The sequence below is a fragment of the Scardinius erythrophthalmus genome, assembly GCF_964197995.2.
Source record: "Scardinius erythrophthalmus genome assembly, chromosome: 10".
Classification (NCBI taxonomy): Eukaryota; Metazoa; Chordata; class Actinopteri; order Cypriniformes; family Leuciscidae; genus Scardinius; species Scardinius erythrophthalmus.
The window spans coordinates 9,617,092-9,689,180 of NC_138230.1; the positions used below are offsets into that span (position 1 = coordinate 9,617,092).

Here is a 72,089-nt window from a genome sequence, read left to right on the forward strand (position 1 = left end):
AAGGTCTAATCTCGGGAACGCACACACAAAAAAAATAAAAATAAATAAATAACAAAAAAAAAACATAAAAAGATTTACTATCTCTTAGTGTTGTGATCCCATGACGTCAGAAAATTGCGCTAAAACACTCACTGAGTTTTTATTACTTGTTTCTCTAGCCACTCCGAAGTCCGAAGTCTTTTGGGTTTTACAACTGGTGAATCTCCAGTTGTCACTGGTGATTGTCGTTTGAAACATTCTGGATCCGCTATAAGTTTAATTATTTCAAGTGCTGTGAGAAAAGGCTATAAATCTATACCTCGAACATCCTCACACGCAATATAGCCTACTAGCCGGGACTCCTTCTTTCCTTCTTTATGTGTAGAGATGTGACGTAATGACGCAAAGACATGCTCGAATTTCCCGTGGAAATCCACCAGTACCACTGGAATTAAAAACATTAAAAGCTAACCGATTTGAATCTAGCTAAGGCAAGCAGATAGTTTTGAACACTGGCTGGTTATGTTTTTTTTATTATTATTTTGGATAATTTTTAACACAAAAAAAGTTACGGACTGCAGCTTTAAGTATAAGTTAAACGAATCACATTGAAACACAAGCTAATGCAACAAAGTGGGGTCCAAAATTCTGTCACCACTAGTGAAAATGCTTTTATTTTTCTAATTTGATACAAAATTTTAATTACAAATGATATTATGAGCTTAGCAATTTGAGTGAAATACTAACATGAATGTGAGAAAGTATTTTGGTTCGTGTCTCTTTAGCTTTAATAACAGCAGAACTGGAGCTACTGTACATTAACTAAACCAGATGATCAAGTTCTCCAGCAGGATTTCAGATGTTCCAAAGAGCTTCATCTGACTGTCTGAACAAAGGAGTTGAATAGTGACCTAAAAATCTGACATATTTCTTCATTTTTATGTTATAAGTTATGTAATTTTTGTATTTTATTTTGAGGATTAATTGGAAAAATGAAAACTAAAATTGCAGTGTGATCTAGACTTCTGGATCTCACTGTACATCACTGAACAGTCGATTGAAGTCAAAGAAAGTGCTTACTTCAACTGTGTTTCCCTGAGCGTTTGGTTGTTCATCCAAACCCAGTGTCCCTCAACCTCCAGATCATTAAGACCAATCCAGTGCGTCTCGTTAATTTTAGACACCAGAAAATCCTAGTGGAGAACATTTGCTTTTGTCTTATTGCAGTTGTTTAAACAGGATCAAGGTTGTTTAATCTTCTATTATATGTATTATTTCTAACTCACCTGTACTTCTGTGTTGTTTATGGTGACCAGATGAGCTTCTGATGCTACACATGAATCACGACTCTCAAACCACGTCTGCTTTACAGAGGAGAAGAAATAACACTTTCCACGACGTGGTGTCCAATAGAGACGCGCGGTTGGCGGTCACAGCCGCGGACTCCGCGGATAAACTGCGGATCGGGCGGATGACGTGACGAAAATGTATATTTTAATTAAATTCGGGCCGGTGGCGAGCGGTTGAACCAATCAAATGAAAAATAGGCTATATGTATACACCAATCAGCGGATGGCGGGCGGGTGCTGTTTTGAAAATTGGTTAAAAACGTTGGTGCGAATAGATGGCGGACGGATGATGAGTTTTGTGATGCGGTTGTGGATGAAATAATAGCCCATCCGCGCATCTCTAGTGTCCAACCCTCCTCGCAGGGCTTACAAGATGGAGTTAGGAATTCTGAAGCAGTGAATTCTGAAAATCATGTTTAAATGAAGCAATCTCTGCCTTTAACAGTATAGTAAATAAATACAGAACCCAGACCACTGACCAAAGAAAGCAGCAACCCCATGTAGAGAAAGAGTGAAGCAGCTTGAAAGTAGGTTAACCCACTCACCAGTGCAAGAAGAGAGGCAGTTTTTAACTCTCTGGTACTTGTCTAAGAGCTCTCTCTCAGAGTCTGATGATGCAGAAGACACTAATAAACAAATGAGAGGTTGTTTTAGTCTATAAAAGCCCGCTGGTGCCTCTGGGTAATTTTTTAGCAGTTTTATATCTATCAAGTGTTAACAATTGCAACCCACAGGAAATCAATCCATAATCTGAACCATAACTCTCTTGTATAAGTGTATAACTGCCTTAAATGTGGCTGTTATCATCAGAGCAAAGATCAAATAGAGCAAGAATTATACTCACACATGAACCCCAGAACACTCAGACCTCCAAGAGCCAAAACAAGAGAGACACCGAGGACGATCAGAAGAACTTTAGTCCGCTTTGAGGAAGTAACTTGATTCCCTGTGATTAGAAATCAAATGTCATGACTGAATTCCAGCATGATTCAATTGTACAACGTTGATTATTTAAAGGGGGGGTGAAATGCTCATTTTCACTCAATCTCCTGTTAATCTTGAGTACCTATAGAGTAATATTGCATCCTTCATATCTCCAAAAAGTCTTTTGTTTTATTAAATTTTTAACAGAAAGATAGGCTGTACCGAGTCTTTCCGGAAAAAACCGAGCGGCTGGGGGCGGGCCGTGTGGGCGAAGCTAAAGCTGTGCTAACGCGCCGAGCTAGTGACAACACACAGAGACATTTGTTCAACAAACAGTTTTACTCACCGTCCGGTTCCAACGCACGACCGCGAACCTTTATCATTGTGACTGCTCGATCCTTAAGCATTAGACGATCTGCAAATCCGTCGATCTGGGCTTTGAAAACAATCATCGTCGAAATGCAGGGAACAACAGTCTTACACAACTCCGTTTATGCTCTGAAAAAACAAACTCCATCCACGGGTTCCTTAACGCTGGGTTCTTTGTGAATCTGTGCAGGGTTGTCTTGCCCTGGCAACCAAAAACACACTTCTTTGGTGACATTGACTTCCCAAAAGCCGGGCAGGGCGCTTTGATGGCGAACTGCTTTCACTCTCTTGCTCTGGTCTACGAGTGCGCGCGCGGCCGCGATCTTACCGGAGAAGTGCCCTTAGGACCCATATAAGGAAATTCCGCCCTATCTTACGTAAGACAGAGCCATACTCGAAAAAAACTTTCCGAAACTTGTGACAAACCGGAAGGAGTATTTTTGGAACAAAAATACTCCTTCAATTGTACAACTTAGTTTTTGAAACTTTGTCCATGTTTAGCATGGGAATCCAACTCTTTACCAGTGTAAAAAACTCAGTATGCATGAAATAGCATTTCACCCCCCCTTTAATTTAATTGGCAGAATAGTTTGGCTTGAAAACATTCACAGATCATTTTAACATATACAGGTTTTTTTTTTTTTTTTTTAAATTGCTTAGACACTAAAAGTGGAACTTGAGGCTCACTCAGTGAAACCATTCACTCGTGTACTGAATCTTCAGTCCAAGTCTGCAAAACCCATTTTAAGTGTTTGCTGCCAAAAAGCTCTTTTTTGTTTTGTTTCGTTTCATCTGACCGTAGAATGTTTGAAAAGTAGCTGACACTGCTGGAACTTCAAACGGTACGGGTTCTATGGTCAGATGGGAATCTGCAGGATCTGGAGAGATTCTGTATGGAGGAATGGTCTCTGATCTCTGAACAGGTGTTTTATACTGAGAATGAGAAAGCAGTGTGTGATAGGAACCAAACACAAATAGAAATTTGCAGGAAGTTATAAAAACCTCAGACTCAGTGATCTCAATCACAGTTTTTTCCCCAAATTGCTTAGACAGTAAAAGTGGAACTTGAGGCTCACTCAGTGAAAACATTCACTCATGTACCGAATCTTCAGTCCAAGTCTGCAAAACTACAAGCACATTATACGCTTTAAACTCAGTTTGCAATTGTAAAACAAACTAAACTCTAAACACAGTTCTCAAAACTAACAGCTCTTTTGTTTCATTTGGGAAACACTGCCATGTCACACTCATTTACTATATAAATTGTATAAATTAATTATATAAATAAATTATATAAATTGATCACTGAGAAATCAAAACTTAGTGTTTTGAGAAAGAACGAAATGTTGTTTCACAGCAGCTTCACAATAGTAACACATTCAAAACAAATTCTGCTGTAAAGCAGTGTCACAAGCCAAAAGTGTCATTATTCAGCTCAAGGCAGTTCAGTATTGATTCAGTTCAGTTCATAACTGTGTAAAATTAATCAGTACTGTATATACAGTGTATTTGTGCACATTCATGTACGTGGGAGAAACTCCTGTGACTCCACACTGAACAAGCAGCCTGGTCTCATTGTAAATACGAAGGTTAATACCTGCTAAGTGCACCTGCTTTTCCTCCTTGGCACGTGATCGGTGTTGACGTTGAACAGTGCAATTGGTCAAATAACAGAGGAGCCTGACATAAACGTAACATTATTACGATTTTACAGATACAAAACTTTAACTATTTAAGAATCTTTCATATCACAAAAATATCTGTATAATTTCCCTTTTACTATTTTATAGATAAATGTAAGATCCCTTAACCCTACTCCCAAACCTAAACATAAGTTACCCATTTTATACAGAATTTAAAAAGGATGAAACGTAATGGACAGAGATGTGTAGGGAAATGGCAGTTTTACAGTTTTTTACAAATTTAAAATGCTTGAACTTCTTTTACACACAAGCTCAAACAAGACCAAACCAATGGATTTTTACTGCCAGATTTACCAATGCTTTACAGTTTTTTATGATTGCTATGACAGATTTTTCAATACATTTAACAATTTTCCCAAACTCTTAACACAGTTAGCACTACATCCGTCTGTGTAAGCTATACTATTAACACATTTCTTGTTGCTTTAACACAAAATGCATACAGTTAACACAAATTTAAAATGCTTGAACTTCTTTTACACACAAGCTCAAACAAGACCAAAACAATGGATTTTTACTGCCAAATTTACCAATGCTTTAACACTGTATGTCAGAACACATAACACTATGTTCTAAACCTAACCTTACAGGCTAAAGTCAAGGTAAACAGCTGTTCATATTGTGAACTGAAACACAAATATATCCCCTGTATTTTATTATATTCTTACTGAGAAACAGCTCATTGAATTATGCAAATAATTAGAAGATGACTCTTTTTTTCATTCTTCTGGTGCTTTTTCTGTTCGTATATTTTGTATTTTCACATTATTCCATTGCTAGTGAGAAACAGCTGATTGAAGTTATGCAAATATGGGACAATGTGGCATTCCACCATTCCCGTCTAGTCACAGCCAGGTTTGACGCACATCAGAGGATGATGTCCATTTTCCTTGCCCCTTACTTCCCTTTCCTCAACCCCATTGAGGAGTTTTCTCAGCCTGGAGATGAAAGGTTTTTGACCATAGTCCACAGGACCAAATGTCCCTCCTGTATGCAAAAGATGCTGTAACCTATACCAAGACATCACAGCTGAACACTGCCAGGAGAAGGCAAGCCAAAAGATTCTTCCCAAGATGCCTTGCCAGGGAAGATATCATGTGTGATGTGGATGAGAACATGGACAAATGCAGAAGACCGGGCAGATTAGAAGATGGCCTTTTCTGTTTGTATATTTTGTATTTTCACATACAGTAATACTGTAAATGGCAGCTATATTGCATATTTTTGTTATCTTGCAGAAATCTCCTGTTGCAAATAAAGCCGTTACTGCAGCAATTCTGTCTCTGTCTTCTTTTTTCATAAACCATACATTCTATAAAGCTACTCTAAGAAGGGTCATTTATTTTGTTGTATTGAATTTCTGCTGCAAAAAACCAACAACAACAACAAAATGCATGCATTTACATTACAAACAAAACAAAAATGTAGAGAGACTTCAAAAAAAAAAAAAAAAAAAAAAAGAAACTGCAGTGCAAAACACAATCTATGATCAATACAATATACTGTCTGTTGTATAAGGGCAGACCTGACACATATAAAATAATGCAGTTTTTGTAATTCCATCTGATGTTAGTGTTTTTTTTGTCATTGTGTTATGATTGACTAAATGTTCCTGTTGGAAGAGAACATGTGTTAGTGTTTTGAATAATTATTTGATTTTGAGACATGTTTGCAGTGTTTTGGTAGACATAGTGTATTGTGTTAGTGTATTATTGTATTTTGAAAATTAGTTTTGGAGTTTAATTTACAATGTGTGATTTTGAGCATGAAATTAACCGTTTTGCCAATTGTGTGTTTTAGGTGTGTTGGTGCGTTAAGAGTTTAGGAAACTTGTTAAATGTATTGAAAAAACTGTCATAGCGATTGTAAAAAACTGTAACATAACTATGTGTGCAGCTATAAGTCAAAATGGTGTTGTTCACCATCATGCAACCCTAGGCCCATATAACACTGCACACATTATTACATTCCTGGACACCTTACATGACATGCTCACTAATGTTCAGAGACCAGAGCAGACCAGATACGTCATCATATGGGACAATGTTAGTTTCCATAGGGCTGCTTTGGTCCGCAACTGGTTTACAGATCATCTACTCTTCACTGTACTCAACCTCCCCCATACTCTCCATTCTTGAATCCAATTGAAGAGTTATTCTCTGCCTGGAGCTGGAAGGTCTATGACCGTCATCCCCATCAACGCATAGCCCTTTTACAGGCAATGGAGGAGGCATGTGGGAATATTGACCAGGCATCATGTCAGGCCTGGATACGGCATTCCAGAAGATATTTTCCCCTGTGCCTTGGACTAGAAAACATTGCATGTGATGTAGACAAAATTTTTGTGGCCAGACCCAGAGAGACGACACGATGTAGACTGATTTTTTTATTTTATTTTTTTTATTTTTTTCAGTGAATTACTATTTTGTGTTTTGACTTGGAAAAAAACACTTGTGTTTGTTTTGATGTGTGTAAATAAACACCAATACTTGAAGTTTGGATCCCTGTATGTTTACAGAACTATGACAAAAGTATGACCTCAAACTGACATAGCCTACCTTGTGCACAGAGAAAGCAAAAGCCAGATGTGTTTTTTATTCATACCATCAGTGTGTAGTTTGCGCATTATGTGCTTATTAATGTGATGGCTTGTGTTAACTGTTTGATACGAAAATACAATTTTTACGAAGGTTTGAAGAGTTAAGCAAGGTTTATTAGCTTTTGCAAGAGAACTACAATGTTTTGCTGATTTGTTGAAAGGTTTTCTTATTTGTGTGTAGAGTTTTGCAAAAATAGCCAATAGTTATGAAAAATGTGCTTAAGCCATCAGAAAAAAACTGTAACATCTATATTTAGTTACGTTAAATCAAAATACATTATTTTACAATGTGGCATCCGTTGAACAACCCCGTACTCAGGAACTATTAATTATAAATTATTCCAAAGTGAACTGAAAACAATAGCTGTTGATTATACAAAATTATACATGCAAACGTTTAGAAAAAGACACCCATCTCATGTCTCTTTTAATGTGTTCTCAGCATTACATGCTTCTCTCTTTTGGTATATTATAGTGGAGAAAGAACACAGAACTTTAAAATTGATACACGTCAGCAAATTATATATAGATTAAAGTATTTGTATGTATTTATTTACATTAATTACAATATTTGAGTCATCGATTTAACAGGCCTAAAGGAATCATATAATTCTAATTATTCATCAGTTAGGTACGAACAGAATGAAAACAATAGCTGATGCTCAGAAAAATCATACTGTAAATGCATTCTTACCCATGTAAGGAGAACTTTTGTTGTTTGCAGAATTTACATCATCATAAATCATTTCCATTTTACTAAAAACAGAACAAAAACATTTGGTGAAGTTTAAAGTGTTAGTTTACTTGCAGCGAATTGTTCATTTGCAGCACGTTTGAGCTTCAGCAAGAACCAGTGAGGTTCATTCTCGTGTGTTAACCCAGGGAACAAGACTAAATAACCTTATGTCATTTTTCTTATGTAGATAAGTAAATGCATCTTGATTTAAGAATATATTTCAGATAATTTGACTGGAAACAAGACAAAAATGCTTTTTTTGCTGTGCAGGTTCATTCATTCATTGCGCATAGCCTGTTTTCTATATAACATCAGGGATGCAGAGCACATTAGTAAGGCCGCTGTATGCAGAGAGGCAAGTTAAGTGTGCCTCGCTCTCTCGCTCTTTCTGAGAAGTTTTGTGTTGTTTCCTGGGTACAAACCGTGAGAGTCATCAAAGAGGGGTTTTCACACGATTGCAGGTCAGTGGTTAGAAATCAGTTAAAACGAAGCTAATCTGATAAGGTTAATAACATCTTGCTGTGACCTCTGAAAGTAACCTAATATTTAGAATTTCCTTTAGAATTTCCAATTTGGTGGATGCATTGATGACATGCACATTCCCATCATCACAATTAACTGCCGAAAATGAAACAGATTACTGTATGGAATGGAAGGATGCCATCAGATGGAAGGGTAGAGATATAGCCTATGCCATAACCACCACCACAGCTGTCAAATAAACACAAATTATTCACAATTTATTTGGTCATCTTTATTTCCTACAGATACAAAACCAACAGTTAATCTTTTTCCTGTTAGATTTTAATATTCTTCCAATACTTGGTATTGTGGAGATCTCCTCTCCATCCCCCCATTTTGCGAGAAGTCAAATGTTAATTTCATTACCCTAATTAAGAAATGTAACCGGTTGCATTAGAGAACATTTAATTATGTGAAAAGATCATTTGACTATGTGGAAAAAGCTGCTGCACATTGAAATAGACATTGAATTATATTTATTTAATATGTCAAATGTTTGTAAAGTCATGTAGCTTACAGCCATGAACATTATGGGCCATTCATACACACGGCGCAATGCGGCGCCAGGCTTTAAAGGGCCCCTATTATGGATTTTTGAAAATGACCTTTCATGTAGTGTGTAACATAGCTCTAAGTGAATGGTTATATCTAAGTGAATCGTATATAAAGTTATTGTCTTTCAAAAGTAGGAGTCGACTCTGAGTCAATGAAATTAATTGTTTTTCAAACGAGTCATAAGCCGTTTCGTTGTGACGTCAAGATAAAACATTAGCATATTGCCCGTCCACTTATTGCGCGCGCAGACACCAGGGAAAACTTAAACCTCAAACCTGCAGCTGATTCCTGTGGATACTGAATAGTATGATGGGAAGTTCGGATAATTTTACTGTCTCTCTTGTTCGATCTCGTTCATCAAAATGAACAAATCTTTTTTTGAGTCATTTTGTTTTTTGAGTCTTTTTTTGAGTCACAAGGGGCTTTAAATGTTATACTTTTAACTGGCAAATTCCCCGAACACACCCACCTACGCAATCTTGATCATTTTCTGAATTAAGAAATCATTATAATGTAGTCAAAAAATAATTTACAGGGAACATAAATAATTACTTTACCTTCCAAGTCTTTCGTTCATTTGTCACATGACAAACGCAATGGACCGTTCATGAACGACTCATCACTAATAGCATCATGTCGAGAAGACACTGTGCTCTACAATGTGAAGGTAAAGCCAGTTTTTGTTTTGTTCACTGCCCAAGGACGAGCATGTGAAGAATCAGTGGTTAAAATTCATCTTTACCATGATATCACAGCAGTATAATCCTAAACTTTTGCTGTGTTCCCTTTATTTCACTGACGACTGCTTCTCAAATCTTAGAGTTCAATGTAGGATTAGCAAACCGCTTGCTCTTGAAAGATGGTGTTCAAAAAACTTTTGAGTTTTATATTGTGTAGGTCTCCTGCTTACTGGCTAACTCACGTTATCACTGTCTTACTGAAATACTTCTGCTAATCAGTTTGTGGGCCACTATTACCAATAACTGTGTCTATTAATGCAGATCGTCTGTCATTCTCACTACTTTGAGGAAAGATTAAGCATGGAGCAAGATTTGTTTTACCAACGTTTATGTTACATCAGTCATTCACACTAGAGCTCGGCTAATGTATACATTGCATACATGCACTGTTACTGATACAGTTTCCACGTGTTCACCACAATATATAACAAAAATACTCTACAAATAAATTAGTACAAGTAAAATAATTGGTTTGTTGATGGACATGCACTTGTTAATGCTGATGGTGAGGAATGACAGTTGCAACATCTCATAATGTACATCAAACTGAGTAGTGTATCACTGAGAAACGTCCTGCTCGAGTCGTCCTTGCGATGGAGGTTTGGGTTGAATAACTAGTTCTTCCAGTGTTTCATCATCGGACTCGCGCTCGGATTGATATGATAAAATCGACGTCATTGTTCATTACTAGGCTTGTTCAACTTCATGCAGCTCTGCGCAGACCGATCGGCGGCTGACTTGAAGCAGTGCATGCCGGTTAGAAATTTTGTCCGACTTGATACAGCGCCGACGCCACGTGACTGTGACGTATGCCATCAAAGTACCGCAAGAGCAATTCGAGAGTAGCCGGAGAACTCAGCCAGCGCAGCTTCTCAAGAGCGGCTGCATGTGGGCTGATGACGACACAGCTGTTCCACGATTGGCCGGATTCACCGCATGACAACGATCACGTGTGTTTCGTGTTTATTCGAACACCTTTAGTTCCTCTAAAAGCTCACAAATCAGTTTTTTATAACAGTAAACACTCTATTCATGTAGTTGCGATGGTATATTGTGTCATGCTTATCAAATTAAAACTGATTAAAAACGTAGACTCCACTTCATTGATAGTAGCTTATGTTGAACTTTATTCTTGTTCAAACAGACGCTGTATGAAGTAGTACATAAAGTATTGAATGAAAATGTCTCTGAAACATCTGTGTATTATTTGGCAAATATTGCATTTGTTTCACTTCAGCTGTGGTAAAGTATGCAAACACCACGTGAACGGTCACTACGGGAACCAGATAGTGTCCGACTTCACGTCTCCGTTTGCAGCTCCTCCCAGCCTGCACGCGGCTACTCTCGCTGATCAGTTACATCCAGCCGCAGGCGATGTCGAACACACCTACTGTCTTTAGTTTATGGTGTAAGAAGCCTCAGGACAGCTGACGTATGGCAATGGGCGGTCTTGTTTTCGACGCGCGCGCTGTACGCGGTAAACCAATCACAACAGACTGAGCTGTCCGGCCAATCAGAGCAGAGTAGCTCACGTAAAGGCGGGATTTAGAGAGATTGATTCATCTGACGAGTCGATTGAGAATCGTTGAAAATGTGGCGATGTGCAAATGTATATTATGAGGAAATTAAAAAGTTTTTTGACCTTTGATGCATGTAAACCTGTTGTAGGAGACTCCAAAACAACATTAGGAAACTTTAAAATAGCATAATAGGGGCACTTTAACCTCACGCACAAGCAGATCAGTTTCCTCTCTGGAGAAGCGTTCTCCCAGCAAACACAGAACGTTTGCACAACGTACCCAACCTTCCAACAGCGTTTTAACAACATGACCAAAAGGTTGCTATAACTACGTTGTGTGGTGAAGGTTGTTACAGTGTTGTCACAAATACCCCTTTTCCACCAAGGCAGTGCCGGTGCCGGTTCGGAGCCGGTGCCTACTTGCGAACCAGTTCTTTGTGTTTCGACAGCCAAAGAACCGGTTCTCGGCCAGGAAAATTGGTTCCAAAGCGGCACCAACTCTTTGCTGGACTAGAACCGTTCTTTTACCACGTCATGCTTACGGCGGGGGCTGGGGGCGGGGTTATTGTCGAACTACTTCTTGAACGTAACCTCCGTCTAGTAATCCAGACCAGCAGCACAAACGTGGCCTAAACGTCTTCTTCTGACCCCAATATAGGATCGCAATGCCAGGAGAAACATTTGCAGAAAGACGATGTAGTCCGCCATTGTAATTGTTATGCTTGAAGTTGGCGCAAGCGTTTCTAGGTAAGCTAAGACGTAGCCTATGGCAACGTACACAGTGACGTAACGACGTCGTTCGCTGGGCTCTCTAGTCAGTGGAAAAACAAACGGGTTCTGAGAAGTTTTGCAAGTTGAACCAACTTTGAACCAGCACCAGTTCCGAACCAGTTCTTTTTTGGTGGAAAAGGGGTAAATGTTGACTTTAAACCACCGTTCAGGGCCATTGGCTCATTTTGTAATGCTCGAAGGTGAGAGGCTTTCTAAGTGAAAACCCATTCGTCATCACGACGTAACTCGTAGTGACCACAAAAGGGAACTGATGCTACACTTGATTTTCAAATAAGCAAATAATTTTGACTAGACTAATATAATAACAATAATACAAATTTGTTACATTTATATAGCCCTTTTGTATTCAAGCACTTTACATATGGAAAGGGAAATCTCCTAAACTTTTATGTGCAGAATCCTCATTCCTCATTTTAAATATCACTGCCATTTAAATAGATAATTTTATTTTACCTCACTGTTTGGAAAACCACAGAGGTAGCATGAATATTTGGGTCAAGTTTGTCACTGGCCATAATTCTAACCTAAAAAAAAAAAAAAAAAATCCTGGTTGGGAACAAGTTGGTATAATATAGAGTAAATGTTAGTTCTGGCAGGTCACGTTAGTCGAGCTTGCATGAGCTGACTCTCAGCTGATCTACATTTTAATACAACGCCTATCACCGTATACATATATAAGCTCCTTCAGTATTATCAGCAGCTATCGCGTTTCTCAGGAGCTGATTACCCTCTTCCCTCCCCAGCTCCACCTCTCGTCAGTCAGGATTTGGCATTCTGATTCCCCTTGAATCAGAATGAATTCTCAAATGATGTTGTACTTTAAAATCTTGAATTAGTGACATCTGCAATACATTCATGTTGGTTCTGTTCTGTTTACCCTTAGGGGGGTTATTGCTGCTCTCCCTGCTCTTATCCATGCTAGGCTGTATGGATGCACAGGGAGTTCTCGCCCAGAACAGAACCATACCACAAATCCAAACTGTATGCTAATTGTCAATCAAATTTGATGATAGTGGTACTGACAGAACTACAGTTATGTGTTTTGGAGAAGTGTTGAAACTAAACTCGAGTTTGACACCCTGTGCTTGACTCTTGTCTTTGACCATTACCACCATGTTTTTCAGACGCACATTTTTTTAAATGGCGTATCAAAAAAGTTCAACTTTTATAAATGCGTCTCCATACCCTGTACGTTTTTCCTTCCACTATATTTTACTATCTCGAGTTTTTAAAAGAAAAAAAAGTGATGTGTGAACTGTGAACTGTTCATTCAGCTTTAGTTCTATTTGAACGGCTGACCAATAAACGCCAAATCTACCTCTTCCAGCGCACTGCTATCAAATGACTACTGTAAATGACATACTGTCATAACAAACATCCATGGCAAAAGAAAAGTCAGCCCCTGTTTTTAATTGGCATAAATGATTACTGACACACATGATTTAGAAACGATGTTACACAATACATATTGAAATGCTGGTGATGTCAGGGTACGCAGTGTGTGTACTTTGTATCCAGGCAGGGCTGCCATTACATACATGTATTCACAACAGTTGGTTTGAGTAAATGACAGAATGATAACTTTTGGGTGAACTATTCAGGAGGGATGAATTAAACCGCTGCAGCAGCTTCACACACAAATCTTTTCTCTTGGAAACAGAAAGCATCCATCCAGATTTCCGTATCTCCCCCTGGATGTCCCAGACTAGCACAGTCTTCACCGGCAGGATGGCCTTCAGTCCAGTTATCAGGCTCACTGACTCCATCCTCTCGTTTCATCCAGAATCTGCAGGACGAAAAAAAAACAAATTGTTTCTGTTTGGCAGCAACCTGCTAATTATCTTGATGTATTGGTAGTTGTAATGCAGAGGTTGTATTGTCAAGATTAATGAAGCTCTTACTCTGCTGAATCATTTAGTGGCTGGTTGTTCACCCAGACCCAGTGTCCCTCAGTGTCCAAATCATTAAGACCAATCCAGTGCGTCACTTTAACTTTAGAGGTCAGAAAATCCTGATGGAGAAAAACATGTTTTTGTCTTGTGATATATTATAATGCACATAAGGTTTAGAGCAGAGATATGTGTAGCCTAATATTTAATGTCAGTGGGAAAACAAAATTGACTATTCATTGGGTTTGTTGAGAATGATTAATTGGGCCATGTTATTCTAAATTAATAAAGATTTTTTTTTTTGTAATCTTTAAAAATAACATGAATAACATGCTCCACTACTGAAACTACTTTCCTTTTTTAGATATCATGCATCAAATTTAAGGCTTTTGAAATGTTTGCTCGGTGAACAAGCTAAGAACAAGTCTTTTGAACAAGATGCTCACTTTCACCCAATCTTCTTAGACCATCAGAGACTAAATTTAACCATGATCATCAACTTGAGGAAAAAAATATTATTATTTCTTTCTCTACTTTTCTGTAGTAGCCAAATCTATATTATACTGTACTTGGCATTGTGTACAGCAAATGTAGTCACACTGACAAATTGTTATGGGATGTTTCTAATTTCCAAGTAACTGGAAAAATTGCCTACCTTTTTTGTTTAACTCAGAAATACATCATGTTACAGAAGAAAAAGGGATTAATATACTGTAAATGAAGTGTTGAAGTGCAGAACACACCTGCTCTGCTTGGCTGTTTATGATCACTAGATGTCCTCCTCGACTCACACAGTGATCTCGACTCTGTGTCCAGTTCATCTTGACCGTAGAGAAGTAGTAGCACTTTCCCCCAGAATAAATCCAGTTTACGGCACAAAGTGCACAACCTGTGCTGGCTTTTGAGAAAGAGAGACAATTCAGTTATTCAGTATTTCACTCATTTTTAGTAATTGTGATTATTTATAGTACAGTATGTGTGTAATGAATGTCTTTTAACTTTGCACAAGGCTCAAATCTGAAGACATACGATTTAATCTGTTCAGCTTTCTAAGTGCTTCCTCATGCTGGTTGTGGAGCGCATCAAACTTTTCTCTGTAATCTGCATGAAAAGGCCAAAAACAAACACAATCAGGATGAAAATGAGCCATTCTTCAGAACACAATACTCTTGAAGTTAATCAAAGTTTGGTTCAGTGTGCAGAACACTTTGTCTAAGCCTGTGTCATGGGTGTGAAAGAGAATTGCAGTCTGGTGTAGTTGTTTGTGAGCCATGATGACTGGTACAGAGACAGTGAAAATATGAAAAAGGAAGAAAACAAATGGTTGGAGAAATGTTCAAATGACTGACTTGTATTTACAGAACAAAAAAGAACTGTAATATATTTTGATATGTATGAATCTGAACGTAACTTAACTTACTGGTGTAGTTGGCTGTAAGTTCCTCAAGCTCTCTTCCCATGACTGGTACAGAAACCGTTATGAAGAGAATGGTGGAGAAAAGAAAACAGACAAAGTCACTCTCATATTCATGTATCTTTGTGCACAGTTAATGTTGCTGTACTGTTGTATTTTACTCACTTGTGCCATTCGTTTGTTGGGCAGACAGTTTCACTGAAACACTGATATCTGATTAAAGACATGCACAACAATGCACATGACTTAACTTGAAGATTAAAAGCAGTAGCAGTGATGCTACACACACACACACACACACACACACACAAACACACACACTGTTTGGATTTAAATTGGCAAATGCTTAAGTCTATGATTGGATGATTATTATAATATTGTTCCGAATAAGACGATGGTATTTATGGCATACCATAAAAATAACCTGTAGTTCTCATTTCCAGTAAATCTCACAATAACTGATTCCTCACCTTTTGTGTGTGTGTGTGTGTGTACAGTGACAGATGTTGGCATGACAAAACAATTGGTGATCCGCATTACCTATTTAATCCAGAGGGTATGAATTTTTTTCCCTAAAAAAACAGCAGTTTCTCCCTGAAGACAGAGGGCAGGTGCTGGGCAAGACTTTTCTGCAGCATAATGCTAATCCATTACACCACATCATACTTAAGCAAGGATATTGACAGGCAAGTTTGTCAGTACCTAGCCAAAATAAGAAATGATGGGCTTCGCTGCTGGTATGTTCAGCTCTTTGGTGATATCCAGTGCCTTTAGCTGGATGACTGCTCTGACTACATACTGACACACTTGCCTGTCAATTTCTTCTAATCTTATACACTGACACGCCATATTTTTCATCTGCTTAATGAGTTGTTTGACTCCTCTGCATTTATCACATAATGTTTGTATCATAACCTCTCCTCAGTTGCTGGTTCACTTGCCTGACTTTTAACCTCTCTGTTCTCGGCGGTCATTCGCCATCATGAGGTCACATGGCACTGTATACTTCCCTCTCTCTTTCTTGCTTCCTGGGGTTTTGATGATAATTTTTTATGAGACATTATTTCTGAAATCTGAACCCTTGAATCAACACAGAATTTCTGTCAGCAACTATTCCTGAATTTTAACATGCAGTCTTTAAAAAAGAAATGGGATGAGATTTCCAAATGGTGTCTTAACTACCTGAACTTGTTTAATGTTTTACAGAATGAGTGATTTATTCGACAAATTGGTTTAGACTTTTGAGAATTTGGTTCAGAGAATGGGATTTAGTGTTTTAGCAATTCAGAAAAACTGTAAAAAATAAAAAATTATACACACACACACACACATATATATATATGTGTGTGTGTGTGTGTGTGTGTGTGTGAAGGCTAATTTGAAAGATGTATACAGTAAATAACGATAAACAATCTTTAGTTTAGCTCACATAGACTGATGTCGTGTGCACTGTGTGAAGAGTTGAAAAAGTGACCAATAAGAAACTTGTCTTCGCGAATGTAAAAAAATAAAAATAATAATGTGGCATTTTTTTTTTTTTTTTTTTTTTTTTTTTTTTTTTGTCATTTCAAGACAAGAGCTTACAGTATTTCACAATTGCTAAGACACATTTCTTGAAACCTTCAAAACTTTAAACACAAAACCCAGTCTTTATACTGTACATTCACAAAACCCCTGACTCTTCTGGCAAAATCAAACACGTGCCTCAAAACCATTTGATCTGTTCTCAAAATCAAGCAATGCTTTCAAAACATAAACACAACCAGTCAATATATAAACACTCATCAGCATTCATTAGACACTACATCAAAAAATTGAGAACACAGCATCCAGGGCATGTAGTTACAGAGAAAAAAAATATTCATTGCATATAAAAAATAATTTTGCCATAAATAAAAGTAAATAATTCACAACTCAGTACAGCAAATATATTGCATACTGTAAGTACTGCAAGTAATACAGTATTGAATGTCTGTATTTGTAGTATAGAAATAAAGTAAGCCCAATGAACAAAGACAACTCTAAATGAAAAGTGTATTACACAAAATATTGTGCAATTGCAAAATCAAAGTCAATGAGAGCCTCTTGCTAATGAGAACAAAGGAGTCCTTCCACCCTCATTTGGTAGTCTTGCAATTCTACAAAAGGGAAAATGCTCTTACAAATGTATACATACAGTAACAATAGTAATGGACATCACATGTAAAATGTATTGTAAATCTTTTTTTCTTTTTTCCCCAGTCCCCTGACAAACTGATGTACTGTATCAAATGTATACAGTAAACTTTCAGTCGCACAAATTAGAAAAACAATACATTTACCCTTTTCTCTTCTCTGAATGTCCTGATTATGGTGGCGACAGAGAATCTGCTCAAATTGGGTTGTACTATTTGTCATGCTTCCCTCATTGTCATTCCATGAACAAGAACATGGTCTATCACAGTTGCCCGAATTTGATCTGAAATTACTATACTTGGTCTTGCTCTTCGTTGTCCTTGTACTCTTCCTCCTATTCCACCACCTCTTACACAAACTCTTCCTCCTCTGCCTCTCACATTGTTTCCATCCATTGTTGGAATCAACATTCAACGTACCTGGGCCCCCTGTGTACTCTGAACTGACTTATTTTCTAGATAACTGATTTGATCACATCATTAGAAACAAGTGTGAACAATTTTGAGTTGTTGTGTGTAAACGATGACAGCAGTGTTGTAGTTGTGTTTAACTTTTGCCACATGTATTTACCATTTTGCAACACAGTGCAAAATGTATTTTAGTGAGTGAGAATCTGTTTAGAGTTTTGCAAAAAGAGTGGATGAGATTTGCAAACAGTGTCTTAACTACCTGAACTTGTTTAAAGTTTTGCCTACAGAGTGACTGATTCGACAAATGGGTTTAGGACACTGACCATTGGGTTCAGAGAATGGGGTTTAGTGTTTTAGCAATTGTGAAATACTGTAACTTGGAATGGGTTGGAAGCCTGGATCTGCTTTAGGGTTTTTCTCTTTTCCTGCAGAGATGACATTGCTTGTGATGTGACAAAGTCCTCAGGCCGGACCCAACATGAAGACATGATGCTGAAGCAGAATGAATCTCTCATTGACCTTGATTTTGCAGTTGCACAACTCTTCTGAGTGTACTTTACTGTAACATGCACTCATTTAGAGTGTTTTAACCTTTTTGGCTTTTGCAATTGTGTCACTGTATTTTCACTGTATGCAAGTGCTGAATATAAAGACATTCAACAGGCCTATATACAATATTCAGTATACTATACTTGCAGTGCATACAGTATATAATTTATTTACCTTACTGTAAGTTGTGATTACTATACTTTTTACAGTTTTTCTCGATTGTTTACACACATTTTCTACTTGAGACACAATGACCACAATATGTAACTCATTCACCAACCCCCTGAACCAATTCTGCTAAACTACAAGCACAATTCCTGCTTTACACTCAAATTGCACTTCTAAAACACACTTTTTTCAAAACACTACAAACAATTATCTGCTTTTGGCACAATTTTCATGCAGAAAATATCTTGTTTTCACAAGGAACTGTCACGGTTCATGAATCGGCTGTCTCATGCTGACGTGTCTGCGTGAGTGTAATTGTGTGGGTGTGTTTACTCGTTGTGTTGATTAGTGTCACCAGCTGTCATTAATTCCAGTTCCCTTTATATGGCCAGTAATTTCCCTCTCATGTTGTCAGATCGTTGTGGTTGTTCCTCGGTGTGTGTGTCCTGTTCTCGTGCCTCATCTGCTAAGTTCTTCGTGTCGTCTGGATTTCGTCAGTTCTTTGTGTTGTCTGGATGTTCCACGGTTCCTGGGTTTCACTTGAGCACGCCACCACCGCACCACCACCAGATCGCCATCTCGTCCCTGCTTCATTTGCCACCTGAGTGTTTGTCCCCGACCTGTGTCTTTACATCTGACCTTTATTAATAAACTGAGTTTTACTTGCACCTTGCTTCCTCCTGTTATTTCCTCACAGGAACACACTGCCATTCAAATGTGCACACTGACTCATCACAAGGGCAAACACCAGTCACGCAGTTTTACAATTAGCAATCAGAGCTTTAGCATAAAAGGGCAACAGGTGAGCTCTTCAATGGAGCAATGGATGCCAACACTGGATTTTTTGTTCCCTTTCGAAAGGGAACTTTACACTACGTCAGAATGACGCTATGGGGGACGCCTCAGGCGTGACAGGTGTCTGAAGTAAATATCAACTCACGTCAATCATGTTGACCGGCGACAGCCCGTGAATCATCAGCTTGATTGATTAACGCGCGACCTGGATGTATAAAAGGGGAGCCTTGCACACATGACAACATCTTTTTCGTCTTCAGGGACTGTTTTTGTCTGGTAAGATTATCGCTTACAGAGTATTATGATGAAACGCGCAGAGAAGAAGCAGAGCTTCCGTAAGTGTGCAGACCCGTGCCCAAGGTTCTTGACGCCGGGTGACACACACGATCTGTGTGTTGTTTGTTTGGGTGAAGAGCATGCACGAGAGGCTCTCGAGAGAGCTTCTTGTGCGAACTGTGAGAGTTTTTCTTTGAAGACTCTCCGCTCTCGTCTGACCCTTTTCTCGAGGGAAGAGGGTTCAGCTTCTGAGCCGCGTGGTGCGGGTCCCGCTCGGGCTGAGGCTCAGCGGCGACTCTCATCATGGGGGTCTCAGAAGGAGCTGGCCGAGCGTCTTGAGAGGGAGGTTCACCTCTCAGACAGCTCGTCCACCGACGAGAATGAGCTGCAGGTAGATGATGACGTGTTATTACTATCACCAAATGCGTCTGCAGCTGCTGCTCTTCCGGACGGGCAGGAAATGATTGATGTGGTCAGTCTGGCAGATACTGAGCCATCTCAACCATCCTGCCCTGTGTATGCGGAGTTGGTGGATGTTATGGGGCACGCCACCGACAGTTTGCAGCTGCTGTGGAGGCGCGTCAGGGAAGAAACCGCTCGTGGTCGTCTCGACGATCGGTTTCTTTCCAGCCATAGGCCACCAGCTCAGGTGAGCCTTCCATTCCTTCCAGATCTCCATGCTGAGATCAAGAAGGCATGGAAGAACCCGTACTCTGCTCGTATCCATCCATATCAGCGGGGTAGTTTCGCTGCTGTACAGCGCACAGATCGTGTGTGTCACCTGTACATGCTCCCAATGAGCCAAATAATGAGAAAGAACCAAATCTCTTACCACAGCTATGCAGACGACACACAGATCTACTTAGCCCTATCGCCTAACGATTACAGCCCCATTGACTCCCTGCTTCAATGCATTGATGAAGTCAACAGCTGGATGTGCCAAAACTTTCTACAGTTAAACAAAGACAAAACTGAAATCATTGTGTTTGGAAACAAAGATGAAGTTCTCAAGGTGAACGCATACCTTCACTCTAGGGGTCAAACAACTAAAAATCAGGTCAAGAATCTTGGTGTGTCTTTGGAGTCAGACCTTAGTTTCAATAGTCATGTCAAAGCAATAACTAAATCAGCATACTATCATCTGAAAAATATTGCAAGAATTAGATGCTTTGTTTCCAGTCAAGACTTAGAAAAACTAGTGCATGCTTTCATCACCAGCAGGGTGGATTATTGTAATGGACTCCTCACTGGCCTTCACAAAAAGACCATAAGACATTTGCAGCTCATACAGAACGCTGTCGCCAGGATTCTTAGCAGAACCAGAAAATATGATCATATCACACCAGTACTCAGGTCATTACACTGGCTGCCAGTTACTTATAGGATTGATTTTAAAGTATTATTACTAGTATATAAATCATTTAATGGCCTAGGACCTCAATACATTGCAGATATGCTCACGGAATACAAACCCAACAGATTACTCAGATCATTACGATCACATCAGCTAGAAGTTCCAAGAGTTCACTCTAAGCATGGCGAGTCCGCTTTTAGCTATTATGCCAGCCGCAGCTGGAACCAGCTTCCAGAGGAGATCAGATGTGCTCCTACAATAGTCACATTCAAATCCAGACTCAAAACACTTCTGTTTAGCTGTGCATTTAATGAATGAGCACTGTGTCACTGTTTGTCCGACTGTTTATCCTGTGTCTTATTTTAGTTTTTATTCTAAACTGTTTTAATTATTTTTAGTTCTTTCTTGTTTCTTTATTTTAAACTGTTCTTTATTCTAAACTGTTTTAATTATTTTTAGTTCTTTCTCGTTTCTTTATTTTAAACTGTTTTGTATATTCTTATTTCTTCTGATTATTTTTAATAGTATGTAAAGCACTTTGAATTACCATTGTGTATGAAATGTGCTATATAAATAAACTTGCCTTGCCTTGCCTTGCTGTGGATGGAGCGGCAGAGCCAGGGGCGTGTCTAGAGGGGGGGCACGGGGTGGCACCGGCCCCCCCTAGAATATGATTGGCCCCCCCCTGGTGCCCCCCCCAACATCATTGGGCTAGATTTACTGTCAACATGACAATGCCCAACGCCATTGGATCAGAGCGCTGTCAATCACTGCTTGATTTGCGATTCGCAGGAGCAGAATCTCTGGTCCGCGTTTTTCAAACAGGAGTCAGGAGAGAGACACCTCGACATGTCACTGTTTATGGTATACACATTCAATCACAGTATATTATATTGTTAATTTCGTTGACGAAAAATGTTCGCCATTATTTTCGTCAACGCCATTTTTTCACAGACGAACACGAGACGATAACTATATCAAAAACAGTTTTAAATGACGACAACTATGACGAAAATGTATTGACATTTTCGTCAACGAATAAAAAATAGACGAAAATGTTAGGGAGGGATTGGGGAAGAGATCCAGTCAGAACTGATTTGCGTTTGTGGTACGTTAGATGCGCACATTTGAATTGTAACGTGCTGATCTACCCAGCGGCACACGAGTTGGAATGCGCTTGATGCTGCATGTCTCACAAATCGTTCAAAAATGTAAACGTCTGGGAGAAAGAGAAGGGCAGACATATGGACAGATCTGAATAAGAGTGACGAAAGAGAGCTTTATTCGGTATGTTTTTCTGTGTACGAACACACACACGCGCGCGCGCGACCCGAAGAGTGCAGCCCTGCACATAGACAGCTACGCGCGCTGCGCGCAAAGGACTGAATTGAGCTCTCTTTCGCGTCTGAATGGACAAATACACACAACATGTCCGTTTTTGAGAGTATTCACGTAAACACAGTCGGTTATGTCTTTACAGAACGTACAGTTGTGAGAATATCGGATGTGCATTAGCAGTGCAATTGGATCTGCACACTCGGTCTTAAAGTGACAGTGCGTAATAAACCTAATGCCTTCTGTACACTTATTGTTCATTATGAATATGAATATGAATATTGTTCAAACAACAAAATAAAAAGATAAAAGCATTCACTGCTATTTAATAATAGCTTTAATAAAGATTAATTATATTTAATTCATATAAATAAATATATCTGCTTGAAAGAATAAACAATGATGTATGTAAGTAAAGACTGCATAATCATTAATTGAAAAAAAAAAGACTGTTCTACTTTAGGAGAAGTTTTTCCAGTTGAATTTTCTGATTTCCCATGGGCCCCCCCTCACTGGTTCTTGGTCCCCCCTGTGCCCCCCCATTTATAAAATCCTGGAATCGCCCCTGGGCAGAGCATGGGTATGTGTCGATGCCGCCCGTTGACGAGACGTTGGCTAACTATCTCGTCTCTGGGCAGGCATCGACACTAAGAGCTCCTACCCTGCCATCCAAGCCACTTAAAACAACTTCGCGCTTGAATGGCAGAGCATACACTGCAGCGGGTCAGGCCGGTGCTGCTCTGCACACACTCGCTGTGTTACAGGCGTACCAGGCCGACCTGCTGCGGGATCTCGACCAGGGGGCAGGACTGTCCCCTGAGGCGGTTATTGAGCTGCACCGTACCACGGATCTGGCTCTCCGGGCTACTAAACAATCTGCTGCCGGCATTGGCCGGTCAATGGCGGCTATGGTGGCCACGGAGAGACATCTGTGGCTTAACCTGGCCGACATCGGGGAGGAAGAGAAGACCTTTCTTCTCGATTCGCCGGTTTCGCCCGCTGAACTTTTTGGCCCCTCCGTTCAGACGGTGGTCGAAAGGTTCAGGGAGGCGAGGGTGCGCTCAGCTGCATTTAAGAGCTGCATACCGCTGAGATCCGAGTCCGCGCCCAAACAGGCGGGCAGGCCTGGCCAGTCTGGGTCTGAGGGCCATAGACAGGCCCAGAGGGCCAGCGTCTCTTCTCGTGCGCCTCCTCCTTTCCGGAGTAGGTCACAGAGGAGACGCAGTTCCCGCAGGAAGAAGGATCTGAGGGAGGTCATCCAGCAAAAGCGCACTCAGCGGCGCTAGGGATGATCTCCCCGGATGCCTTCTTCTGATGTTCCCCAGGCGTCTCTTACATCAGGCCTGGGGCTGGGTCTATGATGAATATCATGTCTGATGGCCCCCCTTCAGCTTAGTTAGTAGGAGCGCCTCTTTCAGGCATGTAAGTGGTTAACCCAGGTACTCTTTTGGAAAAGAGAGAGTTCCTGACGTGTCTTTACACGCCGCAGGTGTACTGTCTGGTCTTCTTTGTATAATGTTTTTTGTGCGCAAATAACATATTTCTGTTTCTCTTACAGACCCAGTATCCTGTATAGAGTTTGGGGGCATGTTTTTGGTAAAAAAGGTAAAAAATCTAGGTTTTTTGGAGGTGCTGTATGGCAGGTAGTAGGCCTTTGCAGGCCTCCTTGACCAGACAGTCCTCTTCTAAAAAAAAAAAAAAAAAGGGGATTGTATTTGAGAAAATCCTGTATTTTAGCTTCCATATATTGTGGTTGAACTCCCATATATTGTGGTTAGCAGGTCAGAGGCCTCACTAGGCCTTCCTGAATATGAGCTCCCACACACTGTGGTTTAATATGTGTTCCCACATTCTGTGGTGATCAAGTTATAGGCCGCACTAGGCCTTCTTGAATATGAGCTCCCACATACTGTGGTTGAATATTAGCTCCCACATACTGTGGTTTGCAGGTCAGAGGCCTCACCAGGCCTCCCTGGTTATGAGCTTCCACATGTCAGGTTACAGGCCTCACCGGCCTTCCTGAATGTGAGCTCCCACATACTGTGGTCATCAGGTTACAGGCCTCATCCGGCCTTCCTGGTTATGAGCTCCCACATACTGTGGTTGGATGAGCTCCCACATACTGTGGTTATCAAGTTATAGGCCTCACCAGGCCTTCTTGAATATGAGCTCCCACATATTGTGGTTGAATATGAGCTCCCACATTCTGTGGTTATCAGGTCAGAGGCCTCACCAGGCCTTCCTGTATATGAGCTGCCACATTCTGTGGTTATCAGGTCAGAGGCCTCACCAGGCCTTCCTGAATGAGAGCTTCCACATATTTTGGTTGAATATGAGCTCCCACTTACTGTGGTTATCAAGTTATAGGCTTCACCAGGCCTTCTTGAATATGAGCTCCCACATACTGTGGTTATCGGGTCATAGGCCTCACTAGGCCTTCCTGAGTATAGCTCTCACATACTGTGGTTGTATGTGAGCTCCCACATACTGTGGTTATCAAGTTATAGGCTTCACCAGGCCTTCTTGAATATGAGCTCCCACATACTGTGGTTATCAGGTCATAGGCCTCACTAGGCCTTCCTGAGAATAGCTCTCACATACTGTGGTTGAATTTGAGCTCCCACATTCTGTGGTTATCAAGTTATAGGCCTCACCAGGCCTTCTTGAATATGAGCTCCCACATACTGTGGTTATCAGGTCATAGGCCTCACTAGGCCTTCCTGAGTATAGCTCTCACATACTGTGGTTGAATTTGAGCTCCCACATTCTGTGGTTATCAAGTTATAGGCCTCACCAGGCCTTCTTGAATATGAGCTCCCACATACTGTGGTTATCAGGTCATAGGCCTCACTAGGCCTTCCTGAGTATGAGCTCCCACATACTGTGGTTGAATATGAGCTCCCACATACTGTAGTCGCCAGGTTATAGGCCTCACCAGGCCTTCCTGGTTATGAGCTTCCACATGTCAGGTTACAGGCCTCACCGGCCTTCCTGAATGTGAGCTCCCACATACTGTGGTCATCAGGTTACAGGCCTCATCCGGCCTTCCTGGTTATGAGCTCCCACATACTGTGGTTGGATGAGCTCCCACATACTGTGGTTATCAAGTTATAGGCCTCACCAGGCCTTCTTGAATATGAGCTCCCACATACTGTGGTTATCAGGTCATAGGCCTCACTAGGCCTTCCTGAGTATAGCTCTCACATACTGTGGTTGAATATGAGCTCCCACATCCTGTGGTTATCAAGTTATAGGCCTCACCAGGCCTTCTTGAATATGAGCTCCCACATACTGTGGTTATTAGGTTTGAGGCCTCTCCAGGCCGTCCTATGAGCTCCCACGTGCTGTGGTCGTCAGGTCACAGGCCTCACCGGCCTTCCTGAGTTTTAACCTTCCACAATTAGTGGTCACCAGGCTTTAGGCCTCCTCGGCCTTCCTGGTTATGAGTTCTTTACATGTCAGGTGGCAGGCTTTAAAACCAGGCCTTCCTGAATGAGAACTCCCACGTATTGTGACTATCAGGTTGCAGGCCTTAGCTGGCCTTCCTGTTTTTGGGTTCCCACTCACGGTGGTTCCTTGGTCACAGGTGAGCCTTCACATGTCAGGTTACAGGCCTCACCGGCCTTCCTGAATGTGGGCTCCCACTATTACTGTATATTGGAGTGATGAAGTACGTACAAACCTTTACTTCATTCCTTTTCGGTACATACGCTCTGTACCTTCTTTAACTCATGCTTATGGTAAGTCGCACGACTTACGTCTTGATCTTTCTAAATTCCATTTTTTATGGTAAGGGTCATGCGCGTATCGCTTCTGTCCCTTCCTATGTGGCTCAGACCCTGGTTTTCACCTCGGGTCCCACTCTAGATGCGTCCTGTCGTCACTTTATTACGACGGACGCCTTTCTCTAGCTAACTTTCACATTCTGATGAGCTCCCACACATTGTGGTCACCGTGTTACAGGCCTCACCGGCCTTCCCGAGTATGAGCTCCCACATGCTGTGGTTGTCAGGTTAGAGGCCTTATCAGGCCTTCTTGGGTTCAGAATGGCTAAGTACATGCACTTTCTTTCATGTACTTTCTATTTCATTTTTTATGGTAAGGGTGTGCGCTTTTTTCCCTTTCTGAATGTGAGCTCCCACAGGTTGTGAATAGGCCTCTCCGGCCTTCCTGTTAGGAGTTCCCACATGTTGTGGTCCCCAGGTTATAGGTCTCTCCGGCCTTCCTGATTTGAGCTCCCACATGCTGTGGTCGCCAGGTTAGAGGCCTCACCGGCCTTCCTGATAGGAGTTCCCACATGCTTGGTTATAATTGAGCTCCCACATAGTGTTGTTAGCAGGTCAGAGGCCTCACCAGGCCTTCCTGAATATGGGTTCCCACATACTGTGGTTGTACAGATGTGGCCTTTAAAAATGCGCGTCTCAGAGAGAAGAATGCTGCGAGCACTTCCGAAATTCTGCGGGATCGTGCAGAAGGGGGATTAGATGTTGGACGCAGGAAATAATAAAAACCTGTAGATGGCAGTCGAGTTTCATGTGGCCATACTGAGTTGACGAAGTATGACGAATACAATGTTTTCTTTTGCCAGTTACATAAACAGTCACATATTCTTCATAAAAATCTGACTCAAACGCGCATCATTTGTCTTATTTTTTTTTCTGTGTACTTACAGTAGAAGAGACGTGATGTAGGCTATGATAACTGAGTCTTATAACACAATAATTTGCGAAGACCTTTGAAGAGACCGAGATCATTTGCGCATTATCATTATCTAATTTTACATTTAGTTCATTTTTGCATCTTAACGTTTTAAATAGTTTTAACATGGTTGTAATGCGCTTTTCTGCATTACTGTACAGTACTTTTTATATTATCATGTTTCCCTTATAGGCGTCGATTTCGGTGGGGACGGTGGGTATGCACCCACCAGATTTCGTCATGAGTCATTTTGTACCCACCACTTTTAACTTCAGTCCATAATAATTTGACTTTGGGTTCTATTGACCGTTTTCAGTGGTTATGATGAGCTTAATTAATTTAACCTGAGATGTGCGTTATATCGCCTTTTGATCATTCTTTGTGTTGTCGATTTTTGACACAGTTTCATTATGTTCATAATAATTTGATTCATAATTATGTCATTTTTTTCTAAAAGTAAAAAAAAACTAAAAGATTTTCTAAAAGCAATATTCTAAAGAGATACAAAGACAGTGTACGCCACCAGATTTCGTCATGAGTCATTTTGTACCCACTACTTTTAACTTCCGTTGACCGTTTTCAGTGGTTATGAGGAGCAATATGAGAGAAATTTTTTTGTAATCATTGTCTGACACAACAAATTTTTTTTTATAATATTCATTTTATTTTAATTTTCGTGTTCGCATTTATGAGGGGAAAAAACAACGTGTCAGTTTACGGTTATGGACGTGAGCGCTCTAAAAGCGGCACTAAAAGACTGCTTTAAAACTTTCACAGAGACCTCAAACAGAACAGCTGCCTTTCTTTAAATTGAATTTCGTTTTGTATTAATTATATCTTAATTTTAATCAGTGTTTCGTGAACCATTTGCCTGGATTTAAGAAGTAAATATAGCAGACAATCACGACATTGGAGGCCCCGGCGATATCTCATAAATGAACCGAAACTCAGCGTGTAATGAACATTCACATTTACAGTGTATTTAGACACATTTAGACGCATTCATAATCATTACTTTTACCGGTTCTTTGTGGCAAGCTTTATGCGTGCGGTCGTGCGCAGTGCGGCTATATTACTAAACACTCATGATCCATATAAGTAGGCTAATTAAATTAATATAAAGGGGTGATTTGTCCATGAATTACTTAAATGAACATCTAGCCTAGTATACTAGTCGACTAGAAAAAAAAAAGAAAAAAAAACCTTTCCCACTGCGCAATGTGACGTCGTAGTGACGTCATTTTCATGTAATTTTTGGACGTCCAAATTTGGTCCATTGAAGGGGTTGTTTTGTAACGCCAGGCGACGTCTTTTTTCGACGTCTTCCGCACGTCATTTTTCGACGTCTTCCGCACGTCATTTTTCGACGTCTTCCGCACGTCATTTTTCGACGTCCATCCACAAAAGTTTGTTTACAATAAATCGCGCTCAGTGCTCTCAAACAAAACAGCGGTTTCTTACACACACACACACACACACACACACACACACACACACACACACACACACACACACACACACACACACACACACACACACACACACACACACACACTGCTTTACCTGGGACTCGAACTCGTGATCATCTGCTCCACGTGCCAACGCTCTACTGTTTGAGCTACAGAGAGAGTGATATAATTTATGATTATCGCGTTTAGGCTAAAAATAGGTTCGGCGCTTGGATCACGAGCATCTTGCAGTACATTTAAAATATTTTAAATATAATATTTTAAATATTTTAAAAATTTATTACATTTTAAATATAGCGATTTGGAAACGTGGATGGAGCAGTGAATAGGTTCATTACACAGCAAAATGACACGACAAACTCGCGTTTTGGAAAAGAGCTCTTCATTTGTAAATTAAAAAAATTATAATAATCATGTAAATTTCCTGCACCTGTCATAGACGTCCAAAAAATTACCCAGTTCAGGTCCAATGTTGAACGTAAAAATGACGTCCAAGTTGGGTCATGGTTGGACGTCCAAATAGTGGACCTAGTTTGGACGTCGAAAAAAATCACCCAGTTCAAAGGTCCAATGTTGAACGTCAATATGACGTCCAAGTTGGGTCATGGTTGGACGTCCAAATAGTGGACCTAGTTTGGACGTCGAAAAAAATTACCCAGTTCAAAGGTCCAATGTTGAACGTCAATATGACGTCCAAGTTGGGTCATGGTTGGACGTCCAAATAGTGGACCTAGTTTGGACGTCAAAAAAAATTACCCAGTTCAAAGGTCCAATGTTGAACGTCTATATGACGTCCAAGTTGGGTCATGGTTGGACGTCCAAATAGTGGACCTAGTTTGGACGTCGAAAAAAATTACCCAGTTCAAAGGTCCAATGTTGAACGTCTATATGACGTCCAAGTTGGGTCATGGTTGGACGTCCAAATAGTGGACCTAGTTTGGACGTCGAAAAAAATTACCCAGTTCAAAGGTCCAATGTTGAACGTCTATATGACGTCCAAGTTGGGTCATGGTTGGACGTCCAAATAGTGGACCTAGTTTGGACGTCGAATAGATGTCCAGAATTGGTCATGGACCGACGGACCCAATATAGACATGATCTGCACGTCTATCCGACGTCCAATGTTTAGTGGGTTTAGTCGAAAGCAGCCCTTATTCCACATATTTTCGAACCAGGCAACATGACATCTGTGTTGAGCGAGCGACCGGAATGAATAGCGGAGCGGAATATTCAGAAATGCGCTCTCCACTCACGAGCTCTGATCGGAACAAACCCGAACCTCACTGTCTGCTGAACTTGCAGAATCATCAAAATATAATATTTTCTAAAGAAGAATTTTAAAACTTTATTGGTGGTAGTTGAGAAGAATTCCTCTTTCCATATCTAAATCATTTCGAGTGCAATATAAATGTACATTACTGTTATTCTTATTATATAAGAATAATACGTATTTTTTACAACATTTTTAACATAATAGAGAATATAAGTTTAGCGTGTTGTGTGTATTTCCTAATTATAAGCTTTTGGTGAAATTGCAACAAAACTGAAAGAGTAAAAGTGCATAAAAACATAAAAACATGGCGTCGTCTCAAGAAATATCTGCGTACACACGAAACCACTGAAACCGATTTTAAAACGATGTAGCCTAGTAGGCTGTACATACCAGACCAGGCACTGTAATTATGCCACAGTATACTAAAAACGGAGAAGACTTAAAGCATGCGCATAAACCTTGCGCGCTATACAACAATAATATTAGGCACAGTAGCTTCTTTTTTTCTTTTCTTTTTTTATCAAGAACTTTGTTGAACAATATGAACAACCATAAATGGTCTGGTACAAAATATGAGTCACGATATTCGATAGTTAACGGATGCATAAAGCTTGCCACAAAGAACTGGCAAAAGTAATCATGTGTCAAGTATAGCAAGGAGACATTTTAATTGTTTACTAATAATCTAGTGTTTTATGTGTCAGTCAAAGATGTTGACAATGCTGACTCGTCATCTTCGCAGATATTGTGAACGTGCCTACCCACTAAACATTGGACGTCGGATAGACGTGCAGATCATGTCTATATTGGGTCCGTCGGTCCATGACCAATTCTGGACATCTATTCGACGTCCAAACTAGGTCCACTATTTGGACGTCCAACCATGACCCAACTTGGACGTCATATAGACGTTCAACATTGGACCTTTGAACTGGGTAATTTTTTTCGACGTCCAAACTAGGTCCACTATTTGGACGTCCAACCATGACCCAACTTGGACGTCATATAGACGTTCAACATTGGACCTTTGAACTGGGTAATTTTTTTCGACGTCCAAACTAGGTCCACTATTTGGACGTCCAACCATGACCCAACTTGGACGTCATATAGACGTTCAACATTGGACCTTTGAACTGGGTAATTTTTTTTGACGTCCAAACTAGGTCCACTATTTGGACGTCCAACCATGACCCAACTTGGACGTCATATTGACGTTCAACATTGGACCTTTGAACTGGGTAATTTTTTTCGACGTCCAAACTAGGTCCACTATTTGGACGTCCAACCATGACCCAACTTGGACGTCATATTGACGTTCAACATTGGACCTTTGAACTGGGTGATTTTTTTCGACGTCCAAACTAGGTCCACTATTTGGACGTCCAACCATGACCCAACTTGGACGTCATTTTTACGTTCAACATTGGACCTGAACTGGGTAATTTTTTGGACGTCTATGACAGGTGCAGGAAATTTACATGATTATTATAATTTTTTTAATTTACAAATGAAGAGCTCTTTTCCAAAACGCGAGTTTGTCGTGTCATTTTGCTGTGTAATGAACCTATTCACTGCTCCATCCACGTTTCCAAATCGCTATATTTAAAATGTAATAAATTTTTAAAATATTTAAAATATTATATTTAAAATATTTTAAATGTACTGCAAGATGCTCGTGATCCAAGCGCCGAACCTATTTTTAGCCTAAACGCGATAATCATAAATTATATCACTCTCTCTGTAGCTCAAACAGTAGAGCGTTGGCACGTGGAGCAGATGATCACGAGTTCGAGTCCCAGGTAAAGCAAGGTGTGTGTGTGTGTGTGTGTGTGTGTGTGTGTGTGTGTGTGTGTGTGTGTGTGTGTGTGTGTGTGTGTGTGTGTGTGTGTGTGTGTGTGTGTGTGTGTGTGTGTGTGTGTGTGTGTGTGTGTGTGTGTGTGTGTGTGTGTGTGTGTGTGTGTGTGTGTGTGTGTGTGTACCTGTTTTTCTATCCCGGTGGGGACTTCAACCTGAATGCACACAGACTCATGGGGACTCGTGTTACAGTGGGGACCTAAATTGAGGTCCCCATGGGTAAACAAGCTTATAAATCATGCAGAATTAGTTTTTTTGGAAATGTAAAAATGCAGAAAGTTTTCTGTGATGGGTAGGGTTAGGGGTAGGGTTAGAGTAAGGGGATAGAATATACAGTGTGTACAGTATAAAAACCATTACGTCTATGGAGAGTCCCCACAAAGATAGTAAACCAGACATGTGTGTGTGTGTGTGTGTGTGTGTGTGTGTGTGTGTGTGTGTGTGTGTGTGTGTGTGTGTGTGTGTGTGTGTGTGTGTGTGTGTGTGTGTGTGTGTGTAACCGCTGTTTTGTTTGAGAGCACTGAGCGCGATTTATTGTAAACAAACTTTTGTGGATGGACGTCGAAAAATGAATTAAATAGTCTTAAATGCGTCTTCGTGGACAGAAACCAATATAATCTTCCTGATTTAATCACGTAAAACATAAGTCTAAACACAAGCACCACTCTTCTGGGCTGCGTTTCCCAAAAGCATCGTAAGCCTAAGTTGATCGTAAAAACGATCGTACGACTGATCTTAATATTACGGTCAGTTTCCCAAAAGCATCGTAGCTTAAGTAGCACTTGAAAATCTTCGTAGATCTACGAGTGCTCTGGAGTAATCGTACATCCCCAAGTGCATCGTAAGAAGACAGATTTATGAGGACACTTGCAGGACAACCGGCAGATTACACCTTTAACTTTATTCAAATGTATGTGATTATAATATAAGGTTTTGATTGTACTTTATTGTACACTTTATTACTCTTTTTTGTTGTTGGTTAAATTAATGTATAAATTAAATAATTAAAAAGGTCAGAAAAAAAATGGAAATAATTTAATCTAATAATCTTAATCAAAATTAAATGAATGAAACAATAAATATATAAAAGAAATCCTTTAAATCTGTTAAAAAATACATATTTGTTTCGCTCTATCTCCTCTAAAAGGACATTAATTTCATCTTTTTGAAAGGTATCTTTTCGTGTTTTTTTTTTTTGTTTTTTGTTTTTTTTTCAGCCATTTTGTCAGTGCCTCCGCCTGTAGGTGCTTTATATATACTTGTCTTGATTGCTAATCCACAACAGATGACAATTATTAGGTTAAACGTTCAGAATACGATTCCATATAAGGTTATTTTTCAGCACTTCGCGAATGGACAGCGACTCTTAAGTAGAACGTAGAGCGCGTTCTCGCGCGTTCATGTTAAGTGCATTTTTGGGAAACGCTCGTGGAATTGCTGCGAGCGTTCGTAACTTTGCACGTAGAAAGCGCTCTTAAGAGCTAAGATACATCGTTATCGGGAAACCCGGCCCTGAATGATGGTAACCACAAACCTCCAAGAGTTTGTAAACCAATTGTTTGTAAAACATATTTAATACTTAAATTAAAAAATATATATATATTTTTTTGCAGTGTATAGGCTAAATAAAACGACATTAAGAAAGTTATTTCCAAAATGTAATTAATTGCACAGTCTTTGTTTTAGCTGCTTGTTTTAGCTGCTAACAATTGCACAGAGTCAAGAAAGTACAACCACCCACCCCCCAGGTCTGCCGATTCAACCCCCAATGCTAATCGATCTCCTCTCAGGGAATCAAAAGAAAACCGGTTTTTCCAGTTTTCACCAGCGTGTGGTTGGGGTTTTAATCCCTTGCAGTTCCTTTGTTTAAATGCTATTTAAGCAAATCTACTATACATACGCTTTAAGTTATTTCAAATTAATGTTTATAGCTTAATTTGTTGATATCGCGTAACTTAATTTGACATATGTTGATATAACCAACTGACATTGTAGATTCCATTGCATGCCAGGAAGAGGCTTATGCTTTGTTTTAAGTAATGAGCATTTACTATAATATAGCCGCACTCAAGCGCACGACCGCACGCATAAAGCTTGCCACAAAGAACCGGTAAAAGTAATGATTATGAATGCGTCTAAATGTGTCTAAATACACTGTAAATGTGAATGTTCATTACACGCTGAGTTTCGGTTCATTTATGAGATATCGCCGGGGCCTCCAATGTCGTGATTGTCTGCTATATTTACTTCTTAAATCCAGGCAATTGGTTCACGAAACATTGATTAAAATTAAGACATAATTAATACAAAACGAAATTCAATTTAAAGAAAGGCAGCTGTTCTGTTTGAGGTCTCTGTGAAAGTTTTAAAGCAGTCTTTTAGTGCCGCTTTTAGAGCGCTCACGTCCATAACCGTAAACTGACACGTTGATTTTTCCCTCATAAATGCGAACACGAAAACTAAAATAAAATGAATATTATATATATATATATTTTTTTTGTGTGTCAGACAATGATTACAAAATTTTTCTCTCATATTGCTCCTCATAACCAAAACGGTCAACGGAAGTTAAAAGTAGTGGGTACAAAATGACTCATGACGAAATCTGGTGGGTACACGTACACTGTCTTTGTATCTCTTTAGAATATTGCTTTTAGAAAAACTTTTAGTTTTTTTACTTTTAGAAAAAAATGACATAATTATGAATCAAATTATTATGAACAAGTAATGAAACTGTGTCAAAATTCGACAACACAAAGAATGATCCAAAAGCGATATAACGCACATCTCAGGTTAAATTAATTATAAAAAACAGGGAACATTTTGTAAAAGCAAAACTGAACAAAATGCATAATTAAAATAATTGTATTAGGCTATGTGTTACCGAATATTTAATACCACTTCCCCATAATGTTGTAATTATTTTTTTAAAACAACATCTGTCAAACTGTCAATCAGATACCTCTTATCTGGTCATTTTTATTTTATTTTAGAAGTCATAACTGTTGATCACCCTTTATATGGATTTTGTGAATATGAATATTTAGAATATTTACAAACTGTCGGCAAGACCTCAAGCCAACCCCGGACATTCTGAGACTAACGTGGAAAAATCTTTATGCTTAATGCATTAAGACAGTTTAATTAAAATATTTATTAATAATTTAATGGCAAATCAGATGCGCCCAACGTATGCTACGCGTTGTGCTGCGACATTACCTCACAAGAAATATCTGCCCAAGAACAATCACACAAGAAATATCTGCACGAATTAAGAATCTGGGTAAGTCGCATTATTTAAGCCTTGCATTATGTTAGGATGATTTTGTGTATATATATAAAAAAATACTGCTGGGTTTTTACAGGCAGAGCCACGTGCATTATGCTCACACTAAATTCTCTGTTGCGCTTAGTATAAATGCGCATTGCATGCACAATCATCTTAATAGTTGTACAAAAAAGTTATGCGCTGGCAAGAACGTCACTTTGCTGTTTTAATAAAAGCAATGTTAAATATTCTGCATGCACTCATCTCCTGGAAACCACAGTAATGACAAAGCATATAAAAATTCGTAAACGTTGTCCAATACCCCTTCTTGTCTTAATGAACCTTTTGCATTTACAAATATTTTCAAATGTCTGTATAATACAGTAGCCTACTGTAAATATTTGTGTCTATTACTATTTATAATTTATATTTTATTGTGGATGTTTTCTCACAATCATGACGTAATGTGAAGTAAAATAAAAAATCTGATGTAAAGTTGTTTTTTATGCGCCACCTGGTGGATATTCTGTGAAGCAAAACACATTGAGGGATTTTTTTAAGTAGGCCCCCCCGAAGCACTTGCAGAATTCTGCGAGACTCTACGAGACGAATTGCCGAATGCCGCGGGAGAAAACGCGCGTTTTTAAAGGCCAGATCTGTATTTGAGCTCCCACATGCTGTGGTTGTATTTGAGCTCCCACATGCTGTGGTTGGCAGGTCACAGGCCTCACTAGGCCTTCCTGTATTTTGAGCTTCCATATTTTGTAAGGTCCCCCATGGTGTGGTCGCCAGGTTAGAGGCCTCACCGGCCTTCCTGATTTGAGCTCCCACATATTGTGGTTGAATACAAGCTTCCCCACGTTGTGGTCGCCAGGTTAGAGGTCCTACCAGGCCTTCCTGGAGGTAAGCTCCCTTTAGGCCCTCACAGGCCTCCTCAGTGTTTTGAAACACAAACACTGGGTAGATCCATGGATCGAGTAGAGAAACTCCCCTCGCTGGCAAGGGTTGTAAAGCACTATGCTGAGTTATACTCTCCAGGATGTCCCGTCTCTGAGATCCGGGCTGAGTGGTTCACTGCCTGCTTCGCAGTCCCTCGGGTTGGATGCCTTCCTAAGGCAAGTGTCCAGAGGCTCTGTCTTCGGACAGACGGGAAGTGGCCAGACTGTAGTGTCTTATGTAGTGACACCAGGTCAGGCCTGCCTGGTGGCATTTCAGGTGGCACGCTCCCCTGAATAGTGACTGGCTGGGAGTCCCTTGGGTCCCCTAGCCACACTCCCTAGGCAAGGCAAGGCAAGGCAAGGCAAGGCAAGGCAAGTTTATTTATATAGCACATTTCATACACAATGGTAATTCAAAGTGCTTTACATACTATTAAAAATAAACAGAAGAAATAAGAATATACAAAACAGTTTAGAATAAAGAAACAAGAAAGAACTAAAAATAATTAAAACAGTTTAGAATAAAGAACCGTTTAAAATAAAGAAACGAGAAAGAACTAAAAATAATTAAAACAGTTTAGAATAAAGACTAAAATAAGACACAGTATAAACAGTCGGACAAACAGTGACACAGTGCTCATTCATTAAATGCAAAGTTAAACAGATGTGTTTTGAGTCTGGATTTGAATGTGACTAATGTAGGAGCACATCTGATCTCCTCTGGAAGCTGGTTCCAGCTGCGGCTGGCATAATAGCTAAAAGCAGACTCTCCATGCTTAGAGTGAACTCTTGGAACTTCTAGCTGATATGATCCTAATGATCTGAGTAATCTGTTGGGTTTGTATTCCGTGAGCATATCTGCAATGTATTGAGGTCCTAGGCCATTAAATGATTTATATACTAGTAATAATACTTTAAAATCAATCCTATAAGTAACTGGCAGCCAGTGTAATGACCTGAGTACTGGTGTGATATGTTCATATTTTCTGGTTCTGCTAAGAATCCTGGCTGCAGCGTTCTGTATGAGCTGCAAATGTTTTATGGTCTTTTTGGGAAGGCCAGTGAGGAGTCCATTACAATAATCCACCCTGCTGGTGATGAAAGCATGCACTAGTTTCTCTAAGTCTTGACTGGAAACAAAGCATCTAATTCTTGCAATATTTTTCAGATGATAGTATGCTGATTTAGTTATTGCTTTGACATGACTATTGAAACTAAGGTCTGACTCTAAAGACACACCAAGATTCCTGACTTGATTTTTAGTTGTTTGACCTTTAGAGTGAAGGTATGCGTTCACCTTGAGAACTTCATCTTTGTTTCCAAACACAATGATTTCAGTTTTGTCTTTGTTTAACTGTAGAAAGTTTTGGCACATCCAGCTGTTGACTTCGTCAATGCATTGAAGCAGAGAGTCAATGGGGCTGTAATCATTAGGCGATAGGGCTAAGTAGATCTGTGTGTCGTCTGCATAGCTGTGGTAAGCGATTTGGTTCTTTCTCATTATTTGGCTCATTGGGAGCATGTACAGGTTGAACAGGAGTGGCGCAAGAATTGAGCCTTGAGGGACTCCGCATGTCATGGGCGTCCACTCAGACTTATGATCTCCTATACTCACATAATAACCTCTCCCATCTAAGTATGACCTGAACCATTTTAGGACTATCCCAGAAATCCCCACCCAGTTTTCCAGCCTGTCAAGAAGTATGTTATGATCGACAGTGTCAAATGCAGCACTGAGGTCGAGTAGAACCAGCACTGATAATTTGCCTGAATCCGTATTTAAGCGAATATCGTTTATTATCTTAATGAGCGCCGTCTCTGTGCTGTGGTGCGGTCGGAAACCAGATTGAAAATTATCAAAGTATCCATTTGAGTTTAAGAATTTGTTCAGCTGGTTGAAGACAACTTTTTCAATGATTTTGCCTGTGAAAGGAAGATTTGAGATCGGTCTATAGTTGCTTAATATAGTCTTATCCAGATTGCTCTTTTTCAGGAGGGGTTTGACAACAGCAGTTTTAAGGGAGTTTGGAAAACTTCCATAGAAAAGTGAGGCATTTACCACTTCTAGGAGATCTGCTTCTAAACAGTCTAACACACTTTTAAAAAAAGATGTGGGAAGTGTGTCAAGGGCGCAGGTTGATGTTTTAAGGTGCTGAACGGTTTCTTTCAGAATTTTGCCATCAATTTCTTCAAAATCAGACATAGTAACTACTTTCTCAGGTTGTAGTCTGATCTGTCTGACCTCAGTGCAACTCAAGGATGTGCTGATCACCTTTCTAATATTATTGATTTTCTCAGAGAAAAAGGTAGCAAACTCACTACACTTGCTGTCGGAGAGCATTTCACTGGGAATCTGGCTTGGTGGATTTGTTAGTCTGTCGACAGTAGCGAAGAGATTTCGAGTATTATTTAGGTTTCTGTTTATGATATTGGAGAAGAAAGTCTGTCTAGCTTTGCCTAGTTCCATATTGAAAGCACGAATGGTGTCTCTATAGATGTTATAGTGGATTACAAGTTTTGTCTTTCGCCACATGCGCTCTGATTTTCTGCATTGTCTTTTCATAATTTGCACTGCTGTTGAGTTTCTCCAAGGTGCTTTTTGTTTACCATTCTTCCTGACTTTCACAGGAGCAATATCATCAATTACATTTTTAACCTTCGAGTTAAAAGAAACAAGGAGAGAATCAACCGAGTCAGCAGATATGCTCGGTCTTAGGGATATGGCCTTCATAAATAGTACACTAGTGTTCTCATTTAGGCATCTCTTCTTGACAGACACAGATCTAACTTCAATGGCAGGAGAGATCAATAAATCAAAGAAAATACAGTAATGATCAGAGAGTGCGACATCCTTAATATCATTCAATGAAATGTTTAGACCCTTACTGATAAGTAAATCTAGAGTGTGTCCACGATTGTGTGTGGGCCCATGTACATGTTGAATCAGATCAAAAGTTTTTAAAACAGTATTGATTTCTTTTGCCATATTATTTTCTGAATTATCTATGTGAATGTTAAAATCTCCAGCAATAGTGAAACTGTCAAACTCTGAGGAAATTATTGATAACAGTTCTGTAAAGTCTTCAGCAAAGGCTGAAGAGTATTTTGGAGGCCTGTAAATAGTGATAAGTAAAATCCGTGGAGCACCTTTTAACACAATACCCAGATATTCAAAAGACGGGTAATTACCAAATGATATTTGCTTACATTGATAGACATCTTTAAAAAGAGCAGCTACACCCCCACCTCTCCTTCCAGCTCTGGAGACACTCATAAAGGTAAAGTTCGGAGGAGATGTTTCATTGAGGATTGTTGCACTGCAGCTGGCTTCTAGCCAAGTTTCATTTAGAAATATAAAGTCCAGGTTGTATGTGCTTATAAAGTCATTGACTAGAAGTGATTTATTTTTAAGTGAGCGGATGTTTAAAAGTGCTAACTTAACAGTCTTGCTTTTTGTGTCCACAATCTTAGTTTGTCGTGTGATAGGCACCAGATTAGATGGGTTTGCTGTACGGCTTTTAAAGGCCTTAGACTTTCTAACATGTGAATGAACAGATGATACAGGAACACTGGGTTCCCGCTTGTTCTGTAAACATTTGAGAAAGTTACTGTTATCACAGCGGGGACCCGGCACAAATCACTTGGAGCTGGTATCAGTTGATTTTGTAACACCTCGAGCAGACGGTGGAAGTTGTGGGCCCTGGCGTTGTGGAAGGGGCCTTAATGCTCGGGGAGGAGGGGGAGGGGGGAGAGGGCGAGCTGCGCCCATAGACTTTGGTGGTAGTGATGTTTTTCTGGTTGATATCTGGGGGCTTCCAGCGAATTGGGTTCCAGCATACACTAGTTTTTCCATTTTCTCTGAGAAACACATCAATGGGGATGTAGGAGATAGTGATAGCGGTGAGAGTGGCTGTGGTGTTAATGGAGGCTGTAATATGCTGTCTTGGCTTTCCTGGTCGTGTTTGGGTGCTGAATCTGTTGTTACTGGTGGCTGTAATGTACTGTCCTGGCTTCCCTGGTCATTCTTGGGTGCTGAATCTGTTGTTATTGGAGGCTGTAATATGGTGTCCTGGCTTCCCTGGTCATTCTTGGGTGCTGAATCTGTTGTTATTGGAGGCTGTAATATGCTGTCCTGGTTTCCCTGGTCATTCTTGGGTGCTGAATCTGTTGTTATTGGAGGCTGTAATATGCTGTCCTGGCTTCCCTGGTCATTCTTGGGTGCTGAATCTGTTGTTATTGGAGGCTGTAATATGCTGTCCTTGGGAGCTGAATCTTGTGACATTTCTAATATGTCACAGTCTGACTCTGGTGAGCTCAGTGGGCAGGGCTCGGCTGAAGTTGTGTCCGTGAGCAGAAGTTGTTTTGGCTGCATGGTGTTATCATTGTCTTTGTGAGATGTGTCAGCCGCATGTCCATTCAAGTCCTGAAGTGAAGTCCTGTGGTCATTCAAACTGTGTCCAGGTGAGTGTGTGCCATTCTGGTTGATTGGATTGGCAGAAGGATGGTGAAGGGAGAAAAGGATATTGTCCTTTAGCACTCTTGAACCCAGTTTGTTTGGAAGATGGCCATTTTGTTGAAACAGTGGCCTCTGATTCCAGAAAAGATTAAAGTTGTCTATGAAGTTCACTCCTTTTATATTACAGGTTTTTTGCAGCCATGAATTAAGCCCAAGCAACCGTGAGAACCTGTTACTTCCTCTTGCTGGGAGTGGTCCACTGATGAATGTTTGTACTTTCAGTCTTTTGAGTGTTTCAAAAAGTTCATTGAAATCCTTCTTAAGCTGTTCTGACTGCTCTTTATGGATATCATTCTTCCCCACATGAATGATGAGTCGATTTGCAGTCTTATGTTTCATCAAAATATTTTGAATTTCTCTGTTTACGTCAGAGGTTGTTGCTTGTGGAAGGCAGCATGTAGTTGTATCTTTCGAGCTGATATCTCTGATCGTAGAGTCCCCAACTATCAATGTTTTGACCTCGGCTGCGCTCTGAGCTGAGTGCCGCTGTCTGCTTGACCTTGAGCGCCTGTTAGTATCAGAGTGAGCTCCTGGCTGTCTGTGTTCATCCACATTTAACAAATTTGAGCATTCCTCATTCAATAATACTTCAAATCTGTTCTTAAGATGAATAGGTTGTGGAAGACGACCAGTGTTTGTAATCCTTGTAGCTGTGTATGGTGTAGATGAAACTATTTTTGCCTGAGAGAGTCTAATGCCTCTATTTTTGGGTTTTGCCCCCTCTTTGTACCAACGGTTTGTAGGTCGATCGGCTTGTTTCTCTGCACTAGGTCTGTTCTGTTGAGGAGCATTAAATTCATGACACTCACCGGCTGTGCGCTGTATTTGTCCTTGATGAAACTCTGTTGTGGGTTCCGTCTGGTTTGATCCTACCATTAGCTTTGTTTCAAGAACTGTAATCCTTTGTAAAAGTTTTTGGCAGTTAGTACAGCAAGTAGAATCAAAAGGACGCATTTTCTCTTATCCTTGTGAATGTTTTCTCTTCCGCCAGAATGTAAGCAGTTCAGTTTTCTCTTCCTCGGAATGTAAGCTTCAGTAAATTCTGAAGGAATGAAACTAATTCTGCTTTTTTATAGTAATCCAAGCGTCCTGAGCACTGTGCTGATTCACTGAAGTTAAAATTAGGAGATAAAATGTAATAATAACGAAAGCGATAGAGCAAAGTGCGGAGCAGTAGGCAAAAGCGTCCGAACAGTAGCAAAGCAGGTCCCTAGAAGGGACCCCTTCTATTGGAAGCTGATGTCCTAAGCCTTTGAGCTGGCCCAGATATACCCCCCATTAACTATGTTCTGGCGGTTTCTTGGTTCATTAGCTTGGGCTATGACCGGTAGGGAGTGCTGTCACTGACAGCCCGATGTGACCTAAGGGTGAGTGGTTCCAGTGTTTCTGAATTACTGGTTCGGACAGTTGTCACTGCCTTTGGGCATGCACTCCCCTCAGCATGGTGGCGTTGGTATATCGTTCCCCATAGCGTCATTCTGACGTAGTGTAGAGTTCCCTTTCGAAAGGGAACGTCTCAGGTTACGACTGTAACCTATGTTCCCTGAGAACAGGGAACGAGACACTACGTCTTCCTGCCATGCCTCGGGGCCTGCCTGCAACAGTCCCTTCAGACGATAGGATGTTGTCATGTGTGCAAGGCTCCCCTTTTATACATCCAGGTCGCGCGTTAATCAATCAAGCTGATGATTCACGGGCTGTCGCCGGTCAACATGATTGACGTGAGTTGATATTTACTTCAGACACCTGTCACGCCTGAGGCGTTCCCCATAGCGTCATTCTGACGTAGTGTCTCGTTCCCTGTTCTCAGGGAACATAGGTTACAGTCGTAACCTGAGACGTTTTTACTGTAACTGTATACAGTAAATTCTTCTGTTGTTTTGTACGTAGACCACTGTATGTACAACTTTGTGTTAGTTGGGATGAATAAGTACTAGTATCTAAAGAATAAGTACTAGTATATATTTAATAGGTACTAGTATCTAATGACTTAGTACTAGTATTTATTGAATACATACTAGTATCTAGTAATAGGTACTAGTATCTAAAAAATAAGTTCTAGTACCTAATTAATAACTACTAGTATCTAATATATATGTACTAGTCACAATTGGAATACATACTAGTCAGAACTAAATAGTTGATATCTGAATGACAGATCCCCATAGAAGTCAATGGCAAAAAAAAAAAAAAATATATATTGTTACTAGTAACAAAAGAATAGTTATTAGTCACTATTGGAATAAGTACTAGTATCTAATAAATAAGAACTAGAATCTAATGAATAAGTACTAGTATTTTTAAAAAGGTACTAGTAACTAAAGGATAAGCACTAGTATCTAAAGAATAGGCACTAGTACCTAGTACCGAATAAGTACTAGTATCTAAAAAATAAGTACTAGTAGCAAGAAAATAGTGACTAGTCGGTTTAAATGATTAAATGTTAAAACGGCTTGCCATAGAAACAGCTTGAAAGTAGGTTAACCCACTCACCAGTGCAAGAAGAGAGGCAGTTTTTAACTTTCTGGTACTTGTCTAAGAGCTCTCTCTCAAGAGTTTGAGGCAGAACACACTGGTGCCTCTGGGTGATTTTTTAGCAGCTTTATATCTGTCAAGTGTTAACAATTGCAACCCACAGGAAATCAATACCATAACTCTTGTATAAGTGTATAACTGCCTTAAATGTGGCTGTTTTCATCAGAGCAAAGATCAAATAGAGCAAGAATTATACTCACACATGAACCCCAGAACACTCAGACCTCCAAGAGCCAAAACAAGAGAGACACCGAGGACGATCAGAAGAACTTTAGTCCGCTTTGAGGAAGTAACTTGATTCCCTGTGATTAGAAATCAAATGTGATGACTGAATTCCAGTGTGATTCAATTGTACAACGTTGATTATTGTATTTAATTGGCAGAATAGTTTGGCTTGAAAACATTCACAGATCATTTTAACATATACAGTTTTTTTTTTTCCAAATTGCTTAGACACTAAAAGTGGAACTTGAGGCTCACTCAGTGAAACCATTCAATCATGTACCGAATCTTCAGTCCAAGTCTGCAAAACTAGATATAATTTTTTAATATCAAAAAGATTAACAATGCAGATTTATTTTTTACAGCCATCTTTGATCATATTTACCAAGGGGGCAAATCATTCTGATCAGCACTGACAGGATCATGTGGAGCTCTGTATGAATTTTTGAAGTAATTACAAAGATTTAAACACCAAAACGACATAATACTAGATGAGAGAGCGCGGTGTAAACAACCTTGTTGAACTGCATTATGCCAATAGAGCATGAATATGTAAAACAAATATCTGCAACTAAAAACACAGGTGTTTTATACTGAGAATGAGAAAGCAGTGTGTGATATAGGAACCAAACACAAATAGAAATTTGCAGGAAGTTACATTATAAAAACCTCAGACTCAGTGATCTCAATCACAGTTTTTTTCCCCAAATTACTTAGACAGTAAAAGTGAAACTTGAGGTTCACTCAGTGAAAACATTCACTCATGTACCGCATCTTCAGTCCAAGTCTGCAAAACTACAAGCACATTATACGCTTTAAACTCAGTTTGTAATTGAAAAACAAACTTTTTGCAAAACTTTAAACACAGTTCTCTACATTATACACATCATTCAAAACTAACAGCTCTTTTGTTTCATTTGGGAAACACATGTCACACTCATTTACTATATAAATTGTATAAATTAATTATATAAATAAATTATAGAAATTGTTCACTTAGAAATCAAACCTTAGTGTTTTGAGAAATAAAGATATATTGCTTTTCAGCAGCTTCACAATAGTAACACATTCAAAACAAATTCTGCTGTAAAGCAGTTCTCACAAGCCAAAAGTGTCATTATTCAGCTCAAGGCAGTTCAGTTTTGATTCAGTTCAGTTCATAACTGTGTAAAATTAATCAGTTCTGTATATACAGTGTATTTGTGCACATTCATGTACGTGGGAGAAACTCCTATGACTCCACTGCACACTGTGCAGCAAGCAAAAGACACAAGATAGTAGTGTTTTACAGTTTTCACATCTGTGTGTAGTCTGGTGTGTATGTGGCTAATCATTTGTAATCACAATTTTTGAAAGAGTTAAAATAGTTTTGAATTATGTGTTTGCTTTTGCAAGAGATGTCTGATGTTTTTCATGTTGTGTGCATGTTTTGTGGTTTTGTGTGTAGAATTTCAAGAAATGGAGCCATAGTTTCAGAAATTGTGTGCAAGCAATAAAAAAAAAAAAAAAAAAAAAAAAAATCTGCAATGCCTTTTGAATGTTCAACTTGCTGGGGACACTTCTTAACATCTATATTTAGTTACATTAAATCAAAATACATTATTTTACAATGTGGCATCCGTTGAACAACCCTGTACTCAGGAACTATATCATTCTAATTATAAATTATTTAAAAGTGAACTGAATGAAAACAACAGCTGTTGATTATACAAAATTATACATGCAAACGTTTAGAAAAAGACACCCATCTCATGTCTCTTTTAATGTGTTCTCAGCATTACATGCTTCTCTCTTTTGGTATATCATAGTGGAGAAAGAACACGGAACTTTAAAATTGATACACGTCAGCAAATATATATATATTTCTTCTTTTTTTTTTTTTTTTTTTTTCATTAATTACAATATTTGAGTCATCGATTTAACAGGCCTGAAGGAATCATATTATTCGAATTATTCAACAGTTAGGAACGAACAGAATGAAAAAAATAGCTGATGCTCAGAAAAATCATAAATGCATTCTTACCCATGCAACGAGAACTTTTGTTGTTTGCAGAATTTACATTATCATAAATCATTTCCATTTTACTAACCCAACACGACAGCAAACTCTGAGCCCTGTGTGTTATTTTCAGGAAGGAAGAACCAAGTTGGCATCAACCTAAGTTATAATAAACAGGAAGTAATGACTGTAAAAAGTTATTAATCTAAATATGGCATTGCAAAAGGCTAATTGTGTTGTTTGATATTAATTACTTCGACATGAATCATGCAAATACATGGTGTTTCTGATGTGGCTTAAAACCTTATTCCAAAATGGATTAAATTCATTATTTTCCTCAGAATTCTACAAACAATACCCCATAATGACAATGTGAAAGAAGTTTGTTTGAAATCTCTGCAAATTTATTAAAAAATAAAAAAACGGGGGAAAAGAATCACATGTACATAAGTATTCACAGCCTTTGCCATGACACACAAAATTGAGCTCAGGTGCCTCCTGTTTCCACTGATCATACTTGAGATGTTTCTACAACTTAATTGGAGTCCACCTGTGGTAAATTCAGTTGATTGGACATGATTTGGAAAGCCACACACCTGTATATATAAGGTCCCACAGTTAACAGTGCATGTCAGCAACATGTCAGGAAGCTGAAACTGTAGAACATATTCTTACAACATGCAGGAAATTTACTCAGGAAAGACAAGAAATGATAACACAGTTAAAAAAAATAGGATGGGTAGATAATACAGTAAAAAGTTTATTGGAATATGGAGAGAGTGCGGAGGGTAGGAAATGGATATTTGTTTTTTTGAGGATGACTGGATTAGATAGGCGGATTTAGTATGAATGAAAACAAAGGATAAATAAAACTGAAAGGTGGTAGTAATGCAACTCAAAGGATGCCAGCTTCCGTAAAAATCCAAAGAAGAAGAAGAAGAAGTGCATGTCAGCCATTGCTGCATCTCAATTCATCTATTTATATGCCCTAAAAGTATGTACTCTTTTTGTGAAGAAAAAGTAGATACTTTTGAGTGTGTAGCAAAAGAGTACACAAGCTTTGGGACATACTATCATGTTATACAATTGCACTAAGAACCCAATGATCACTCTGACAGAGCTCCAGTGTTTCTCTGTGGAGAGAGGAGAACCTTCCCGAAGAACAACCATCTCTGCAGCACTCCACCAATCAGGCCTGTGTGGTAGAGTGGCCAGACGGAAGCCACTCCTCAGTAAAAGGCACATGACAGCCCATCTGGAGTTTGCCAAAAGGCACCTGAAGGACTCTCAGTCCATGAGTAACACAATTCTCTGGACTGATGAAACAAAGATTGAACTCTTTGGCCTGAATTTGCCATTCATCATGCATCATGTCTGGAGGAAACAAGGCACCGCTCACCACCTGGCCAATACCATCCCTACAGTGAAGCATGGTGGTGGCAGGATCATGCTGTGGGGATGTTTTTCAGCGGATGGAACTGGGAGACTAGTCAGGATCGAGGGACAGATGAATGCAGCATTGAGTGGACCAGCCAGAGCCTAGAATTGAACCCAATTGTGCATCTCTGGAGAGATCTGAAAATGACTTTGCACCGATGCTCCCTATCCGACCTGATGGAGCTTGAGAGGTTCTGCAAAGAAGAATGGGAGAAACTGCCCAAAAATAGGTCTGCCAAGCTTGTAGCATCATATACTCAAAAGGAAGGCTGTGAATACTCATATGCATGTGATTTTTTTTTTGATTTTTTAAAAAAAAATTTTTTATAAATTTGCAAAGATTTTAAACAAACTTCTTTCACGTTGTCATTATGGGGTATGGTTTGTAGAATTTTAAGGAAAATAATTAATTTAATCCATTTTTGTATAAGGCTGTAACATAACAAAATTGGAAAAAGTGAAGCACTGTGAATACTTTCCGGATGCACTAAGACCATGTTTATTTTATTATTATTTTGTCATATCGCCATTGTAAAACAACAGGGGAATTCATAAAATCCAGGGCATTAAAACTGAATAAACGCAAGTATGGATGTGCAAAACACAGTTTTATTAAAACAGTTGAAAAGTTGAGAAGTGAGGAAAACGTATAGAAAGAGACACCTGTCTAGTGCCTCTAAATGTGCTCAGCATTAGAGCTCTCTGTCAGTGCATTCCAATGGAGAAGCACTACATTTTAAACTTGATGTATGCACGCCGCATTGTGCCGTGTGTATGAATGGCCCATAATGTTCATGTAAGCTACATGACTTTACAAACATTTGACATATTAAATAAATATAATTCAATGTTTATTTCAATGTGCAGCAGCTTTTTCCACATAGTCAAATGATCTTTTCACATAATTAAATGTTCTCTAATGCAACCGGTTACATTTCTTAATTAGGGTAATGAAATTAACATTTGACTTCTCAGCCAACAGCAAGAAGGCAAAGGCTCACAAAATGGGGGGATGGAGAAGAGGTCTCCACAATATCAAGTATTGGAAGAATATTGAAATCTATCTGGGAAAATATTAAGTTTTGTATCTGTAGGAAATAAAGATGACCAAATAAATTGTGAATAATTTGTGTTTATTTGACCGCTGTGGTGATGGTTGACTCTCTGCATACAGCGGCCTTACTAATGTGCTCTGCATCCCTGATGTTATATAGAAACCTACCATTTAAAAATGGTACAGCTCAAATAAATATGCATGTGGATATGGCAACAAACAACAACAAAAAAACCTTTCCCGATTTAAATGTAACTCCCTAAGAATGAAAGCAGATTCCTCATCTACTACAGTATCCTGTACTTCATAAAAGGACATGCCATTTTGTCACTTTGATGGTGTCTGCATGATGAAAATAGGCTATGCGCAATGAATGAATGAACTAGATAAGTAAATGCAAGATGCATTTACTTATCTACATAAGAAAAATGACAAGGTTATTTAGTCTTGTTCCCTGGGTTAGCACACGAGAATGAACCTCATTGGTTCTTGCTGAAGCTCAAAAGTGCTGCAAATGAACAATTCGCTGCAAGTGAACTAACCCTTTAAACTTCACCAAATGTTTTTGTTCTTTTTATTTTTTTATTTTAGATACATACACAAGAGATCTTTTCCATATCTACTCTTATTTGTAGGCTATTTACAGATAGCACACACAAGAAAAACATTTCAGAACTGCAAGGCTTCCACCTGAAGTTTCATGAACAATCTTTTTGGACAAAATCACACTGAAATGTCTGAAATTTGCTGACAATAATTTTTCTGTGAATATACATGATAGACCTATTTAATAATATCTAGTACCACTGATGGAGGTAAATTAATATTCCTTTTCACAGATAAACATTTTCTGTGTTTTAAAAGAAGCATCGAACCAAGAGTCTAAGTTGCCTTTCACATTTCCCAGAGCAGCGCAATTCTCTCCAGATGGATCATATTGTCTCCGGTTATTAGGTTGTTTTGGATTCCCGCTGAACCAGAACCTTTAAGAGACAAACAAGCAATAATGTACTTGCAATAATATTTTTAGAAAACAGCTGTATATTGATTAACATTCCTAGACATGATTACACATGCAGATTTCTTACTGTAGTCCAGTTTCAGTGAGAGTTTGGTTGTTCACCCAAACCCAGTGTCCTTCAGTGTCCAGATCATTGAGACCAATCCATTGTGACATATGCCTATACATTTTAGATATCAGAAAATCCTATGAAAAACATTTCATATACTGTCATAAGTTGTAAAATAGATGTCAGGTTAAAAATTCAATTGAAAAATACATTCATGGTTGAAAATTATAGTTGTATCATAGAGAGTTGCAAACATATATCCTGAACCTACATTTTCTTTTTCTTTGGAAGTATATTTTTGATAGATTTTTTTGTAACGATCATTCTCAGAGCGTGGATTCAGGATGCCAGGAATCACCAGAGGCTGTCCTCTAAAGAAAAACTCGCTACATTTATCAAAAGTGACGAATGGACAGCTGAACGCCAGCAGCACAGCGAGGACGCTCACGATATAATCATATTTCACTTCTTAGAACTGATCTAAGCCCTAGAGTTTCCATTTGACTTGTCTTTTGTGACCTGGGGCCTCATTTATAAAACTTTGCGTAGGATTTGCGTCAGAAGTGGCATACGGATGAAACATAGGACGTGCGTACGCACAGAAATATTCGGATTTATAAAACCGTGCGCACGCACATCCTACGCAGTTTTTACTTAATAAATCACAATCAATTCTAAATGTAGCGCAGCTTTTGCGGCTTCATGTCACGCCCATAGTTGCCCATAAATAGTCCGTGAAACGCCCACAAGTTAATATTCATCGATTGCGAAATCATGGCAAACACAGAGAGGAAATCAAAAAAACGTAACTTCACTCAAAGTGAAGTAGAAGTTATCTTTGGCGAGGTGGAAAAGAGGAGAAAAATTTTGTTTTGAGGGCACTATTATTAATGCCAAAAAGGCGCTTGAGTGGCAAAAGGTCGCAGACGCCGTAAATGCTGTAGCCTCACAACCTCGGGCCGTGGCCGAAATAAAAAAGAAATGATCGGACATCAAAGTCGAGGCAAAAAAGTATCTAGCGCTCTAGAGTGTGACAAGTTACAGATGTCGGTTAAATTTCTTGCAGCTTTCTGAATGGTTGAGACATACGTCATACGTTATTTTATCAAAAATAAAACAAACTAAAGGTGCATGAATACCATGATTGTAACGATCACCAGCTAGAGCTGCCCTTGTGAGCCACCAGAGGGCAGTCCACATCAGACTATCATATTCACTCACTAACTACATTTCCCATAACTCACTGCCCGGACTCATCATCACTTATCACTGATCACATTCACCTGTACCTCATTCACTTATTGCATTCACCTGTCTCATCATCCTGTTAGTCTGTCTATATATACCTTGTTCATTCATTCACTCACCGCGAAGTCTTGTTAAGTGTTACACTGCCATTCTGAGCGTTTCCCTGGTTGTCTTGTTTCTTGTTTTTGGATATCTTGCCCTGTTTCCTGGATTACTCTCTTGCCCTGTTTCCTGGATTACTCTCTTGCCTCTGGTCCCTGGATTACTCTCTTGCCTCTGGTCCCTGCCTGTTTTGTTTGTTTCTTTGTTTCTTTGTTTTGGACTGCTTTCCTGTGTATGACCCTAGCCTGTATGTTGGATTACGCCTCTGGATTGCCCCACAAAATAAAGCTGCATTTGGATCTCCTACTTTGTGTCTCTGAGCAGTACGTGACAGAAGACTTCGCCGCACTTCAGATCCAGCAGCAATGACCTCCTGTAATACAGCAGTACGGATCTCACCTGATCTTCCCAGCATGAGCCGGGAGTTCGCTGGACAGATCGTGGCCTTAGCCCTGGATAGCCTCGATCTGTTCCAGTACACCTGGGGGTTTTTTCCTCTCGCTGCCTCTTGCTCTCTGGGTGATGAGGCTATTAAGTTATGTTACCGGCTGGGGGCTAAGGAGGTCGACCCGAGGGAGCTCCCCGATCTCTCTGGTCTGGATTGGAGAGAGGCACTCTCCAGATGTCTGGAGAGCTTCCTTCCGTGGCACCCCAGTCCAGCCGAGCCTGCACTTCACGCCAGTCCAGCCGAGCCTGCACTTCACGCCAGTCCAGCCGAGCCCGCACTTCACGCCAGATCTGCCGAAGCCAAGGCAGTATGCGTCATGCTCGCCGCGCCTGAGACAGCAAGCGACATGCCAGCCAAGCTAGAGCCTTCACCGCTGGTCCCGTCCAGCACAGAGCCCTCTTCACCGCTGGTCCCGTCCAGCACAGAGCCCTCTTCACCGCTGGTCCCGTCCAGCACAGAGCCCTCTACATCGCTGGTCCCGTCCAGCACAGAGCCCTCTACATCGCTGGTCCCGTCCAGCTCAGAGCCCTCTTCGCCGCTGGTCCCGCCCAGCTCAGAGTCCTCTTCGCCGCTGGTCCTGTCCAGTCCAGAGCCCTCTTCACCGCTGGTCCTGTCCAGCTCAGAGCCCTCTTCATCGCTGGTCCTGCCCAGCTCAGAGTCCTCTTCACCGCTGGTCCTGTCCAGTCCAGAGCCCTCTTCGCCGCTGGTCCTGCCCAGCTCAGAGCCCTCTTCATCGCTGGTCCTGCCCAGCTCAGAGCCCTCTTCATCGCTGGTCCTGCCCAGCTCAGAGCCCTCTTCGCCGCTGGTCCTGTCCAGTCCAGAGCCCTCTTCGCCGCTGGTCCTGTCCAGCTCAGAGCCCTCTTCATCGCTGGTCCTGCCCAGCTCAGAGTCCTCTTCATCGCTGGTCCTGCCCAGCTCAGAGTCCTCTTCGCCGCTGGTCCTGTCCAGCTCAGAGCCCTCTTCGCCGCTGGTCCTGTCCAGCTCAGAGCCCTCTTCATCGCTGGTCCTGTCCAGCTCAGAGCCCTCTTCATCGATGGTCCTGCCCAGCTCAGAGCCCTCTTCATCGCTGGTCCTGCCCAGCTCAGAGTCCTCTTCGCCACTGGTCCCGTCAAGCTCAGAGCGCGCTGATCCTGATCCAGAGACTAAGCTTCACGTCACTTCTGCTGATCCAGAGACTGTTCACGTCGCTTCTGCTGATCCAGAGACTGTTCACGTTGCTTCTGCTGATCCAGAGACTGTTCACGTCACTTCTGCCGATCCAGAGAGTGAGCTTCACGTCACTTCTGCTGATCCAGAGACTGTTCACATCACTTCTGCCGATCCAGAGACTGAGCTTCACGTCACTTCTGCCGATCCAGAGACTGAGCTTCACGTCACTTCTGCCGATCCAGAGACTGAGCTTCACGTCACTTCTGCCGATCCAGAGACTGAGCTTCACGTCACTTCTGCCGATCCAGAGACTGAGCCTCACGTCACGTCCGCCCGTCAAGTGTCTCGTCCCGCCGAGACTGAATCTGTTCCTGAGCCTGAAACTGATCCGGATACTGAGCTTGAATCTGTTCCTCTTCCTCTTTCTATGCCTGTGTCCTCGGACAAGATGGTCGACTCCACGCCTGTGTCTTCGGACAAGATGGCCGACTCCACACCTGTGTCTTCGGACAAGATGGCCGACTCCACGCCTGTGTCTTCGGACAAGATGGCCGACTCCACGCCTGTGTCTTCGGACAAGATGGCCGACTCCACGCCTGTGTCTTCGGACAAGATGGCCGACTCCACGCCTGTGTCTTCGGACAAGATGGCCGACTCCACGCCTGTGTCTTCGGACAAGATGGCCGACTCCACGCCTGTGTCTTCGGACAAGATGGCCGACTCCACGCCTGTGTCTTCGGACAAGATGGCCGACTCCACGCCTGTGTCTTCGGACAAGATGGCCGACTCCACGCCTGAATCTCCGGACACGATGACCTCCGCCACCGAACCAGTGTCTCAGGACGAGATGGTCTCCACCGAGCCAGTTTCTATGGACAAGATGGCCGCTGACACGTCTGTTCCTGAGCCGGAGCCAGTGTCTGTTCCTGAGCCGGAGCCAGTGTCTGTTCCTGAGCCGGAGCCAGTGTCTGTTCCTGAGCCGGAGCCAGTGTCTGTTCCTGAGCCGGAGCCAGTGTCTGTTCCTGAGCCGGAGCCAGTGTCTGTTCCTGAGCCGGAGCCAGTGTCTGTTCCTGAGCCGGAGCCAGTGTCTGTTCCTGAGCCGGAGCCAGTGTCTGTTCCTGAGCCGGAGCCAGTGTCTGTTCCTGAGCCGGAGCGAGTGTCTGTTCCTGAGCCGGAGCCGGTGCCTGTGTCTGTTCCTGTTCCTGAGCCAGTGTCTGTTCCAGTCCCTGAGCCGATGTCTGTTCCTGTGCCCTGGCCGCCCGAGGGGTCGTCTCCGCCCTGGCCGCCCGAGGGGTCGTCTCCGCCCTGGCCGCCCGAGGGGTCGTCTCCGCCCTGGCCGCCCGAGGGGTCGTCTCCGCCCTGGCCGCCCGATGGACGGTCGTCTCCGCCCGATGGACGGTCGTCTCCGCCCTGGCCACCCGATGGAGGGTCGTCTCCGCCCTGGCCGCCCGATGGACTGCCTGCTCCGTCCTGGCCTCCCGTATTACCACAGTCTCAAGGTCCTCTTCTGCTCCACGGACCTGGCCCTCCATCCCGCCCCCGGATCCGCCTCCGGGCCACCTCCCACCTGGACAGTTTTGGAGCGTCTGGAAGCCGCTCTTTGGGGAGGGGCTATGTAACGATCACCAGCTAGAGCTGCCCTTGTGAGCCACCAGAGGGCAGTCCACATCAGACTATCATATTCACTCACTAACTACATTTCCCATAACTCACTGCCCGGACTCATCATCACTTATCACTGATCACATTCACCTGTACCTCATTCACTTATTGCATTCACCTGTCTCATCATCCTGTTAGTCTGTCTATATATACCTTGTTCATTCATTCACTCACCGCAAAGTCTTGTTAAGTGTTACACTGCCATTCTGAGCGTTTCCCTGGTTGTCTTGTTTCTTGTTTTTGGATATCTTGCCCTGTTTCCTGGATTACTCTCTTGCCTCTGGTCCCTGGATTACTCTCTTGCCTCTGGTCCCTGCCTGTTTTGTTTGTTTGTTTGTTTCTTTGTTTTGGACTGCTTTCCTGTGTATGACCCTAGCCTGTATGTTGGATTACGCCTCTGGATTGCCCCACAAAATAAAGCTGCATTTGGATCTCCTACTTTGTGTCTCTGAGCAGTACGTGACAATGATTCCGTAGCTGATGAATACATTTTTACTATGAAAACAACTTTCCCCAGCTAGTGGACAATTAATACATCTATCTATTTATTTATCTATCTATATATCTCCCTAATTATCTATCTATCTGTCTATCTAATTGCATCTATGGGCTATCTGCTCCGCCAGACGGACACATTGACGAGAATATCAGTTTTGTACATTATTTCGTTCTGACCATATTATTTATGAGGATGAATTGCATAACATGCCAATATTATTGCAGAGCATATTTCACTTTTCTTTTTGCAAATATGTGTTAATTTGCATTTCTGTTGTATTCTGTTTGTTTTACGCTGCAGATCGATCAAACGGGTGTTCGTGTAGGCTGTTAATTGTAAGACTTGCTTTGTGAAGTCTTCATGTTATTTATGAGAGGCAGTATTGCCATTTCTTTTACACAACGGTCTACAGTTTCACACACTTTCACGCGTTTCTTCCATCTGCCGACGGTGTCGCCATTTCTCATTTCACCCGTTTTTGTGTGTACGCCTGGGTCAGAGCTTGCGTGAAGGACCGCACATTTTCCCGTCAAGTTTGCTTTTTATAAATACCAATTATTGCGTAGAGAGCGACGTACGCTTTCTTTTGTGCGTACGCAACGTTTATAAATGAGGCCCCTGGTGTGTGTGTTTTACAACTAATATTGGCAGTATTCATATAGAATTCTTGTATCTTTGGTTCACTTCTTGAGTTATTCCAAAATCACTGAGACGGTTGATGTTCAACACAGAAATAACCCATAGAGACAAGTTTTATTTTATATGATTTGAAAGCATTTATTTGTATGGCTTTGTAGTAGTCAAAGAACATAGTGTCAGAATTAATAACAGAAATCTGGTATACATGTTATTTCATGACAACTCTACATTTAGAAAAGCTCAAAAATAGCCACGTAACCAGTCCCAAAATGCAGCTGGTATATTTTTAATGGTGGACCACCATGATTCTTTCCTAACGTCTGGCTCATCATCACAAGCATCTGCTTCTGGAGGTGGACTTGCATCTACTTTTAAAAGATCCAAACAGTCACCGTTAAACAGTGAGCTTTCTTTAAAATTGCTCTTCAGAAAGTCCTGTAATTCCTTCAGCGTCTTTGCACTGATGATCTTTTTGCCATCCTCATCTATGTTTTCAGCCCAGTGAGCTTGAGACACCCATTTTTTGCTCTTACTGTTATAGCAGCAGAACGCTGTCCACATGTGTGAGGGAATGTTGACTCTGTTATTCAATATATCTGGTGTTGCTTTAGTGTTCGGCACAGCTCCTGTCAACACATAGGCCAAGATATTCTTAGGAATATTTTCATCACGGCAGTGAGAATTCATGATCTCTCTAACTGTTTCCTCCATGATCCTCCAGCTACCGCAGTTAAAGGTTATGTCCTGCGCAGGGGCGATTCCAGGATTTTATAAATGGGGGGGGCACAGGGGGGACCAAGAACCAGTGAGGGGGGGCCCATGGGAAATCAGAAAATTCAACTGGAAAAACTTCTCCTAAAGTAGAACAGTCTTTTTTTTTTCAATTAATGATTATGCAGTCTTTACTTACATACATCATTGTTTATTCTTTCAAGCAGATATATTTATTTATATGAATTAAATATAATTAATCTTTATTAAAGCTATTATTAAATAGCAGTGAATGCTTTTATCTTTTTATTTTGTTGTTTGAACAATATTAAGTGTACAGAAGGCATTAGGTTTATTACGCACTGTCACTTTAAGACCGAGTGTGCAGATCCAATTGCACTGCTAATGCACATCCGATATTCTCACAACTGTACGTTCTGTAAAGACATAACCGACTGTGTTTACGTGAATACTCTCAAAAACGGACATGTTGTGTGTATTTGTCCATTCAGACGCGAAAGAGAGCTCAATTCAGTCCTTTGCGCGCAGCGCGCGTAGCTGTCTATGTGCAGGGCTGCACTCTTCGGGTCGCGCGCGCGCGCGTGTGTGTGTTCGTACACAGAAAAACATACCGAATAAAGCTCTCTTTCGTCACTCTTATTCAGATCTGTCCATATGTCTGCCCTTCTCTTTCTCCCAGACGTTTACATTTTTGAACGATTTGTGAGACATGCAGCATCAAGCGCATTCCAACTCGTGTGCCGCTGGGTAGATCAGCACGTTACAATTCAAATGTGCGCATCTAACGTACCACAAACGCAAATCAGTTCTGACTGGATCTCTTCCCCAATCCCTCCCTAACATTTTCGTCTATTTTTTATTCGTTGACGAAAATGTCAATACATTTTCGTCATAGTTGTCGTCATTTAAAACTGTTTTTGATATAGTTATCGTCTCGTGTTCGTCTGTGAAAAAATGGCGTTGACGAAAATAATGGCGAACATTTTTCGTCAACGAAATTAACAATATAATATACTGTGATTGAATGTGTATACCATAAACAGTGACATGTCGAGGTGTCTCTCTCCTGACTCCTGTTTGAAAAACGCGGACCAGAGATTCTGCTCCTGCGAATCGCAAATCAAGCAGTGATTGACAGCGCTCTGATCCAATGGCGTTGGGCATTGTCATGTTGACAGTAAATCTAGCCCAATGATGTTGGGGGGGCACCAGGGGGGGCCAATCATATTCTAGGGGGGGCCGGTGCCACCCCGTGCCCCCCCCCCTCTAGACACGCCCCTGGTCCTGCGGCACAGCATTGGTCAGTGTGAATGTAGATTTGGCAGTGTCTTGATCAGCTGCATGGCTGCAGGGAAATAACAAGTGTCCACGATTCACTTTCATTTCATTGTTCAGATAGTCTCCGTCCACAGCCTGTTCTGAATCTTTAAGCTACAAAACAGATAATTGACAAAGAAAGAGACAATAATGAGTTTTTCTAAAACATAAATGGAAGAAAAAAAAAATAGGAAATTGCAACCTCACCTGTGGGTCTATCCTCCATTTAGGACGTTTAGTTAGTTTCTCTTTATGCCCAGTATATTTGTAAGCTGAGAATATCGGGATCTTATTTGTTGTGTCGTAGAGAGTTGCAAATCTGTAAATGTTGCTATATATTTGACAGATTATTCTGTATCGATTCTGATCCAAGAGTGAATCCTTCAGAATGCCAGAAATCACTGGAGGCTTTTCTTTAAAAAAAAACTCACTGCATGTATCGAATGAATCTACAACATCAGTCATGATGAACAGAAAGCCAAACACCAGCAGCATCGAGACGACAAACAGACGCATCTTCAGCTGTGAAGGTTATTCAGGATGTGAAGAACACGAAGGTTATTCAGGATGTGCAACTTCCAGAAAGAAACCCTCTCTTTTATAGACATGCTACCTATCCTTTATCTATCTATTAATTGTATCTGTGGATCCCCCAAGTTGTGACTGTGTGTCCAGTTCATAAGTTCAACTGTTAGGCAAGTACAAGCTGTCAGTTGATGCTAATCAACTACAGAAACTGATACATTTACATCATTCATTTACATACAGTCATTGATGTCTATGTGTAAGGCCAGGCCAATAAAAATTCACTCTTATCTCTTGGAAATATAACTCTTAGTATATGACTGGAGTTCAGTCAAACAAAGAGGAGAACGAGCCTTTGCTGTTAAGGGTCCTAAAACTCTGGAACAGTTTACTAGTTCACAAAAAAATGTACATAAAACTCACAATTTTTCTATTGCTTTTAATGTCCCTTGATGATTAAATTGTTTTTGCTTTCAGTTGTATTTTGCCAGCCCAGTCTCACCCCAAAACGTCACATACTGACGGGTCTTGACCATACGTCAACATACGACGAAAAGGGTACCCCTTTAACGTCAATATGAGACGGAGACATAAGCGCACCAGCAGCGCCTCCTAGCGGTACCCTAACGCATACCTAAACCTACCCATAACCCGAATCGTCACGCAAGGACGTTAAAGGGGTATCCTTTCCAGAAAGAGCTTTATTGCCAGGTGTGTTTACACATACGAGGAATTCGTTTTGGTGACAGAAGCTCCTACAGCACAAACAGAAAGACAGTGACAAGATATAATAAAAAGAATAAAAATAGAAAAAAATAAATAGAAAATAACAATATACAAAAAAATATTTAAAAAATATTCAATATACAAAAATAGACAATAGATGTTATCTAGAGGTAGCCTGTACAAATGCAAGGAAATGTAAATAAGAAGTTTGGTGTGTTAAACAAATAAATGTAGAAAGTGTTGTGTATTGCACATGTTTATTGCCAAGTGGGCTGTTAACTGTACTGTATATGATATCTTATTGTAAAATGAACTATAATGAATATATCACTTAAATATGCGCACAACTCTTGGGGTGTTCTGGAAGACTAAATGCAACGTACTCCAGCATCAAAAGCAGTATTTAAAATTCTTGTAACCTTTGATACTTTTTTCAGGATTCTGAGTAAAAAAAAATAAAAATAAAAATAAAAACATTTATTTAAAATAGAAATTTTTTGTACCAATATACAACACTGTTCAAAAGTTTGGGGTCAGTAATTTTCTTTTTCTCTTCTTTTTTAAATTAATACTTTTATTCAGCAAGGATGTGTTAAACTGATAAAAAGTGATAGTGAAGACTTTCATTAAATGCTGTTCTTTTTTACTTTTTATTCATCAATGAATCCTGAAAAAAATATATAATATGTTCCAAAAAAACATAAAGCAAACTGTTTTATTTTTTCCAAGGTAGATGTGTCATGTTCAACAGTCAAATAAGGCTACCAAGCATCATTTTGCATGATTTAAAAGCATTATTTATTTATTTATTTTTATGTTACATACTGGTCAACGAAATTAGGGCAGAGATCATCTGTTTCTGGTATTCTATCATACCACCTTCACATTTAGAAAAGCTCAACTGTTCATGACTTTAAGGATCATTTAGCTGCATAACCAGGTCCACAATTGAGCTGGAAACAATTTGATTAAGGACGGCCATGATTCTTGCTCATTGTCTTTAGGATCAGTGTCCCGAAGCTGACCTGAGGTCACAGAGGAATCCATTATGTTCAAGTGAAAAGTGTTTAATTTCCATGAACATGTAAATCGTTCATTTAACTTCAGTCATTGATGTCAGTGTGTGCACATCACCAGTCCAATATAAATTCATTCCCTCAGATTATCTTATGAAAAATATAAATGACTGGTCAGTTGTGTTCTGTTAGCTTTATGGAAATGAACACACTTTGTGGACATGATATCTTATTGTAAAATGATTGCCGTTATGAATATATTACTCAAGTGAGACTGCCCTGCTCACAGATATTGAAGCTCTGAGACTGGTAAGAGCAGCTAACAAACATTAGTATTCAGGCCTACTCATTTAGCTGGATCTGTCTGCTGCAGTTTACCACCAGATCCTCATGAAGGACATCTCAGGAACCTGGTTCAAGTCTTACCTCTAAGGTAGGTCCTGCAGGGTGTCGTGGAGGGGTGAGGTGTCTAAGTCGCAACAAAAAATAAGAAGGGGTGCCTGCTGGGGTGCCTGAAGCCCCGTTCACACCGCCAGCGACACGCAGCGACAAAGCGACATGATCCCATTCATTTCAATGGAGCGCTGGCGACATCCGGCGACACGAGCGACAGTGACCGTTGGCGACAGAATGTGGGCGTGTCAAGCGACACGAGACGCGCGACAAAAGTTCAGAAATTTCAACTTTATGCAAACGAGAAGCGATTTTCGCGAGCGACAACCAATAGGAAAGAAGACTTTCAGTGGAGTTCAGCTCACGTCACCGTCTCGAGTGCAGGCAAGAAGAGTTCGAGGGCGATTTCACTGCTTTATATGATTTGACTGTATGGATATAATAAAACGATGAATGGAAAAGAAACTGTCGACATTCTCAGTGAGTTTAATTCACACATTTAGTTCGAGTGTTGTAATTTTATGATGCAAGTTTAGCACTGCTGCAGACAGTTCATTTTACAGTTTCCCCTGCATTATGTGGATTATAAGGGACAAGAAATGGATTATTTGTCAAATTCGAATGACGTTTTAGTAACTATTGACAGTATGAGTGAGTTTAATTTGTTGATTGATCGATCGTTAATGTAGTTAAATATTTAATGCACTGCACTGCTGTGGTTAATATAACAACACTCTCCCAACAGCATAATATTGCTTTTAAATCTTTTAAGACCAATTCCTAGTCAAATTAGAATTATATCTCAGTTTTATATAACACTTGTGATGGTATATGCTCAGACGTGCAGTCTACCAATAACATTAGAGCGACAACACTAGGAACGCCCACAAGCTGTGGGGGTTTTATTATGAAAGGGGGTTTTATTATGAAGCGTCCTAACAGGAAGTACCGGGTCTTCTAGGTGCTCGGGGTCATGTGATTGAATGTGAGTTGGAAAAATGACGCATAAATAAATGCTGTTCAGTTGCTCTACAATGTGTCGCTTGAATCTATGCCCAATAACACGACATGGTGTCAGAAGTCGGGCGGCAGTAAGAGCTTAATCGCCGGGGAGTGAAAGTAAGCTGCTCTGGGAGCGAAAAAGAGGGTTTTATCGGGAGAAAAATAATGTCGGATACAGAGGAAGCGGGAGCAAGCGCACCACATACGCAGCCTCGCAGGCTACCGCCCCAGCTACAGGTAAACAGCGGCAACAATGCTAACGCAAATCCACCCCCGAACGCCACATTCACCATTCAGCCTCCCGAAGCGTTTGATTTTTCTAACCCTCAGCAATGGGAAAAGTGGATACGGAGATTCGAAAGATTCTGTCTAGCCAGCAATCTGCATCTTAGCTCAGAAGCTAACCAGGTTAACACGCTCATCTACTGTATGGGGGATGAAGCGGACGATATTCTTCGAGGTCAAGTTTTATCGGACGTGCAGAGACAACAGTATCAAGCGGTAAGAGACACTTTGGACATATATTTTGTGCCCAGGAAAAATATTATCTACGAAAGAGCCCGGTTTAATCAAAGAGTGCAGCTAGCTAATGAGACTGTTGATTCGTTTGTCACCGCGCTTTATGCTTTGGCGGAAAATTGCAACTACGGTGCACTACACGATGAGTTAATAAGAGATCGCCTCGTCGTGGGACTCAGAGACACTAGCTTAGCCGAGAGATTACAAATGGACAAGGATTTGACGCTGGAGAAGGCAGTAAATCAAGCCCGGCAGTCAGAAGTCATAAAAAGGCAACAAACAGACATTAGAGGAGAGAACAACACGGAAATAGATGCTGTGTCAGTGAAATATAGAAAACAACAGCATCCAAAACAACAGTATCCAAAATACAAGTCCCCAACTCAGCCAAAATACACAAAGTCCAAAACACCAAATGAGAGATCCTGCTACAGATGTGGTAAAACACCTGCACATGCTAAAGTTCAATGTCCAGCGAAAGATGTGACCTGTCATACTTGTGGTAAAAGAGGACATTTCAGCAAGGTGTGTAAGTCTGTTAAATCCGTGCATGTGATCGAAACAGAGAAATATAATGACACACCCATGTTCCTTGGTTCTGTGGACGCAGGTTCAGATCCTTGGTATGCAGATCTTACCATCAGAAACCACAAAGTCAGATTTAAGATAGACACTGGAGCGGATGTTTCAGTTATCCCAGCCCAGATGTACTACAGTATAAATCAAAATGCGACAGAGTTATGCAAACCAGACAGACCATTGTTTGGACCTGGGGGCACTCCTCTCAATGTCTTGGGTATGTGCAGAGAAACATTGTGCAAAGGTGAAGCAGAAATTGAAGAAAACGTGTATGTTATCAAAGATTTGCACATAGCGCTGTTGAGCAGGCCAGCAAGTGTCAAGCTAAACCTTGTGTCTAGAGCAGATAGCATAGACATGAAAGTGTTAAATGAGAAATATCCAAAGCTGTGTCAGGGGTTGGGGTTAATGCAGCAACCTTATACTATTAAGCTGAAACCTGACGCTGTTCCTTTTTCCCTGGCCACACCAAGACGTGTCCCCATTCCTTTGTTGGGAAAAGTAAAACAGGAACTGGAAAAAATGGAGTCCATGGGAGTAATCAGTAGAGTTGAAGAGCCAACTGAATGGTGCTCAGGTATGGTCCCAGTGCCAACCAAAAATGACTCGGTGCGCATTTGTGTGGACCTCACTCACCTCAATGATGCAGTGTGCAGAGAGAAGTACATCTTACCTTCAGTGGAACAGACACTCGGATCCCTGGCTGGAGCAATCGTCTTCAGTAAGTTAGACGCAAACAGAGGGTTTTGGCAAGTCCCATTGTCACCTGAGTCAGCACACTACACAACATTCATTACCCCTTTTGGACGCTACCATTTTAACAGACTTCCTTTTGGAATAGCCTCAGCCCCAGAACATTTTCAGCGGAGAATGTCAGTGATTCTCAATCGGCTACCAGGCGTGGTTTGTCATATGGACGACATACTCATTTGGGGAAAGGACCAGCACGAACATAATGTCAGACTTCACACAGTGCTTCACAAACTGCAAGAGGCTGGTGTCACACTAAATATGGAGAAATGTGACTTAAGCAAAAATGAGGTAAAGTTCCTTGGACACATTTTGTCTGCGGAGGGAGTCCAACCTGACCCGGACAAAATCCGAGCAGTCAAAGCGATGAAAGAGCCGTCAAATGTCAGCGAAGTGCGCAGCTTTCTTGGGATGGTCAACCAGTTAGGTAAATTTATTCCAGGACTGGCTTAAAAAGATAAGCCCCTAAGAGATCTGCTTTCAAAGAAAAACCAGTGGGTTTGGGGCTATGCACAACAAAAAGCATTTGATCAGCTGAAAAGTGAACTGACATCAACACCTGTTCTCACTCTCTATGATCCAAACAAAGATCTTAAGCTGTCTGCTGATGCCTCATCCTACGGACTCGGAGCAGTCCTATTTCAAAAAGAAGGTGAGCAGTGGAGACCGGTAGCATACGCCTCACGCTCCTTAACTGAGACAGAGCAGAGGTATGCACAGGTGGAGAAGGAGGCGCTTGGACTAACGTGGGGATGTGAAAGATTTAAAGACTTCCTTATCGGGAGACACTTCTCCTTAGAAACTGACCACAAGCCACTTGTCAGTCTGCTGGGACAACAAGCCCTAACCGAGCTCCCACCCAGGATCCAGCGGTTCCGACTCAGGCTCATGAGGTACAGTTACTCCATCTCACATACTCCAGGCAAAGCACTCCTTACAGCGGACACCCTTTCACGCGCACCCGTTGAACAAGATTCAGATTCTAAAGCTGCAGCAGATCTAATGGCTGACACAAACATCTACGTCGATGAAATAATCAGAAGTCTACCTGCTAGCTCAACGTACATCACACAATTGAAAGAACAACTAAAAACAGACAAAACATGTTCTGAAGTTATGTCATTGTGTCAGAGAGGCTGGCCAGATTACAGCCATCTCACAGGTCCAATCAAAGCATATTGGCCACACAGAGACACTCTAACTGTACTTGATGAACTGCTACTGAAAGGCACCAGACTCGTGATTCCTACCACTATGCGCAACTCTGTTCTCATAGCCCTACATGAGGGACATCAGGGAATGTCTAGGTGCAGAGAGAGAGCTAGAGAGACAGTGTGGTGGCCTGGGCTGAGTGGGCAAATCAACGAGCTTGTAAAAAATTGCACCACATGCATTAAGGAACGTGCCAACTCAGTGGAGCCTTTAATGCCCAGTGTGCTCCCTGAAAGACCATGGCAAAAAGTTGGAGCTGATCTTTTTACTCTTAATAACAGTAACTATGTTCTGGTGGTGGACTACTATTCCAGATTTGTGGAGGTAGCAAAACTGACGCCCACGAGATCAGAAGATGTTATAGTTCACCTAAAGTCAATCTTTTCCAGACATGGCATTCCAGAGCTTTTCTACAGCGATAATGGACCTCAGTTTTCAAGTCAGATGTTCAAAGACTTTGCAGCAGCATACGGTTTCAGACATGTAACCAGCAGTCCAAAATTTGCTCAAAGCAATGGTGAGGCTGAGCGTCACGTCCAGACTGTGAAAAGACTACTAAAGAAAGCAAAAGAACCATATCTTGCACTTTTAGCCTACAGAGCGACCCCATTGGCTAATGGATACAGTCCAGCGCAACTACTTATGGGACGGAGACTTCGTACGCCAGTTCCTCAGCTTCCCTCGTTGCTCATTCCCAGCCTGCCAAATGAGGCTACAGTGGTGAAGAGAGAGAGAGAGAGGAGACTAAAGGACAGTTCAGTGTTTAACAAAAGACATCGTGTGAGAGATCTTCCTCAGCTTTCACCAGGACAACCGGTGTGGATCACAGACTCCAAGAGTGAAGGGACTGTCATCTCACCTCATTCTACACCCCGCTCATACATAGTGGAGAGTCCTTCAGGACTCATCAGGAGAAATAGGCATCATCTTTTGCCATTGCCTGAAATCACACCAAAGGTTCAAAATTCAAGTACTCCAGTCTGTCCAACAGAGGGCGCCAGGCTCACGCCGAACTGTTCAGAGTCTGTTAAGACTCCAAAGGCAGCTTCCCCAGGCCCTGTCAGAACCAGGTCTGGTAGACGTGTCATAAAACCTCAAAGACTGGACTTGTGAATACAAAAGAGTTACATAAAAAGAAAGTGTTCCATAAGTTGTAAAAAGTAAAAGAGAAAAAAAAAAAGTGTTTTCATTTATGCAGTAAATGTTCGTTTAAGTCTGCATTCATCTCCTAGAAAGGGGGATGTGGGGGTTTTATTATGAAAGGGGGTTTTATTATGAAGCGTCCTAACAGGAAGTACCGGGTCTTCTAGGTGCTCGGGGTCATGTGATTGAATGTGAGTTGGAAAAATGACGCATAAATAAATGCTGTTCAGTTGCTCTACAATGTGTTGCTTGAATCTATGCCCAATAACACGACAAAGCGACTTCACTGTACAGAGACTAGCGACATGCAGCGACAAAATCGCTGGCGGTGTGAACGGGGCTTCAGGGCTCTGTGCTTGGACCACTTCTCCTCTCCATTTTCTGTACATGTCATCACTAGGATCTATGTATGGACATTTTTCCTATCACTGCTATACTGATGACCAGTGTTGGGGGTAACGAGTTACAAAGTAACGAATAACAGTAACGATATTACTTTTTTGGGTAACGAAGTAAAGTAACGCATTACACTAAAAATATCGGTAACTACACTACTTTACTAGACTATAGGAACGCGATTTCCTGCGTTACCCAAGCCGTGTTTGCCTGATCTGTTGGTGCGTGCGTGCCTGTGTGTGTGTGCTTGCACCGTTGTCTTGTCATAGAGATCGATTTGAGTGACGTAGCCGCTGGTGCGAAGGCGGAGACGGGGGTTTCGGCCAGTGGCGATATTCACATTCAGTTTATTCAGTTTATTGCTCGAAAGGACAAAAATATTCGCGTGAAATGCACTCTATGCCCAGGCAGCAAGTACTGGCCATCGGGACTACCGGGAGATTCCCAGTGGGCTGACGTGCCTTTTGGGCCGACAACTCATACTTTTTTCTTTTTCGTTTTTTTTTTTTTTTTTGTCTTAACGGACCATAAAACTCGTATATCGGCGGCCCATTCGTTTGGCTTAATTGGCGGCGCTGGGTTAAGTAAGTGCGTGCAATGTAATTTAAGTAAGTGCGTGCGGTGTAATGTATTAGTTAAAAAAAAGTTTGCGTCAGTTTTTTAATTCCTGATACACACATATACAGTATATGTATATATACACACACACACACACACATGCGTAAACACACACGCGTACACACACATGCGTACACAATAGTCACCTCTATTATTTGGATGCTCCCACTACTTTTTATGTTTGTTGTTATTATTAATAATGTTGTTATTATGAACAGTTCTCAGAATTAAAGATATGTTAAAATAATTTAAAGAGAGTCTTTGTCAGAGGCCTTTTTATTCTTAATTTTGACATTAATTTTCATTTTTACACTAGACACATATCGGTTCAAAATATTGGTTATCGGCCTACTTGATCTGAAATCAGTATCGGCATCGGCCCTGAAAAATGCATATCGGTCGATCCCTAGTGATGTGGTCACGGGTGCGGGTGAGGGTGAGGGTGAGCAGCAGAGATCTGGATGTATTGGAGTTTTATTTAAGGTTTTGGATGTTGTGCCGTACAGGATGCTCCACAGGTATATGATATCTTATTGTAAAATGAACTATGTAATGAATATTTCACTTAAATAAATGTACAACTCTTGGGGTGTTCTGGAAGACTAAATGCAAAGTTACTCCAGCATCTAAAGCATCATAAGCTTAAAGGGACACTCCACCCATTTGCACTAAGCTTTGCATTGTTAGAAACCCAGTCATACTATTGAATGATCGTGCAACACTCTCTCATTTTCCCCTGAGACGGGAGAAATCCGTTATTTACCTCTTACACTTCCTCCTACAATGACGCAAAAATTGTCATTTTGCGTCATTGTAGGAGGAAGTGTAAGGGGGGGGGGGATTTCTGTTGAGACTACAGACACTCGTTCCTCATCTTTCCCAGGGGGCGGGACCCGCTCACGCTTACAGACCTATTACAGATCAGTGGGTGGGACTTTACTCTCTGAAACTGAAAGCAATATCCTCCATCTTGTTTGAAGCTAAGCTAACAGGCGCTGTGGAGACAGATGTACAGTTATGACAATAGCGGAGGAGAGTGCTCAATATAATATAGAAGAAGAGGATTTCGGAAGTCTGATGCTTGAATCAGGTGTTTGTGGCTACCTTTACAAGCCGCATTATAGCGAAGAGCAGCCGAGGCAGAAGACCTGCCAGCCGCGGACGAGGAGCCCGGACTGGCTCGAGTTAGGCGCGATCTCACAATGCAGCTACGAACCGCTACGAACACAGAGATAGAGTCCGTCTGCGGCAAAGAATTTCAACGATGACAATTTCTCCTGGGCGAAATCTCTGAATCAGACGAGGACACGGACGTTTGTGTTGAGAACTATCCTAGTTTCGCACCGCATATGTTCTGACTGAACATCCAGGTACCATGCAATAGTTCACCTTTTCTAAAGAAATGCAAACGAGGAGTAATGCACTAATGAGTTCACCAACTAACTAGACTTTTGTGTGAAATGAATTTCAAGCTCTGGTAGTAGCTAGCCTTGTAGACGGAAGACTGATTTCTCTTATAGGCAGATATGCGCTTTCTGGATTAGTGGGAGTGGCTTGCGGAGCTGTGCAATGTGGTGCATTGTGGGAGTTGTTGTCTTTCATACAAATGCGTCCTGAAGTTATTTTTTGTCTTTTCTCGGTCACGAAGGCACCAAATTCAAAATTAATTTTACATTTTGACTACATATATGACCCACTTTAAATAAAAAAACAATGTTCAAATGGGTGGAATGCCCCTTTAAACAAGGCAACGTTTCGACCCTCAGGTCTTCATCAGGCACAAACTGATGAAGACCTGATGAAGACCTGAGGGTCGAAACGTTGCCTTGTTTAATAAAATCCATTTGGAAGCAGTTAACGTCAGTGTGCGGACTTCACACTTCTTTATTTTTGTAAACAACATATAACACCATGTCCTAGACGCAACGTGACACGCGATAAAATGTATATTTTCCATGTAAGCAGAGTTTTTGTTCTAACCAGCCGCAACGGCGACACACAATGATTCTATTTAAGAAACAGTTTCTATCTCTGCGACGTCACGGCTAGAACAACAACAAAAGGTAAGGTACTGTTTATGTGCTTTATTTAATGTTAAAAGCATCTGTGTGAGACTGAATATCATTTTGCGTGTATTTTATAGCCGTAGGCCTACTAAAAGCAATAATTCACCTCAGATCTTCAAAATGAATAAAAGTGAACAAGAATGTTCAAACTGTCAACTCATTGTCTATGACAACGATTGTTTCAGTAACGCAGAATGTATTTTTAATAATGTTAAAATGGTGTAATATTCAAAAATTTTATTATGTACTGAACTTATCCATTTTGTTGTGAGTGCAGCGAGCTTGCCGAGAGAGCCCGCCCACACGCTCTTCTGATTGGCTGTGATTTTATTGAGGGTAATGGAAACGTAGCAACTGAGGGCATTTCTTCTCATCAATGGAATTCAGTGAGTTGTCTTTGCAGACATGTGGTCATGTGGCCTAATAAAAGATACATTTCAGTGTTTTTTCTTTCTTTTTTTTCTTTTCTTCTTTAATGAGCTGATGAGTTGAATCAGGTGTGTTTGATTAGGGAGACAAAGAAAACGTGCAGTGTTGGGGGTCCTTCAGGACAGGTTTGGGAACCACCTAGTGTGCGGATGGTTTATTATTTTATTTATTATTTTTTTTTTTTTATAAATCTCAATATGTGCGTGGAAAATGGTGTAATGCCCATTTTGCCCATCACGTCAGGCCCCAGGTAATAAGACATGTGGAAACTTCCATGTAGTTCTAAATTCAAAAGTAGTCAGGGGCGGCTGCCAATAGAGGGCACTAGGGCGCTAAATCCCTAGTGGCTAGCTGCTGTAGTCATATGCCTTGTTTTGCTTTCCCTGATTACTTTTTAAAACAACAGGGACCCGGCATGGACAGTTACTGGAGTGACGGACCTGTCTGAGAAAGTAACTAAACTGTTTGAGTTAAATTTCAAATGCAAATGGAAAATTTGTGCAATTTGTTTGTTTTTGTGTAAGAATGCCTCAGCCTTGTAATACGGCATTAAATAATTACTGACTTTTTCACAGAGCACTGGTATCATGGAGTTTGTGTTAAATTGTGTTTGGGTGGTTAATACCCAATTTGGGTGGTTAATATTATTTGTAATATTATTATTATTATTTTTCGCTTTAAGATATGTAAAGGCAATGGTTCTCAAACTGGTGGGGTACGTGAGGTGACAGATGGGGGTACGGGAACAAAATGCTGAATTTTGCCGTTCATTTAATTCTACCTCATCTTAAAATCAGATTTAAACTGAGCATGCATTTCTATCAGGTAAAATGCTGTAAATACATGACATCCGATCAAATTACCTCATATTTTGCGGTCAAAACTTTCTGCATTTAAGCAGCGTGTAGGCTAACGTTATAATATGACAGGTCTCGTGCAGATTGCTGCCTTGGTAAATCGATCTATACTACCATTCTCGCCAATGTACGTTACCTTTGTAAAAGTAGGGATTTAGCACTTACTAGAATGAAAAACATAAACAGGCTGTGCATGGAGATCGATATAATTCAAACTCTCTTCGATACAAACACATACCCTGTGTGAGTTCCTGTGTTTAATACATGTAGATCCACACGATTGCAAATGTGACATTGGTTTTATACAACAGTTCAACAAACGAAATATTAATATTAAGTGATGTTCATTTTCAACACAGTTGTCAGTTTACAACAAAATAATAGCTCCAACGAAAGCCACAGCAGAACTGCAGCACACAGCAATGATTGTGAACGAATCTGTGAATCTTGTGGCGAATCATTAGAGTCAATGATTAATTCATAAATACAGCCACTTGCTTCGTTACTGAATGAATGACTCGATGACTCTCCACCTACTGGCGGTTTTAATTTAATATTTAAAAGCATCACTTCGTTTTTACCATCATTGCATTTTCTCTATTGAACATTTTTTTTATTTAAAGCATTGTTTATTTTATAAAGGTATTTGTAAAGGTAAAAATGCACTGGAAAAAATCGATTTAAGGGTGCAAATATTGTCCCTTAGTGAAAAAAGTGTGATTGAAGAGTGGGGGTAGCATACGCAGAAGGATGTTAAAAGCCTCTTGGGGTACAACTCTAAAAAGTTTGAGAACCACTGGGACTGGGTTAAGGAATAGAACAAAAATAAACATCAACATCAAAGCACAATACACTAAGGGCAGAATGTTCAGAGGTCACTTACAAAGTTAGGTTAATGATACAAACAAAGAGGGATTCAAACAAATAGCATATAACAATGTAGAATTTACAGACTGTGAGCTGAAGAGTAATATTCAGATAAAAAATGTGTTTTTGAAGGAGAGAAGGGTGGATGTTTGACGGATGTCTTGAGGAAGAGCATTCCACAACCTCGGAGCCACTATGCTAAAAGACTTCCATGGTTACGACTATTGAAACCGGCTGAATATGACACAGCCCCACCTAAGATATTTTTCACCAGCCGCCACTGAAAGTAGTATATATATATATATATTACATGGCTTGGTTGAATTCTAATGTAGAATGTGGTCTGTTATTTCTTGATAACACACCGCTGCTAAGGATAACACACCGTTGCCGTGAAAAACAGAGTGTTGCTATGGACGCAGGATTCTAACCGTAGAGATTGAACAGACTATTTTCTTTAGCGGAAGCAATACAATCGTTTTTAAATCAATAAACTCCTTTTTAAATCAATATTTTGTGTAAAATTATTGATTTATTTGGTAGGTAGCCATGTAATAAGAGGGATAATGTAGAGCAAGGCAGTTGTTATAGCGAATACAACCCCTTCAGGCTGATTCAAGACTTATAGAATCTAATAGATTCGCTATAACAACCGCCTCGCTCTATATTATCCCTCATCATATATATATATATATATATATATATATATATATATATATATATATATATATATATATATATATATATATATATATATGATGCAGGGTATATAAGATGCATATATTTATCATGTAGGAGTAGATCATGTGTAAAAAGAAAACTCACACTTCAGCTGTATTTTTAAACCCTGTGGGTTCACAGGTTTAGATGTGTGATTATGAGTATATGACAGATCATCATCTTTGCTGCTAAACTATTTAAGTGTGCGAGAACAGAGCCTGCTAATTTGACTTGCGAGACTTGCTGTGGAACTAAAGTCTATAGGCCTACTTAATTTTCTATAATCAGTTCGTCTTTAATTTTGGATTTGTGATTAAGTTCTGCATGAATATGTGTCTGTTTATCGTGAGCGTCCTCCCTGTGCTGCTGGCGTTGAGCATCCCATTCGCCATTTCTGAAGTTTTGGAAACTTTTACTAAATGTAAAGAGTTTTTCTTTAAAGAACAGCCTCCGGTGATTTCTGGCATCCTGGATTCACGCTCTAAAAATAATCATTACAAAATAATCTGTCAAAAATATCGTAATATGTACACATTTGCAACATTCTACAACGCAACAAATAGGATTCCTGTTTTCTCAGCTTACAAATATACCGGCAGAGGTGGGCACAAATACATCAAAAACTATTTTGTTACAAACTACAAATACTGGCTCATGAAATGTAACAAAATAAAATACAAAATACTGATGTGAAAAATGTATTTAAATAAAATACAAGTAATTAGTATTTTGAAAATACAAAAATACTCCCACAATAATCTTAAGTCTTTTTTTTTTTATTACTGAAAGGTCAATAACACAAATAGTAGCAATAACACAAATATGAGAAATGTGTAAATTCAAAATAGCGAAGTAGCAAAATAAAAAAGCATGGCCATTTCACTAAGGCCAAGTCCACACGGACACGGGTATTTTTATAACCAGAGTTTTTCCTCCTGCGTTTAAAAAAAAAAATCCTGTCCACACATGCTTGGTTTAAAAGAAATCTCCGCCTACATGAAAACGCAAAAACACGCTATCAAGCGCTGTCAAGAGCATGCCACACCAGCAGGCGGCGATATAACCCTAATCGTAAAGCCACGTTGGCCAATCAGAAGCCTGAATCAGAAGCAAAAACCCCGGTTTTACTGTCTACACGACAACACTGCAACCGACGTTTCTGAAAGTCCTCACCCTGGCAGGGGTTTTCAAAAATGTTCGGTTTCAGTGACCTGATACTGCGTTTCCGTGTGGACGAATGGCCGAACCGCGTAAAAAATGTCACAGTTATAAAAATACCCGTGTCCGTGTGGACAAGGCCTAAATCTCTACAGGGCCTGAAATAGCTCCCTCTGACGTAAATGGCATGTATAGCTAAGTTCACATCAATGGTGTGGTAGGCTGCCCTTAATAGCAAAACGTGTTTGATGTAGGCTACGTAGCCATATTATCACCGTTACTCTACTCGTGCCTTAAAGGTGGTATCAGCGATTTCAGGCCCAAACATAAATGATCACATTCATCTAATATTTCGCTAGCTGCACGCCCCATAAGCATGCTGTCAAAAAACCGCGTCTCTCTAGGCAGCCTATAGGCTCTGAGATCTGCACACAAAAACAGTTGGTATCAACATCACTCAAAACCAAAATAAATAGTGTTCCAACCAATCATCGACAGGGGCGGGTGTTGTGAGGTTTTGCGCTCGTGCACGGCTGCCTATGACGGCTGCACGCGAAAACCTCACAACACCCGCCCCTGTCGGTGATTGGTTGGAACACTATTTGTTTGGGTTTTGATTGTTTGGCCAAACAGACTGAAAACAGCTGTTTTTGTGTGCAGATCTCAGAGCCTAGGCTACCTAGAGAGACCTAGAGTTTTTTGACAGCATGCTTATGGGGTGTGCAGCTAGCGAAATATTAGATGAATGTGATCATTTATGTTTGGGCCTGAAATCGCTGATACCACCTTTAAGGCTTGAATAAGCATAGAGAGACATTTGCTCACCACTGGC

General features: G+C 40.7%; 1 protein-coding gene across 1 annotated transcript; it reads right to left on the reverse strand.

The window, feature by feature from the left end:
- Positions 1–13,169: 13,169 nt before the first annotated feature.
- Positions 13,170–44,952, reverse strand: LOC308697316 (CD209 antigen-like protein C; the record flags this gene model as incomplete). Its single annotated transcript, XM_081376499.1, has 8 exons — positions 13,170–13,573; positions 13,689–13,798; positions 14,420–14,574; positions 14,706–14,777; positions 15,097–15,138; positions 15,256–15,303; positions 42,904–43,005; positions 44,949–44,952. The coding sequence occupies 8 exons, from the start codon at positions 44,950–44,952 to the stop codon at positions 13,399–13,401; spliced, it is 708 nt and encodes a 235-aa protein (XP_081232625.1). The 3' UTR covers positions 13,170–13,398.
- Between the last annotated feature and the right edge of the window lie 27,137 nt (positions 44,953–72,089).